This window comes from Chamaea fasciata, unplaced genomic scaffold (assembly GCF_029207755.1).
Source record: "Chamaea fasciata isolate MVZ Bird 193981 ecotype frontalis unplaced genomic scaffold, bChaFas1.0.hap1 SCAF_8, whole genome shotgun sequence".
Lineage (NCBI taxonomy): Eukaryota > Metazoa > Chordata > Aves > Passeriformes > Sylviidae > Chamaea > Chamaea fasciata.
Window position 1 is genome coordinate 16,902,738 of NW_027094093.1, and position 72,089 is coordinate 16,974,826.

Consider the following 72,089-nt stretch of genomic DNA (forward strand, 5'->3'; position numbering starts at 1 on the left):
CAACAAAGCTGGGTGTGAATTAATACTCCATAATTCACATAGTGGAGTGTCTTATTACAATTATAAAATTTTATTAGAAAATGTTTTTTAATATTTATACTGTTAATTAAATGATGATGAGTCTCATAAATTCTGAACAATGAATTAGGTTGTATTAGTCACTATTCAGATTTCATCTGTTAGCCAATCAAGGTACACAGACTTCTCTATTATTTAATGTATTGTATAATAATGTTGAGGTATGAGAGTTTTCTTTAGAATGTGGAATTTCTTATTAAAATGGATTTATCAGAAAATTTTCATTACTAATCTCAAAACATAAGGGTCAGTATAGGAATACTGTTTCCCTTTACAGATGTTAATTCACTGAATATAGCAAAGAGCATTTAATTCTTCATTTGAAATGCAAGTAAACCATAAACCTTGGGCAATTAAGCAGTGTTGGTTTTGAGGGCAGCAGGAGTCTCTCCTGTCTGCTGAGTCTCCTAAAGCATTTAATCTTTTGAATTTTGGATCTAGCTCTGCATTTCATGTCCTCATTGTGAAAGTCTCATTCCAGATCTGCTTGTGAAAGCACTTAAACAAGTGCTCAAAGTTGAACATATGCTTCCATGTGTCCTAAATTAAACTGAGATCTGCAGTACTCCCAGGTATATAGAAATTGAAGATGAGGTGCATAGTAGAAATTGCAGTTCAAGATAGATGTGGATTACATTACATTACTAGGATAAATACATCCCAATTCTGGTCATTACCCTTGAAATCAGAACCATGCCATCTACATAAATGATATGGAAGAATGCTGCAGCAAGAGTTAGATAAAAAAGGTGACATGTTCAGTAAAAAAAGTGACTACCTTTGATTATAAAATAATGTGTAATATAAACAATGAGAAATAATTTAAATATATTCTGTCTTTTAAGCATTTTTTTAGACTCTTATATATTTTTCTTAGTGGCTTATTTTGAGAATTTCCATTTGAATTTGATTGTACAATGCAATGCCCAAATGTAATTTAATGCCCATAGAAGCTAAATTACTTTGAGTTAGGTAAAGTGAAGACCTGCAGAGATACACCAATAATTCACCTCCTCCCCAGCTTTTGACATCCTTTTGATTACAGATGGCATAAGGGTTTAATCCCAGGCAGAGATTCGCTGTGCAAGGATTCAGGGCTGAGTTGTTTAAAGCAAGGATAATGTGTGGCAGCATTCTTCCCCCTCAGGTGTTGCTGTTGTGAGAGTGCAGCCGCACTTGCCTACTGCTGCTTTATTAATAATGGAACACTCACAGAAATTCCATGCAAAATTGATTTTTGAACAGTATGTAAGAATCTAATATGAAGTCTTAAAATGTCATTGAAAAATTTGTTTGTAATTTACTTTGTCGCTAAGAACTTACTGCCCCACTATAAACAATTTTACTGTATTTCTCCCCATTAAACAACAATTTTTTTGCATATTTGTTCAGCCTTCTTGCTGTGATATGCCACTGTGAGCTGATAGATAGATATTTAAATCCATATGTGGGCTCTGTTTCTTTTGTTTCTTACTCAAATAACAAGTGGATATATAATTTTCATCACAGCGCAGGTGAATGGTGTTAATGGTTCATTATCTAACACAGAATGTTCACTGATGAATGGCAAATCTACTGTTTGGAGAAGAGTGAACAGGCTTCTGTGGCTGCAAAAATGGTTTGGTTTTTTTTAGCTCTGAAAAAAAAGACTGTCAAGTACAGAGCAAAGATTCCTGGGGTTGAGGCCCAGGACAGGGGAGTGGGAGAGCTTCATTTACATTGTTTTGGTTTTAGAGCTTTCTTTGGGACTTGAAGTATTTTACTTGATTTAACCTCCCATTCACTGACCAAAATTTTGTCAATATAATTGCAAGTGTAACTTTACATCCAACTCTTAATGTGGCCACTGATTGATCATAAGCATGTACAAATAAACCATAGAAACTTTTAGCAGTTTTAAAGGCTGAAGATACTTTTCTGACTCATTTCTTTATCTCAAAAATTGACCTGAAATATGTTCACAGTTCACACAAACTCCACAAGTACTCTGTAAGTGTGTGGCGTTGTTATTTTCAGTACAGACAGTTGAAGCTTGGGATAAATGTCATTTCACATGCTAACAAAACTTGGGGGTGCCTTGATAGTCAGAGGTTTTGGCTCTGTATTTTCTACAAACAGCTATGCCACGCAGATCTGTTTCTTGAGTTTCTGTGACAGAACAAGATTTGCTTGTAAAACACAAAAATTAGCCATCAGAGTGTGTTGCTTCCCCTGCATTTTTATGGAGACCCTTCCTGTCAGCCAGAGAAAGCTCTTAACATTTCACACTTGTCCCCATTCCTTTACTAGTATAATCCATGTAAAAAGGTACAATGCTGCATTCAATCTCAGGAGATGTGAATTCCACTTGAATGTCTCCCACAGTCTTTTTGGACCTGGGAAATTCACCCTCCTATGCCCACTTCTTACCTGTATGTTTGGGATAGTATTTATTTGCCTTAATTGCCTAACTAGACCATGAGCCTTAGGAATCCAAGCTGTATGTAGAGAGTAGCCTGTAATCCTTATTTTAATAGACACTTTTAACATCTCCTGTACGTAAAATTATGTAACAGAAGTGCAAAGCTTTTGTGGAAATGATGGATTCTTTCCTGTCTTTTATGAACAGTCTCCTAAGAAACTTATGGAAGATATGAGGGGCAAATATGGTGATACTATGGAGCTCCACTACAAAACCTTGAAAACACAGTGTACAGTTGAGACTTACTGGCGGTATTTTTGCTTTTGGACTCTGCCCATGAAACCAGTAGCTGCTTTTGAGAAAAGTAGTACTAAAAAGTGCTTAGAAGGGAGAACTGTATGAATCTGCCTTGTGTGCATACTGTTTCAAGAGTAGGAACAAAAGACTGAACCTTGGCAGGATAAATATAGGCTATGGCTTGCCTTACGCATGTCTTGGCTTCCTGCACTAAAGGAAATAATTTGGTAAAATTAGGCAGACTTATTTTGTTTCCTGCAATATTTGAAGAGCAAGAAAAACTCTTAATGTTTGTCTAATCTTTCAAAAACTATATTGGGCTTTGACTGTTTAGGGAAATTTTTAAGTTAGCATTAGCATGAAAATCTACAGATGTTATCTCTTTGTCCTTTGTCTGAGATCAGATTTATCTGAGTAACCAACATTAAAAATGTGTAAATTTGTGGCAAACAAAATGAATCTTGAATATATTAAAGAAACAAACAGATGAACCATCTGGAAATGAGACATAGATCTGAAATAACTGCCAGTGGCACAATTCAAGCATAATCCCTGGAATAATTTACACAGAGCAACTGTATCAAGAGCCAGGACCTATTGTTTTAGAAGGCTGAGTTTAATAATGACTGCACATTATCATTCAACTTGCTGGGTAAATATTGACGAAGAAGTGACACATGCTGTAGAAATGTATCTATATCCTGCATTCCCTCCAGGGAAACTTCTGCATTCTGAATTTTCCCTACTGTTTTTTTTCCATTTGTTCTTTCCATTTGTACCTTTCTATGTAGGTGTAGCTCTGCAACTACAGGAATCAGCTGGTTAGCTTTGAAATTATTTTTGATAACTCATACATACACATTATAGGGCATTAGTGATTATGCCTACAAATGCCTATTATGTAAAATAGGACAATTTGATAAATGGAGAAAATTTGGACATCACCATTAAGTAGACTTTAATTTTGCCGTATACCATTAAGGATTCAGATGTAATTCATCAGCTTTTCTCCTTCTGCTATCACCTGAAAAATATCACAATCTCACATAATCCCAGCACAAACTACTCATGATGGAAATCAGTAGATTTTTCTATTACATGGTTAACTGATGTGATTCAGCAGGGTTCGTTTTCCTGTAGCACTGGAATGTTTTGACAGTGTGCAATTTCATTGGTAGTGATCATGGAACAACACAAATTAGATCTTGTATTCTTTACACCTTTACGTTGCTGGTGAAGGTGAGACACCCCAGCAAACAATGCAGATTGAGGAATGTTTGCAGGGTATTTTAATGGTGAATATATTGCAAACCTGGATAGAAACTAGGTTGCAGTATATCTGAAGTGACTGATTTAAACCCATACCTAATGTATCTTGTAGTTTAGCATTAATTTGACTTTCTGAGTGGATGGGATTTATGGATATAATGCATTGCACTAGGCAAATAAAAACATCCTCCTTCAGTAATAAAGGTGAAGTCAGGCTCCATACTGGCAAGCCAAGCACGGTCTTCAAAGCTTTAGTTGTATAATATCCATCTTACTTCTGTGGCACAGAGATGCAGCATATTGCAAGTGACCCATCAGGAAATACCATTCTGCAATTCTACTTCAAGCTTGGATTTTTAATTTTTTAAAAATCTGCGCTCAGCATTTGTCTATTCAATACAATTCGCATTTTCCCCATCTTTTTCTCCTTTCCACTTTTTTACTGTTCTTAGCATCTTAGCTTTCTACTCCCTCAGGTGTTTCAAATTACCTTATTTCAGAAGGTTTGATCACCTTCCTCCTCACTTTTGTTCTTGTCTGATTGGTTGTAAAACATAACAACAAGAAACAGTAAAATATTTGTGCTGGTACTTACTAGTACATCATGCAAACACAATCACAGCAAGTATAGACTTTATTCTGGAAAACTTACTGCTTTAATTAAACTTGCAATTTCAATTAGATTTCCAGATCAAACCTTGGAAATTAACATGGAGAAAAGGAAGAGATTTTCCACATTAGCAGGTAGCAGGGTTAGAAATAGAACCTATCTATATCCTTGACTTATTACAGTACTTTGTCATTCTACTAGTACTTTTTTCTTCTACTCTTTCCATAAAGAAATCAGGCTTATTTTTTCTTTCAGGAAAAGATGATGTTTTTATTGTGAAATTTCTTTTACAAAGGCAAGGGCTTGATTTTCTGAGATGAGGCTCCATTACGCTTGAAGCTGAGTCTCTAATAAAGACCTACTTGGGACTGTACTCAAAATAAGATGTGTTTGTCCAAAATGTCACCTATTTTGTAGCTTGATCCTTCTCTTCAATTTTGAGTTTGAGAACAGTTAAATAATCGGAATAAAATAGTTGTTTCAATCTGTGCAAATGGTTTGGATGATGGTTTGAACAGGTAGATGAGATTTGCCTCCATTTATAGGGAAGCTGTATGTGTGTATTTAAAGATGTGTTGAGTATTTTTTATTCCACTCACTCCTCCCCTCCTTTTTTTTTCTTTTTTTTTTTTTCTTCTTTTTTTTTTTTTTTCTGTTTTACTTTCAGGATTACTTTTTAGAGGCTGACAGCGTTTGCTCTTTCTAAAATCTGTGGAAATTATGATCTCTCCATGTGCCTTTGCCTGTGAGGTCAGCCAAAGGATTTTGCCATTGCTGAGATATATTTATTTTAAAGCTCTAAATATTTGACATCCTAACAAATTCAAAAAACCTTTATCTTGCAGGAATGACCCAGAGCTTTGTGAATCAAAATAGGGTCTTCCCTCACTAAAAATGGAAAACCTTTGGGGTTTTGGCAGCTGAGTTTTGTTTATATGGCATTTTGACCCTGAGCACTCTTAAGCCTAAACAATTACATCTACTCAAGTGAACTAAATGAACATACTCAAGCAAATGAAGTTGCACAAATGCTGAAGAGCTTGCTGGCTGACGTTTTGAAAGAAACGCTCTAGTTCAGCCACAAATTACTTGGCTAGACACTGGAATTGCTGGGTGAAATTCTATGGTCTGTGTTTTGCAGTATTTCAGACTAGATGATCACATTGGTCCCTTCTGACCTTGAAATACATGATTGGGTGTTAACCTATGTTAGCAAAGCCAGGGTGAGGAACATAAGAACTGGGGCTTTAACAAAGCTTGTTTGGGTTTGAATTTTACTTTTAGCAAATGCCCTTATCAAAAGAAGTAAGTCTGGAAACCCTAGAAAACTACTCAACAATACTTAGTCACTTGCCCAGTTCTGTATTAAGGAAAAAAAATATAGGTTAAAGAGGACAACTTTCCTAACTGCTTTTCTGAGTTCTGCTCCAACTCTCCATTATGTTCTTTAGGGACTCCTGATGTTTCTGAACCTGCATGGTCTTAGCTTAACATTTGCTTCTGAGAAGTTTGTTGAACCCATCACAGTATGTTTAAAATCAAACATGAGGAATACCTCTGGGATTCTCTGTCCTAATTTATTGCTGTTTCTAGTTATAGATGGAGGAATGGACCTTTTTTGTTCTATTAAAACAATTCCATAATAATGTTACTTCAAATGAGAGGTTTTTTTTCTCACGAGAAGGCTTGTTCTGGAGTGCTTACTGGCCATGCTTCAACAAGATTTTCTCCTTTTTCTTGAGATGCAATGGCAAAATGTATTTTTTAGTTTTGATTTTTTTATACATGAGCATTTTAAAGCACAATGCTTCAAAATAAATGTCTGGTACAACAGTTTATTTTGCTCCCTTTTATTGTGGTAAGTGTTTAATTGCAAGAGAATTAACATCTCTTGAGTTTCCAGTAGAAATTGGGGATATACCTATATATCAAGTCATCAACTATATATCAAAATATATTGACAATTATGCACGTAAGATCCCATTTCATATTCCTCGATAGTTGTGTGTGTAAGCTCCTTGTTACGCCGCTTGTTTTCTGTAAGCTGATGTTTAGAAATATGTTTCCAATGCAGCTTCTGTTTCTACTGCCTGTTCTGACTTACTAGTTTTGAGGATGTTGACTTTCTGATACCTCATCAAGCAAAGGTATAAGAGAGTTATTTTTACATCCTTGGTTTTTTTCTCAGGCTTCTAACTGTGTTCCTCTAAACTACTCAGAAGTTAGAAAAACAGCCCTGGTGTTGCACAGACTGAAGAGGTAAAAGTCCATTTCTCTTAGCAGTGGTTTGAAATGGAGAGTAAAAAGTCATCTTTCTTGTAAAACAGGAGAGGACTGACTGCATTTGCATGGTTGTTCGGTTAAAAAAGTATCCTTCCTCAGCTGGGAGTTGTTAGCGTTTCTCTCTAATATGAATTTGGAATTAGTTTTCAATTTCAGTCTATAACTATTTCTTTCTAGTTAGTGAACGGAATACTGAAAATAGAAAAATGCTAGAATATGTTTAACAGTTTACTCACCCAGAAGTGGTTGCTATTTGGAGTATCTCTGGTGCTAGTTGCTGTTGCTGATACTGGTGGCTATTTTGTGATGTCAGCCCATAATGAAATTCAAAATTCAAAATCAGTCTATAAGGCAGTCTGTGTGAAGCACTTGTGACAGCTTATATCTTCCAGTTGGAGGATTGGCTTACATAAATGCTGGGCTTGATGCAGCTTATATTTCTGCAACATGAAAGACTTAGTGCTTTCTCAAATTTTACAATTTTTGTCAAGTAGGTTTTTATGAAAAGAAAGTACTGCTGATTGTACAGTGATATACAGAAAGACTAAATGATGAGATGTTATATTTTTACCTGCAGACTGTGATGAGAAATAATAGATAGGTGAGTTCATGGTCTTCTTGTTGTTTCACTGTAGCTCATCCCAAAACAGGAACACTATGTCTTAGGCTACAAGGGAGCTCTCTAAATCAAGACGATGTAGTCAAGAGCATAAACCATGTACTTATTGATCAGAACCACATAGAACTGCTTTAAAAGTCTGTCCCTGTATGCACTGAAGACAATTTATTCCTTGATAATTTCAAGGTCTGGTTCAACATACCAGAAAAAACTGTGCCTATATGGAACAATAATCTAACACCTCAGCCTAGATATAGTTGTTAGTTTCAGAAGAAACAGTTGGCATAAACCCTAAAATAGCATTAGAATTTGTGATATCTGTTTCCTTGATTTTTTAACCCTATCTCATTTTTCTATTTAAAGTATGAAGCAATAATTTTAGGCACTTTAACACCATGTACTGAATGGTACAACTCATAAACTTCAAATTTACTATAAAAAACGACATATAAATTGTAACCGTATGGAAGTCCACAAAAATGGTGATGAAACTGTGCTGGGACGATGCTTCTGCATAGTGCACTTTGTTTGGTTGCTGCACTTGAACATTGTGTCAGTGTTTGGTTGCCATAGCCCATTCATACAAGAAAAAATTATTTCCAAACAATAGGAGAGCTACTTGTTTTACAAATAAGTACAAAGTTTTCATACACCAGATTTTTTAGAAAACAGCAGGGCAATCTTTGCTTTCTGCAATATGTTCAGTAGCAAGCCATTTCAGCATTTTCTTAACCACATTTTCCCAAGACACTTCCATACAAGCAGGAACCTGAATGACTTCTGCAGCTGCAACAGAAAGTTCTCATTGCCCCTGATCAACACTAGACTTGAAAGCCACTTATAACTTCTATTTCTTCTCTCTGAGAAGCAAAAAGAGAGAATGCCTTAAAAGCTTTTAGGTTGTTACAATTGATCCTCCAATGAGAAGGTAGCTACATGTGTTCCCTGCCTTTCACTTTGCTGGTTCCAGTTCAACATCTGCCTGTTCTGGATTGTGTATCAGCCAGCCAGTGTCATCCAGGCCTCAATCTTGACTAGATATTAAGATAGACAGGAGACAACACAGCCTGAACCTAATGAATAAAAGATGGGGGAGCTGCCAGAGTATCCTGGTGGCATCACAGATTGATCTTTTTGACCCTCTTTGGGGAGACAATGACAAAGAAGTTAAATGAGAATAGTGACAAACTGAGCATCTTACTATCCTCAGAAATGATTGTTCATTTTCCCTTCATTCCCTCTAGCTTTTTCATTTAGGTCTTGCTGAGCTTGGAAGTTTCTCCCTCTCTTTTTGGAGGTGAATACAAGATTTTTCTCAATTCCTGGTGAATTTGTTGACTTAAGATCACTGATAGTTAAATCCTATTTTCCCACTGATGCACTCAAAGAAGAACGTAATTAACTACATTATGTCTGTGTAGGAGTTACGTAAGTCTACTTTAGAGAAGAAGATTCAATGAAGGGCTCATTTCCTCCTTTGATATACCTGACTCCTATTGACTTGAATGAAAATGTATGTGCATCTGAAGCACAATTTACATAGAAGAGGGCCTGAACTAAAATTTCTGGGTTGATCTACTAAAACAGGTGGAAGAACAGGAGACAAACTTAGCTTCCCATAAATATCTAATTTTGCAAATAGCTGGGGACTATAGGAAAGTATTTTTGAAGTGCATCATGTTAAGAGATAGGTTAATTCTGTGAGTACCCATGAATTGATACAGTCAGACAAATAAAATACAGTACATTGTTTATTGTTGCAAACAATGCAAAGAGTTTTGTTTCATTTTCCTATTTCAAGCATGAAGGAAAATTACTGTAGGAGCAAAAGGAGGGACAAATCATAGGCGGATGTGTGATGTTTTTAAAATTAAGAAGCAAGCTATCTGTTCAGTCTGCAACCCTTCACAATCAACGAAGAAGCATTCTTAGATTAACATCATTCTCTTGACATTCTCAGCATTATAACTCACCACAAATTCTTAATTAGTCTTGAGACTGGCCATTTTTGCCATTCAACACACTAAAGACCCCCACACTGTATCTGTTTTCATAAAGGAAAGCAGGTGACATGAAAGCTTTCCTTAGCCCCTCTGAAATGTGAGAGTGCCCCAGATGCAGGGATTGTGTGTGAGAGGTGTAAATGCCTCAGTGCTGTTTCTGGAACACACTCGTTTTACAGAGGGTCTTCCATTTCACTGCTGACAGACCTGGAGAAGAGCCCCATCCCCCTGCACCGGTCCGTGTGTGCCTTCTTGCTGTCCACTGGGAATGGCCCTGTGCTGTTTGTCTGCTCTCCTGCCAGAATCACCTTATCTGCTGGGCCAATGAGACCATTAATGGAAACCCTGTACTATGCCATCAGAGCTCCACTCCTTGATCAATAGTTATTTACTTCTGAGAGGTCAGAGCGTGGCTAATATAGCTGAATAATTTTATTGATAGATAACATAACAATGAAAAATAAAGTTTAAAATAGAAGATGAATGAATTCAGCACTTTCTTTGGGGATGAATATTATTATTTGAAGATTTTAATAGCTGGTGGAGTGATGAAAGGGTACACAACACAAGCTTTGAATAATTGTTCCAGGACTATAATCAGACTTCCATTATTGACCTCTGCTAATATTCTACTGTAACTGTCTGCTAAATTGGTTCCTTGGGGCTTGAAATATACAGTGATGTTATGAGTTCCTATTGTAAATTGCCACACAGAAAAAGTAGCAAGTCTCTGAAATAGTGCTGGCCCTAGTTTGATCAATACTCAATTCTAAGCAGTGCAAGAGGCAACTGTTGCCATAGAAACATTGATGTCACCGAGGTTGAACAGAGGCTCTTACAACAAATCATTTCCTTTGAGCAGTTGTAATTGACTATATGTACAGTTTGCTGTCACCTGAGACTATTTACATCAAGCCAGTAACTGAGCTGCATTAGTTATTCTGGGAGTAAGAGGGTTAGCTCTTCTTTTTGTGACCTTACAAATACCTAGGAGGATATTGCCATGGCAACCAGAGATGTAACAGGATGAACATTAAGGTAGCTACATAATGCAGTGGCATTCTTTTGGAATATAAGGGGTAGTTTTAATAAACTTTATCTAGCCACTGCTTAATATAAACCTTACATTAGATATCTCTGTCACAACTTTTGACTTCTAGAAATGTTACCTTTGGCATAGGTAAAATCTGGAATCTTTGAAACTGACTACTGAACTTTAATGCTGCCTGTTTTGTACTGAGCTGTTAGAGAGACACAGTTTTACAAGACTAGGCCATGAGTTTGGGATGGAGGGCATTTTTCTGCTTCCAGATATAATGGTGCATGTTGATCTGCAGGTAGTGCTTGTTTCAGAATTTGTCACAATTGGTAAGGTCCATTTTCTCAGTTAGATAGGTATTGCTTACATGTATTTTTAAACACAAAGTCAGCCGGGTGCTTAAATACCTTTGAGTTCAAATGCCGCAGTCTTTTACTTCAATGAAGGTTTTAAAGTAGGTACTTTATAAGCTCCTTTAGTACTTCCCCATCACATTTGCCTTTGTACTCTGAATGGTTCCTCTGGAGCCACTGGAACATCATCATGCCCTGCACTGATGTGTCATTCCATGGAGGGGTGAGGTTGGGTTTTAAAGCACCTTCAACGTCCAACAGCCTCCAAGTACTTTAAAGGAAAAACTCATACCTAATATAGAATGCCTAATTTAGAAGCTTTAAATGCAAACCTGTTACGTGGCCATGAAAGTACATATCATGGTACTTTAAAAAGGATTGTTATCTGATGTGATATTATAATTACACAAACCTGCTACATTCTGTAGTGTAAATACAAATGTAGTCAGCTGTCAGTCACATAGAGTGACATTCTCTGATATATCAATAATAAAAATACTGTGGAAATACAGTTGAAGCTGCCAAATTTCAGATATAAATAGACTTCATATGCCTAAAATTGCATGTATATACACTGTTTTCATTCTTTATGCTGCAAATTTAATATAATTGTTTATTCTCATGGTATATGGCCTAATGGCTCATGTTGTAACTACCAAGAAAAAAAAGAGATTGTTATGTGGGCGTTTAAAATACGATGCAAATGAAATCTCATGTTGTTTCTTTCAAAAAATGCCATTTGCATGTTGATAATGCATAGATGATTCTTGGAAATTCATGCGCACAAGAGATCGAGTCCTCAAAGACCTTTCTAAAAAGCCGGCAGCAATAATGCAGCATGCAAGAGCTGGTTTAAAATTTAACACTTTTATAAAAAGGATTTATAAAAAATAAGGTTGTTTTCATATTCTAGGACTTATCTATCTGCTAAGAAGGAAGGAACTCTCCTTCACCTACACAGTGAGCATTTCAGGCTTTCTTGGATCTTTTTCTGAAATTTCTATTAGTGCTTGCTGTTACGGACAAAATCCAGGGGAATTTCACCATTGGTACAGCAATTTGTATACTGGAAGGTTTCAGAAAGATATTAGGCCATAAGTATTGTCTGTATGTACAGGTAAAAGTATTATGACACTTTCTGCTATTTAGAAATACACTTTGTGGAAATGTGTTTTTGAAATGCAGCATGAAATCACAGCTGTGTAATATACAGTATATAAAAGTAGCTGAAAATAATGTTCTGACATTTTGATTTAGATACAATAAAATTAATTTACAGGGAAGAATGGAGAATGCTGCATTCCTGTCTTCCTTCAGTTTCAAGCAAAGGCTTCTTTCCCTACCTACCCATCTTTTTTTTCTAAGGAAGGCTGTGTAACTTTCCTTAGATAAAGAGAAAAATCTTTAAAGCTATATCAATTTTGTGATCCTGTCACATAGGTGACTGAAAAAAAACATTACCCTGTTGATACATTTAAATAATCCTCCAACAGAAGCCAAATACAAACAGGTTTTCAGTATCCAGAGACTGTGCAGATGAAGGTCTGGCGGTGACTGTTTTCATTTTGTTTTTGGGTGGCTATGTCAGCTGTTATTTGTTTCTGGTCTAGTTCGCATTTTGGGTTTAGCACACCATTCTGTGATATTGGTTTGCTTCCACTGTGGAAACTGTTAGCATGCTGTTAGTATGCAAATAACCTGCTGCTTGCTTAGATGAGTCTGCCCTTCCTGAAGTGCTCGTGACTGGTTTTAATAATTCTGAGGGAAAATCTTGCATAAAAATGATAGATGAGATTGGGATGGCATTTGAGACGTCAGAATTAGACAAACTCATACAATGGAAATCTTTGAATTCTGAAAAACATTGTCAAAATGTGAACTATAAACATTGTCACAGAAGCATCAAACACAAAGGAGTTGAGAAAACTGTTTATGTAACAGCCACTATTTTGGTAACTGAAAAGCTGCCAGGCCTTTGTGCAGTCAGAGCAACATTGTCAGTGCAGACATGTCAAAAATATGTGGTGCTGAGCAGTAGGGAGAGCACTGGATATAGAAAAGCAGCAGTAACACAAGTACAGAAGGGCTGAGATTCTGCTGTCATTACAGATATCCTTGTACCTTTCATGATTCAGTGACAGAGAAATGCAGACACAGCACTAACAGCCTCTCCAACAAAGTGCAGGGTTTGGGACAGGAAGAGGTTTTTTGTACTTTAGATGTGCTAATGCAGACCAGGACTGTGAGCTGTGAGTGCCGTATAGCCAAGGGATGGCTCTTGGAGCTTGATGAGCTCTACAAATGTGTGTGTGAAATCCTCACAGAAAGTCTCATGTTGCCAGTAGTCTTTGGCGAGCATTGTATATAAACTTTCCGTGACCCACAGAGACAGCTATGCTCAGACAGAACACTGAAGAGGTTGAAACTGAGGGTAGGATTCTCAGGAGATGGAGGCCTAGAGAAGGAGAGCCAAATTCACAAAACTGTATCTTACAGTCTGTGTAATGAATTCCCACAGGCTGATTAAAATGAATCCAGCCCAAAATTTGATCAGCACTGTGCCCTCTGTTTTGGAAAAGGAATGAGGAATCAGTTTTGTTCCTCTCCTTATTGTGTCCCTTTTTGCAATGGATACGGTTCATTGCAACAGCTATTTCTAACTGGCTGCTCTGCTAATTGTTGCAAATGTAACACACTCGACCAAATATTTTGTCTTTAAGAAGCTTTGGCAATGCAAAGGTCTCATGGAAAGAAATGAAATTGTTTTCCAAATATGAATGCAATATAAAATCAGTAAAGAATTCTTTCTTGGCTCTGCATATCTTTTATAGCCTGCAATTCTGAAAACTGCTATTCTCTCTCCTTTTCCATCCTCTTCTCTCCCCTTGAGTAATTTCTCTGAATTCAGCATCAATTATTCTTGATCAACATTGCTATTAAGTCAAGTGAGAATCAGTCCCATTGTCTTAAGTGGAATTTTCCCTCCCTTGTCCTTCCTGGTACTGCTGTTATATTATCGTTTTGATTTGTTTGTCAGAAATACAGCCAATCAGACCTCTGGCATTACTATATTTATGTTCTTAGTTGCAACACAAATTACTACATACTTTGTCTTAGTAAGGAAAAAAAAGACTGGTTGCAAAGACCAATTTCTTCTGTCAAAGATCTCGTAAAAACGTCCATAACCTGGAGAGGCAATCAGCCTTAAACTTTTTTACTAATATTGGCCAAGTGTATGGAAATTTCTTGATTGCCTTGATTTTTTTTTTTAATGGTTTTGTTTCTTTGTTTTGGGGTTTGTTTTTGGTTTTTTGGGTTTTTTTTACAGAAAGGTTTCTTCTATCCTGGCAACAGCTGCTCCCCTCCCCCCCCCCAAAAAAAAAAAAAAGGTTTTGAGAAGTCTGGAAAAATATCTAAATTGCGTGTTAAATATCTACTAAAGGTATTCGTTACCCCCTGGAGGGCTAGACATGACTTATTATATACAACATGTCATTAGCTATGGCTGTGTATTTTATGTGAGAGACTCCTCTTTGAATGGCTTCAGGCATGGAAATAGGTTTGATCTCTAAATTGTGCAGCTGTGGTAGCAGTAAACCTTAGTATATCTCCAGAGCTATTGGCTGGCATGGTTTATTTGGCCTATAAGGGGTAGGTGTGTGTACCAGTAACAATTAGAGTTTGGTTGATATAACCTGAGATCAACTTCCAGCACACACAGTGACATAGTTTCCTCATAGTCCTATGATGGTAAAACCCTCTTGTGAGGGGTTCATCTACCCTTCCATCTGGGGTTAGAAATTCTGGTGTCATGATTTATCCCATGATTTAATGCTAGTTCCTCAGGGAATCCACTGTCTCTGATGTGAGCAGGCACTTAAACCAACTTGCTGTTTTCAATTTCCTGCCATGGTGGACTGGGTGTGGTATTGCCTGAACTCATGGAAGTGTTGCAAAGATCTGATCCATCCTTTAATTATGATATTTCCGGCAGAATCAAGAGGATTTTTAATTCCCTTTCTCTATGCCAGGGACTTTATTTGGCTCAGTTCCCTTTGAAGTTCTAGATACTTCCTCCTCAGGATGAGTTTCTGGGGCTTGTCTGAGAAGCCTCCACATTCTTGGAGCTACTTCCTCTCTCCACTCTCTCTAGTCAGGTGTAAGACTTCTAAATGCCCTTTACTGAGGCTTCAGTTAAGACATAATGACACTGGAAAAATGAAAGGCTTTCCCATAGGACAGTACCCCAAACTTAAGAGAAAACAAAGAGATGAGTGAGTGTAAAATACTGACAGTTCTTTGTATCGGTTTCAAGTAGAAAACTCTTGATAAATTAAACAGTTGCCTTTTTGGTATGAGAAAAGAAAAAAAAAAAAAAGACAACCTGCCTCTTGCAGAATTAGAAGTCTTCTTCCTCCACTCTTCCTTAACATTTACTTTTCCATTGATCAAGGTTTGGTATTAACAGGTGTCATAGATGTATATTTAGAAGGGCAGATCTGCAGTGGTAAGCAAGGCTGCCATCTAGCTGGCTGTCACTGGTGGAGGGGTGTCCACAGTTAATGCCTGGAGAATGTCTGTGCCTGGGAAACTGAGAGAGAATGCTGTTCTCTCTGAGAAAGCTCTGCCAGCACAATAATTCTGGCTTAATACTGTCTTAAGACATCTCATTGCATGCTAAAATGCCCACAGGCTTTTCCATGATCGATTCTTTCATTACTGTGACCCTGATAGTCAGGGTCTAGTTTTCTTTTCCAGTTTTCTGGAAAAGATCTGTGTTTCTCTGCTCTGACCGTACAACAGACAGAGGAGGCAGACAAATCTTTTGTGGCCTAGATATTGCTGAGAAAATGTTCTGTAGGGATTCTTGGGGCTGTGCCATTTGCCAGGGCTGTGCCTTTCAAAAGTAGAGATGCTGTATGTGTCCATTTCTAGGATGCCAAGCCCTTACCCCTCTAGGTGCTCTCACACATTTTTATGAGGGAAGTAATGAGTCTCATCTATCCCTGCTGTACTGAGACCAAGAGGATGGGGACAAGCAGAGAAGAGGCGATGTCCTGTGTCTCACAGCCTCAGTCAGGCATTCTGGTCCACTCTGGTTCTCATCCCTGCCTGCTGGGCACAGCTCAGCATTTTTGTCCTAGTGCCTCCTCTCAGTCTGTACTGCTTCCTGAGCCCTTGGTCACACTGTCTGAGCAGAGGCAGAGAGCATGGGCATTCAGTCAGGGTCTTTTACAGAAGGAACTGGTGACAGCTCTGATGAATTAAGAAGTTGTGAAGAAGGAAGAATCAGATGGGGACATGAGGGCAATGATGGGAATAGTTTCAGACTATCTTGCTGGCCTGGGGTTGCCTGGCTGTTTAAGATTTTGTGAAAAGCTGGGTTTAGCTGTCCACAGCACAACATCCAAGTTTTGGAGCTAAATTGGCCAGTTGGCATCTAGGTACACTGTGGCTGTCTAATGCAGAGGTAATTTCTTTTGTCTTTAGTGAGGCATGTCCTACACCAAACCTAGAAATCCAATGGCAAAATATCCCACTGCAGCCAGTATTTTTCTTTATTTATTTTTAAAGCACCTTATCACACCATTAACTTTATCTCTTTATCAAGGCATTGTAGGGATCCACTTTTCCCACCCCTGGCAATGCTATTTTCACAGAATTTTTTGTTCTCAGAGGATTTCCTAGACATTCTACGTTTGAGTAACTTTCAGTCAATCCTCTCTGGTAATGACAAATATAAGTACTTTTTATATAAAGAGTGCTAAGCATTTTTATTGGCACCATCCTTTTAATGAGTTAACTTTCTTCTCCAATGCTCCAATATAAACTGCTGTCTGGCAATGGATGATAAATTAATCTTCATTTTCATATTCATTCTATACTGTTAATTTGTAAGGTTTTTTTAATTTACGTGTGCAAATCTCTGACTATGCTATCCTTTTACCATGGCTATATAACAATCTTGCATCTATACTTGTGAACCTGTCCATTCTCAAAATAGGAAAAGCTGACCTCAAAACAGTATGAGTTATGGATTTCTTTTCCATTTCTTGTGGCAATACATGATTGACTTTACCCAGGGTGGAGGAAGAAAATATAACAGAAGCCATAATGAAAAAATTCACCCCATTTGTCCTTCATGCAGACAAGCATGGAAATCATATAGTAATATATAATGCATCTACCTTGATATCAATTTAAGATTATTAGTGGGTAATAATATTAAAGTTCATCATAATTAACATAATTAAGAAGCATGCAGAAAGCAATAAAGATTTTTCTGTGTTACTGGAAATGCTTTTAGATGCCATTATGGTCTCCACCATAGTGTATCTCATTTTTAAGACTGTTCTTTCCTTTACCTGGAAGCTTCCTTCCCGTGCAAAAAGTGTAGATTGACTGGACAGTTCATCTGACATAATATACCTCTGGGCCAGAATACTATGCAGAGGAAGGAACTTGTTCACTTAAGAAAGTAGTGGGGTATGCTGCCTCTTTCCTGGACACGCGTCTGCTGTTATTAAATAACATAAATAATATTAATAAATTATTAATAGCAAATTATACTTAGCACTTACATATGCAATTTATTACCGAAGGTGGAGTTAGGCCTTTTTTGGTAAGTGCAGTAGACCGTTTTCTCAGCATTTAAGTTTTATTTTTTTAACAATCAGACTGGCCTATTCCAGTAATTTAAAAATTACCTCCAAAGCCCAAGACAAGGGAGTTAGAAGAGGTTCCACGTTTGTCAGTTAATCTGATCATGTCTAGAGTGGCACCATGGATGCTACAGGGAAAAAAACACAAAATTGTGCTGCCACTGTGAGAAAAGAACTTCAGAGAGTAGACTTGTGAAGGTCCATGTTAGAAGGCAGAGTTGGTCTAGGTTAAATTCAGCTTTCTGTGTCTTTGGTTTATTACAGAGATATTGTGGGTTTAGGGGATTGAATATGAACTATCTCAAAAAGGATTGACTTTAGTTAGGAGAATGACGGTCTTGCATTAGTGGTGGAAAGACCAAAGTATACCTGTTGTAACGACAGTACTGAAGGGTAGTAGAAGAAATGTTCTAGCAAGATTTAGGAAGCTCTGTGGATGTGTTGAAGCACTTGTGCAGCTGTTTCTGTGTGTTGGTGTCTACAGCGAACACAATGGCCTTTTTTCTTGAGTACATTTGCTTACTTCCATCATCATCCTTCCCACCAATTCTGCAACTGTGATGCAATTCTGACAAACCTCCTGTTTAATCAGTCCTGTGAAAACTGGACAGCCATGCATTCCAAGCATTAAAATATTGCAATTTTGATCTGTTTTGGTGTTATGGTTGGCTTTAGATCAGCCACAACACTAGTTTAATTTTGGACACTTTGTGAGAAGTTATGTGTTAGGAAGTATGATTAGACCTGCATCCCAGGCTTGGTAATAAATGATGTTCATTAGATGCAGGTGTATTTGTACAAAGTGAACTCTTCTTTCCAAGACTAGAATGGGATATACTACTTTGCAGTAGAGAGCTTGACTGATGTGGAGTAAAGCTTAACACATACCTAATTACAAAGCAGATTTCCCCTTTCTGAGATTCAGAGGCATTAATTAAAGAAAGAAATTTATTACAACCTGCTCCATTATCTCCAGTCACCTTTACACAGATGAAGACTAAATTATCTCTCTTCCTAACAGAGTGTGCACACAGAACTATAGCACTTTGGCAGAGGCTTTCTCCATTATGTAGGCAAGGAAAACTGAGAGACAGTCCTCTTGCTAGATTTACTTTGTAAATCGTTTTTCTTCTCTGTCTACTCTCTGTTTCTGAGAAGTGACTGTGAACCCATGAGTTAACAACTTTTTTGGAAAAAAGTATTGGCTCCTGGTCAAGCACACTGGCAGGAACATTCAGAGCAGATGCCATGCTTGTGCAACTGGCACTGGCACCAGGCTCAGGCTGAATGCTGTCTAACACATTGTATTCGTGGCACAGGTGTTGGAGGCTGATGCCTTTGAACTCTTTGAATGCTGTGTTGTTCTGATCTGCCTTGAATCCCTATAGCCTGTTACAGGGATTACTTTGCTCTCCAGATGAGAAAGGGGCTACTAATTCCAGATGTGGGGGCTAGTTTCATGGTTTTGTATGATGAATTGACAATAGCTCCACAGAAGAAACAAGTGTAATTCCCAGGAAAGAAAGTAATGGTACTGAACATCTCCCAGATTGCCACAGAGCAATTCACAGTGGGAAGAGAACAAGAGGAAACTGCAAAGCCTTACAATAAGAATAGTATCTAGAAGAAAGTCACTTGCTACTGATACAATTATTTAGAAAAAAATTTCAAGGGTTAAAGTTTGTCAAACATCAGAAAATTTCTTGCTCTTCTCACAGAGAGAGACTTCTGGCAAAGGGAACAGCCTGGACCCCTTCCAATTCAGAATATTCTGTTATTCTGTGTATGTGACATGGTATTGGCTCTAGGGATAGGTCTACCTCCCTTCTCTTTGCTTAGACAGAGATGTCCAAAAATGCCCTCCCTGGTTTGTGACTCATGTACATTCATATGTGTGCTGGGGGCAAAGGAAACAAGCTTCTCTCAGATGGGCTTCATATTCTTGAATTCATTCCTCAAGGGGGTCATATGCCATAACCCTTTCTCAGCAGAAGCTCGCAGCTGTCATCCTCCCTACACCAGTCTTTGGCTTCAATGTTTTAGGCTTCCTTTTGCTATTTAACTCTCATCTGATGCCAATCTTGGTTGCATCTGTGTCTCTGCTGGGACACCTGGGTATAGCATATCTCAGAAATTATGGCTTTGGAGCATATTATTGGAAGCATGAAGGCATGTGTTGGTGGCTAAATAAAAAAATGTCATTGCCTCATCCCTGGCCCAGATGGCAACTCTGAAGGCAACTCCTGCTGGTACAATGCAAGCAACCTCTGATAGCCTCTCTCTTAATTTGGCTGTCCATGTTGTCTCAGCTATAATGCCTTTGAAACAGCACTGAAGGCTGGAGGTAGTGTTCCACAGAGCGTGAAGATACTAAAACAATTAGGCCACAACATTTTTGGAGATTAGTGCTTGTAGTGGTTTGAAGGCAAAACAAATGAGAGGCTTCAAGTCAGAGATACAATTTAATAGAAAAAAAGGAAAGAAAGTAAACTAAAATCGATGCAATAATACAAAAGACCACTGACAGAGTCAGAATACAACCTGAGCGTAGTGATGGAAGCAGTCCAGATGAGGTGGTCTTCCTGAAGCAGTGATCCTGTAGAAAGGTCTGGTAGCTCAGGTCCTCTGGGAATCCAGTGGGTAAGCGCCCCTCTGGTGTTCAGAGTCTCAGCTTATATCCAGGCTGGAATGCTTGGTTCCTCCCTCTGGGCGGAGCATCTCACAATGGGATGGTGAGTCATGTGATAAGGCCTGATGGGCCCATGAACAGGAGCTAGTCCAGGAGGGGGTTATCTGTGAGCTGTGTAGCAAAGGTGCTGATGGGCCCATTAACAGAAGATAAGCCAGAGTGGAGGAGGCAGGGAGCACTGCCTCACCTGGTTTCAACAGTTCATGAAGATGGTGATAGAATATACTTCAACCCAGGACAGTGCTGGGGTTCAAATTGTCATAATGTAGAGTGTGTGTGTGGGCATCTTGCATCCTGGGTCCAGAGTTTGCAAACTCTTCACACAGTTGCCCCTTATTCCTGCAAAAGACAAGCAGTATGAGAAGGGACTTCACGGTGATTCTTTCTGTACCAATATTTGCTGTGATGAATAGCAGATTGCACATAGTCACATGAAGGGGCTCTCTCTATAGGAGAGCACTCAAGTTATCAGTGTTACAGGGGGCTTGCTTTATTGGCTTGTTCCTATTTCATCTAATGAATTTTCAGCTTTCAAGACCCCTCCATACAAATATTTCTCACTGAAGGGCAAGGACAATAGTTTTTAAATTCACAGGAGAAGTAAATAATTTTGAGCAGTGTTGAACCCTGCTGCCTAGCCTTATGCTTTATAGATAATTGTTCATTGATCTGTCTGGTGGGAAGGAACTTCTGGATCTCATATCAACATCCTGTTGATTATTTCCCTGTCTCTCTTTTCTCCTAAACTGTACATTTTTTAGATTTCTGTTTTTGAAAGAGTGCCAAATAAGAGGCTAAACAGGTCAAAGTCTGTAGGAGAGGAGGAACGTGTATGGAAACTTAAAACAGACTCAGTGTCAAGGTAAAGAGCTTTCGGAAAAAGAAAATGCATCTTGCAGTTTCTTTTCAGCTCCTGCATGTTTAGGAAGGGTAACTGATGGCATAATTAATGAGTAGGCAGAATTACTGTGCTAATGTGTTGGCATTTTGTGCAAGTGTGCAGTGATATATTGGAGAAGTGTAAAGTACCTGAAACCAGACAATTGTATTAACCTTAGGCAAGTTTCTTTTCCAGTCAGAGCTTTCCTCCTGCTCCAAAAGACAATGTTGTCTTCTTGCATTGTGCTCAGTAGGGCACTATTTTTACCATTCTTTATAACTGAGAGGATAAGTAGGATGCCCAAGAGCTTTACCTAATCATTTAGCTAATGATCCTGCTCTTTAATATCTGTTCAGGTGTTTAATTCAGTTTAGATTACTACTCTGATAGTCCTTTCTGGCTGTTGGTTTTGATAGGACTCATTTTTATATGCTGCATCCCCTGGAAAAGGAAGGTCATAGTTCAGCTCTGAATTACTAAGTGTCTTCTTTTAGATTGTGCCTCAGTGTAAACATTCAAACCAAATATTAATCTTTAGTTTATATTAATGTTCCTTGAACTGTGACCTGTCTGTTTTGTGGGTCAAAATATTTAAACCCCCAGAGTTCATAGCATGACAGGGTAACCAGTATCAGTAGGGATGGAGGAAGTGCTAGTGCTCCCTGCAGTAATCATGTCCAGTCTGTGTAAGCAGGCAGGAAAAAGGCCCGAAAAACATCCCACCCTGGGGTGTCTAAAAACATGGCTCTATAATATGTTGGAGACTTTACAGGGTACAGCTGTTAGAAGAGCCAAATTAACCTCTGGGCAGATGCAGGGACAAGACTACATCGTATTGTTCCAAAGCCAAGAGAGAGAACCTCATGCCCTTGGTGCTTTGGTGCTGTCTCCTAGTGTATTTGAACATGTGGGACCAGACTCTTAGCTAGAAATTTGGAGCACTTTGATGTGCAGCAGTTTATATATCTTAGTGCTTCAGACTGCAAGGTTTAGAATATCTTCTGCCACACCACCACCTGTATTTTCCTCCAGTAGCTAAACACATTAGTTTGGTGTTTATTAAATGCCAGTGTTTGAAACAGAGTAGGATATTCTGAGGAAGACTGTTGTGATGTGCTCATTTATTATGTTCTTTTGAAAATTTTTAGTAAAGACAAAACCAAATCAAAATAGCTCGACAAGCATGAATGGAAGACTCCCCAGGTCCCCATTTCACCTCTCATCGAAAAGTCGTTAAAGTTGTGAATAATTAGCAAATCCAAAATTTAGCACCTGTTTGCCCGATAAAAGCCAGCTGTACTGTATGTATATTGTTTTAGCCACCTGCAATTTGCATACCGAGTGCAGTACCATTGTTCAAGTTGCTTCGCTTAAGGTGTTTTGAGATATTATGTTTCTATCAAAGATTAAAGATTGGTGCAATAGAATGAAACCTGTAGTAAGACTGTGATATCAGTGTCTTGAAGTGATGAGGTTATATGGGGTTAAATTTTTGACTTTTCATTTCTTTGTTTTTTCATTTCAGTGACTCAACTTTTTTTTATCTAAAAAAATAGTTTTTATCTATTTCACTTCAGCTTATTTCTTCATAGGCTTTGATTAGGACATGACTTACTGAAGTAAAATTAGTTGTCCTTGGTTTTATTTCAATATATTTTTTAAAATACAGGTTTCCTGGGCAAGCTAGTCATTTCAATGCATGCAGGACATTCCTGTGATATGGAGTTCATTTTGACATTGTTTCTCTTCCTCTCAAACAGAACTAGAATGTAAAACTACTTTCCCTTTTTCTAAAAATTATTGTCCTCTGAAGTGTCTGTAATTCTGAAACTGAAGTCACAGAAAATCTTTCTTGTCCACATTCAATCTACTAGCATTTTCTGCCATCCTGAATTTTTTTCATAAATATTCGTTAAAGTCCTATATGTTTTTCACAGCCTGTGAGGTAAGATCAGGTTTTAGTGACAGTCTGAAATGGCATAAGATGAACAGACAACTTACATCCTAAGCCATTAACAGACAGCGGGAAAGGAGCCGAGTTCAATCGCAATTTCATACTGGATAGCACAATTCCCGACATTCTTCATTATATCTAATATTATATTCTGACTTATCTTTCATTAAACTATAAAAAGCACTGATTATAAAGGGTGTGTTGTGACATTAGTAGGATTTTAGGTCTTGATAGACTTAAATTCAGGTTTTACCTCTGCTATAGATTTACTGCATTTTCTTGAACAAGTTGCTTGTTTTCAGTTTGGCTAATTCTCATACTGTAAAAAAGGAGAATAATCAGTACTTGTTTACTCTGATCAACCATGATCAAAACAGTGATACTGTCTTACTTACCTGATATGTGAGATGCAGCCATAGTCTGTTGTCTAGGGTTTGAGGTTGACTGTCAAACTGTAGAAAACTAGCAGAGACTAATATTGGATATTCTGAGTGTTTCCTCGCCCCTTCAATTTCATACGTGTTCTGTAGAAATTTGTAATATGTCAAGAGATGAGAACAAAACTGATGAAATTTTAAGTGATTAAGAAAGAGAAATTGCACCACAAGTGCAGTAATTGTGGTTCTTAGAAGTTTCACATTGTCCTGGCTTTTCTTCTTTCTTTCCTGGTGCTAAATTATGTTGGACACCCATAAATCCTTTCCTGATGCCTACTTTGCATATAAGGAATTTCCAAGTGATTGTTGCAGAGCTGTTTGTCAAGAAGGCAAGATGCAGGTGATCTGCATACCAGTACATTGTTTCATGTCACAACTCAGGCATTAAATATGGACTTGGTGTGTCAGCACCATGAAACAAATTCCATTTCTGAACAAGTAAGGGCTATTGCTAGAGGTATGTCTCAATCACTTTGTGCAATACCATAAATTTACATAAGTTTGACTCTGTCAGCTTAGACAAAAATAAACTACGTTTGAACACTTTTTTCCGTAAAACTCCTATTTTAATTGACAACAAATCCTTCTAAAATCTGTTTTTGATGTAGCAATATTAGTCAATGTCTGCTGTCATTTAATTTTCACAAGAAAATCTCTGAGAAACCTTTTCTCATTGGGAAGCCAGTTTCTGCTGCATAGTTTATTCTTGATCTCCTTGTATAAGCACGGAATAATAACTTCTGTGATGACACTGGTGCTTTCTTAGAAAAGATACTTGAGCTAAACAGAAGGGCAAGACAAGGTCACTGGCATTATATATCTACAGTGTGCTCTAAGAAATGAGTCAGACTTACAGATGGAATGATAGTTTGCCTTATCATGAGAACACACATCTTCAAAGGTTCCTGCTTTGGAAAAATAAAGTAAAAACCATAAGGAACCACTTAAGGAGGCTGCATAAATAAGTTGCCATTTGTGAGCAATATATGCAAAACGATAGGACTGCAAGGACTGTATTTGATGGAAAAGCTTCTAACCATTTAAACTGCCATCCTGGTGTTTATTACCTGAATCACCTCCGGGAGTCTGATAAACACCTGTGATCTGCTGGTAATTCAGGAAAGGAAGCAGCACTCTGCATGACCTGCTTTTTTTCTCCCAAGCAGTCACGGTGTAATAAACAGTGTACAGTGATTTTGAACATGCAAAGAATATATTTAGACGAGTTAAGGCTACTATTCTTGGTTTAATGCTTAACAAAGCTAACAGGAGAAAGTGGTTTAGTACCTCTGTATGGTGTACATCCAAGTGGCAGGAGTGAGTGAAAGACAATAGGAGATAGCGGTACTTGGAAGGCAATTCAGTCATTTCATTTGAAAATGAGAGTAAATGGTAAACACCTTAAAGAGAAAGAGAGAAAAAGCAGGTGTTCCTTTTAACCAATACATTTGAAAAGTTACTACATGACCAGTAAAGTAGTAATTTCCCGGAAAACAATATTTAAATATATCCATCTTCATTTAGATCTTGGACACATACTTAAATATTATTGATTATTTGCAATTGTGTGCATCCATGTGTAAGTATATTAAACAAAAAAGTAATAGTATCATGTCACTGATTGGGATAAAGTACAAAAATGGAACTGGAGTCCCTAATTACTAGTTGTTTGCGTTTTTTTTTTTAATTAAGGAAACCACTAGCAAATTATAGACATCCAGTTTATAGCATTGCAATCTTACAGGCTTGCTCTCATGAATATGGTAATTTTTTATTTTATGCCCTCTTGAGATGTCTTGTTAAAAACATTTTATTGGTGATCCTAAAATTCAGTAAATTTGAAGCCCTTGGCACCCTGAAGATAGTTAAAGTTCTTCAAAAAATGTCGGCAATAAATATTTGGCAAATATAAAGAATATGCACATTTTTCCCAAGTGGGTGATATATTTTTTTCCCAGTTCTTACAGTCAAGTGATGACACTGCAGTTCAGAATATAAGTGTATATTGATATTTTTCTTCCAGAAACTGCATGTGTGGCTTAGAGTGCTTCTCCCACAGAGTTATTTTTGTGCAGACACCTGAAAGTGGTTGCACACTTGCTCCAGCTTGCAGACTAGTTTTGGACAGTCAGGTGTATGTATGAGCAAGTGGTCTTTATTTGGAGCAATTAAAATTCTAACATTCTCTTCTCTTGACATGCAATTACTAGGGCTCTGCTGTTCCCACTAATTGCTCTTGCTGGGGACATTGGTGAGGAGCCAATGATTTTGATGGGTAGTGGATTATCATTTTTACTCTGCTACCTGAGAAAAAAATCATTTGCAAAATCCCATGTGTAATTAGCAAGACTCATGATTAATTGTCCTGCAAAATTAGCTTCACTGTTGCTTTTATTTTACTGCTCAAATATTAATTAATGTTAACTCCTTTCCTTCAGTCCTAGCTTTTGAATATTCAACATGGCTTTGAAAAATTAGTCAGGGCTTCTACTTGCATTAACATGCTGGAGCTTTGATTTCTGAATAAGTATTCTGATTTAAAAGATCACACGTGGGTCATAAATAATTTTTATAGGAGGACAAACAAAGCATCAAAGCATCATGGGAAGGCATTCATGCACTAACTGAAAGTAAATTGTTTCAGTAATGATTCATTCCCGCAGTGCTTTTAGGGAAACATCAGCAAATATGCAAAACACTGCATTGTGTGGGGCAAAACAATTATTTAATGCAGCAATCAATGTATATATTTTCAAAGTATCAGACTGAAAGGGGTAAAAATATTGATGGAGTTTTAGCAGTTGCAGTATCTGTTCTATTTCTAGGAATTACAGGTTCTCGCGTTTTGATGGTCTAAGGTAGAAAATTGAAATTGTCTGTATGTCAATGCCATCTGTCATAGTGCTCTCAAAACTCTTATATATTTCCTGCTTACTATGACAGGGTCAGAAAGCACAGAAAGGACCTAGTGATGACTGTTCTTGGGTCACTGGGATGCTGATGAATTGAATTCACAGGACAGCTCATTAAAACCAGCAGCAAGATGTCCTGATGCCCCGAAGAGCCTTGGCTTCTGGTTTACCTGTGTTTTCATCATGCCAGAATAATTCATAGAATTCAGAAGAGAGCTTTTTTTCCAAGAACTGCAGGTTCCTCCCAGTATTGCTGCAGCACCACATGTAAAGGACACCTGCATGCCAGTATAGGCTAAATTTTGCTCCTGCATCAGTCCCTGCTTTATTTCTTCTCTGTGTTTTGAGCATGAAGCTACATGAGTTTCTCCACACTTCAGTAGAAAAGCCCTTTCCCTTCTAGATATTCTTCTCATTATGCAATAATCTCACTGTAATCTTGCCATAAAATTCCAAGTTGACCCCAGGAGAGAGTAGGAGGGGTAGAGGTGACAGCATGGTTTATTGGGCAACATACTTGGCTTCGTTATCAAACATAACAGGTGTAGCAAATTTGGGAAATTCTCTCTCGCTCCTTCCATTAAAGTGTAATGTGCTTCTGACAGCACTTGGTTAATTTTACTTGCTTTTTTCAAGTTCTTCTGAATGAGTTCTTTTGACTGTTTTTTTAATATTGAATTACCCTTAAAACTGAAATTAATTAAAAAATCAGGTTGGAATCTGACTTCTGTTTGGTCACATTGTCCACACATGGCAATTCCAGAATTTTTACAAGCTCATTAAAAAGCTTTTTTCAGTCTTCACATCTTTTTCTGTAGCCTTCCCAAATCTCAGTGATTGGCTTCAGTGTAGAAGCCTTTTGGCCCTGTTAATACGCTCAGACACATCCTTCTCTTCTCGACATTTAAAAGGCCATTGTAGATGTACATTAATTCAGAATTTCTGTAGAGCCTCAGAATGTTTTCATATGTGAGAGAAAATTAAAAAATAAATTCCAATCTGGATTCAAACACCAAGAAAGGTTTCACATTTTCTTTGGAACTTTGGAGACCTTTGAGTAAATACAAGGATCTGTGTGCCTTCTGCTGTTCATCTGTAATTGCTTAGTCAGATTAAGGTGCAACCATGAAGCCAAAATTGACTCACATGCTTTTTTAATTTCAAGAGAAACATTCATATATAGGAGTGGTTGCAGAGAAGGAAGCAGGAACACTTTGCAGATGTGCATGTATGAGATGCTTGCTAGAAAAATTCTAATTTTGTCTCTGTGATCCGCTCATGGAAGCCTTTTCTACAAGGAAAAGAACTGTCATCTATTCTGATAAGAGCACGTCATTTTTCCTGTGCAGTCATAGCTATAGAGACAGTTTTTTCTGAAGTAATAAATAGCTGTTTTTCTCTTAAAAATGACAATTTAAAAAGTGACTTTGCTGTGTTAAACACCCTCATGCCATAGTGTCATCCTGCAGCACTATACCAGACAGTAACAGGGGGACTTGCATCACAGCTAGGGTCTGGAGGAAGGAGTCTCATTCAGGAATTTAAATAGGAAATAGTTCAGATTTGGTCCTTTCCAAAAATGAAGGCTTTGGTCTACTAAATCAACAGAAATTAATGAAGCAAAAAAAAAAGAAGCTGAGATACATAAATTATGAAGATTGAGACCTTTCCATTTCCACAACTATTATATTTACTGGTCAGATATCCCAGGAGCAAGTCTCCAGAGGCAGCAGGTTTTCCTGCAAAATGGAAACAAAAGAAAGAAAAGAGGTCATTTTATCTTCAAAGCCATAATGCAACATGTAGCAGACTGCTAGCACCATCTTCCATCCATGAAAGAATTCATAGATCTCCAGCATCAACAGACTGCCATGTTGACATTTCTAGACTATACATGATGCTGCACCCCTTCATTTTCCAGTGATGCCCAGGGAATTTGCACATATAAATCTACAGGAGCAAGTGGCTTCAAGTTTAGAGTCACAGGCACACTGGTCATTAGCCGAGTTTCTTAGTTATTAGACAAATGTTTGGAGAGACTGAATAACTGATTTTGCAAGGATCTGTTCAAGTACAGCTGCCTGGGGAAATCTAAGGTTTTACAGAATCTGGGTGTAAAAATAAAGCTACAAAGTTCAAGCCCTCCATATTCTTTTACCTTTTTTTGATTTATTTTAAATCCATATTTGCATGTAACATCCATTTCATGGAGTGGGGATTTGCATAGAGGATTATTTTGTTATCTGAAGGTCAGAATCCATCCGTTACATTTAAATTTTTTTATTTGGCATGAGAATTTAGCTTTAATAGCTGTGGATTTGGCTGTGCTATATAAAAACACTTTTTTGAGAAGAGAAGGTTAACCCTATGTTTATGGAGCACGGGCAGAGCTCCAGACAGCACAACACTGTCTCTGTCTGCTGCTTTACCAACATCCCGATCAGCCTTTGGGGAGGCTAGGTTTCTCTTTTCCACCTCTTTTTCTCTCAGTTTTTTAGTTAGAAAAAAAACCAAAACCAAACTAGAGGCAGAGAATCCTAGCCTTATCTTTTTCTTCTAAACAACTATCCCTTTAGCTTTTTCCACTGATTGGCACTCTTTCAGATGCTAGCAAGAAATACAAAAGTTTTAAGATTTTCAATTGAAAAAAAATACTATTTGACATGTGGGGAAGGACAGATAGGAAAGAGAGATTTTTCTTTACCTCTTAGGAATTACATACAGCTTCTTCCTTAAAATTGGCCTCCACCAGGAGGCTAAAATACTCTGAAGGTTAGCTACAGCTTTATCTGCTGCTGTGATGGTATTTACAGGATGATGAATATATTAGTTAAAATTCAAATTGATTATATGGAGTGGTAATGTTGATACCATATTTACTGCTTTAGTGTAGTCCAATCATTAGTGTGGAAAGAGTGGTAAGAAAATAACTTAAAGGTGACACTGTCTGAAATGCAGGAAATGAACAGTGCTTTATAAAAATATATATTTATTCTATTATGTTAATTTTTCAAAATAAGCTTAGAAGAGTTAAGTGTAATGTTTGATCAGTAGGTGCATCTATTCTAGCATATTATTAGTCTGTTTAGTCACATCTAGAAATACGTTCTTCATATTTGTGGTTGCCAAAGTAAATAGAAATCAATGAAAGTAGCAAAAGTGCTGAAGTCATTTCAATAAGTGAAGTGTTCATTAATTTAAATTTCACACTTGACATTGTTACAGACTAATCACAGAAAATAAGGCATTGACTTCTAAATATGTTCCAAGCCAGGGAGGAATCCTGCAACTTTGTTTTCAAAGTGGCATTGACATTAGAGGGAAAGACCTCTGACTGCAGCAGTTTAGGCAGATGGTAATGATACGGTAAACTTTCTCAAAAGCCTGAAGTCCATTCATATGGATGACATAAGCTTGAGGAGTTTGCAAGCAAACAATATTGAGGCACTGGGACAGAACATGTTCTGAAACATCAAAAAGCTCTTCCTGCCGTTTTCAAACATCTAAAAATATGTGTGAAGCCTGTTCACAATTTAATGGGAGATACACAGAGAGCTGGGGGTAGTTATACAGGAAATTAGAAAAGCCTCATCTCATCAGAGTGAAATAAATGTGCCATCATATAAGAAAGTAATTGGAGGGGTGTGTCAGTTATGTTGATGTCAAGCAGGTGGTCATAAATTAGAATAAGCATTTATAATTGATACTAGTGATAAGAAAGTGTTTAAAATTACACTGAAGAGAGATACCTAACTTGCCTCTTTTTCTCCTTTTTAAGAAAGAGGTTTGGGAAATGAAATTTTCCCTGGTTATCTTACCCATCATAGCCTGATCCTCTACTCACCTGCTTTTCTGTGAAGTATCCAAATCACATTGCATAATGCAGCAAGCAGTGCAAGTAACTTAGATGGAAGGCTACATTGCAGTTGCAGTAAATAACTTTGCTCTTAGGTAATGGGAGGCGGGTAGGTGACACTGAACTGCTGTTTTTTGTTTGATAGGTGCAAGGATACTGTCTCCCTTCTCTTTGTTGTCTAATCAGTTCTTTAGTCATGGAGAACTCCCATTTATGGAGAATGGTGGTACTTAATTCTTCCCGCCTTGAGAACATCCTCTGTTGCTTAGAATATTCAAGAGAATCCAGAATTCCTTAGCACCCATGACATAGATGGCACACAGATGTCTTCCTGTCAACCCTTTTTGAAGAGTTAACTTTGCTTGGACCTGCTCCTAATTCCAGACCCTGCCTGTGTCTTGTTCACTGTTCATAAAATACTATTGATTGTTGTGAAAATCTTTTTTGATCTGGTATATGAATCATGACTGAGAGTTTAAATATTAATCTTGTGGTTTGTACACAATATATTTAAGAGCAACGGTATTTTTTTGCTGTTACAATCTCTCACCTATAACAGGAAGAAATCAGTAGTAGTGGTAAGAACAGCCTTAGGATGAGATTATGGTGTGCATCTGAATGCACTGCTAGGATTTCTGAAGTCTAATATTTACTCAAATCTTTAATAATAGATACAGTATTTCCTGATCAAAAAGCAGAGGACTGTAAAATTGTACACGGTGTTTAAGTGTCCTACCATTATTACAGCTCTATGTGGTCTAGTTTTTCACCAGATTTCAGTGTAAATTGGATGAACTATGATGATATCAATACAAGTTGGAGTCAAAACCTGGTTGAAAATTTGTCCTTTTATCTAGTTTTATGTATATGCTTAACATTACTATTGATTTTTGGATTGATTATTTCAATGGGGTTTTTTTTTCCAGTAACAAAAAAGTTCAACAGAAATTTTTACTTTGGATTTACCTCCTTTGTGAACTTAAATTTGTGCATAAAACTGTGAGACCCACTGAATTAGTGATTGTTTTATCTTTGCTTAGTATAGCTTGAAGTTACTATGTAGTAACTTTACATTTTACAGACCTGTCCCATTCCAGTCTGATATGAAATGGCAGTGAAATAGATTCCTCTTGGAAGGGTTCAGACAATATTTATAATACAGGATTACATTCCTAAAACAAGTATCACTGTAAACTTTCCTAATAAATGAAACAGTTGCAAAGGTGATATACTAAAGGGCTTAAATCAGTGCAACGTGGTGGTTTTCCTTCCTTTTTGACCTATGTGCCTTTGAGGAATAAATTTTTGTGTTGCAATTTGCAAGCTACTGTAAGTTTTTCTCATAAATTTTAAAAACCCTACTCTTTTTTCCCCATTAAATTCTTGTTAGTTCTTTCTTTTTCCTTTAAAATCTTCCAACTAATAGTAAAAAGAAAAGCATTTTAGTAGGAAACCCAGAGACATATCATAGCTGGTTAAAATATTATGCCAAATATGATGTTTAATTTATTAATTTGTAAATCTTTCATCAGATAATATCTCTGTGGAAAAAAAAGCAGAAGAGTCCTGTTTTACCATTCTGATGGAACTTGAGAACCTTTTCTGACATTCTGACATGTGGAGTTACACTTGAAGCATTGACTGACTCCATCCACGTTTACATGTACATGTGACCTCTGTATCCTTGAATAAATGTCCTGATCTGTGAACACTGGGATTGAGGAAGAGAAGGAAGGTTGCAGATTTGGTTCTTGAGTCCTGACCTTACCCTATCCCACTTATCAAGTAGGTGTAAGACTTCAGTGTGAGGTAGTACTTCTGTCCCAAAGTTTGGCTCATGCCAACTAATTTTTGCACCATGTATAAGCTTTGAGAACACATTCTGTTTGTGTAAGGAGGGTGCAATAGTCCTAGTATCCTTAAAATAAAAGTCTGGAATGAAAAGGGGTGATGTGGGGTGAGCAGGAATAGAAGAGGCCTTGGAGGAGACAAAATTATTTGAACCATCTGCAAGAGAAGGTAGGCAAACAGCTGCAATGGGGAGGGCACACACAAACAAGGAATGTGTGCAATTAGATTCTGCTTCACATAGGGGGGCTATAATTTCATTTTATTACTTTGTTGACAATCCTCTCTTTTTTTTTTATTGTGAATGGCATCATCAATACTATCAGCTGGTTCACTAACAGATGGCTTTGCACCATTTCCAGTATGATACCCAGCATACCATGTTATATTTACCTGCTTGCTACAGAGTATTTTACCTGGAAGGACTGCACTGCTGTGTAGGAATACATTTAACTGAGGGATCTTATGTAGCTCTCAGTGGGAGATAAGGTAATAAACAAAACTTGGGTAACATTTTGCTAACTAGTTAATGAAGGAAGTGAATCAACATGTTTTGAACTTACTTTTCCATTTGCTTTTCATTTGCTTGTTCAATTTTCTAGAAAGGAAAGAATATCTTTTGATTAGAACACAGTTCCAACTGAAGTGAGAAAAAGGAAAACTGCTGCTGCATGGCATTCTGAAGAGTGAGCAAAAGCCCTTTTTAAATATTTTCTTTCCCCCTTATAAATTTGTTTTCTATTCTTTTGCCAGTTTAACTTTCAAGTAGTTTTTAACTTACCTTGCTATTTACCGGTAATTTTGACACTTAGAGAACACCCTGCTACCGGTATGACCTCACTATGCAAGTAGGGCTGGAACCCATACTGTGAATAATGTATTCCTGAGCTCTGCCCATCATTAAGGTTTTAATGCAAGATGGTATGGTGAAATGTAATTTTCTCTAAGGGTTCTGGAAAAGAGGTTGGGAGTAGTTGGTCTGGAAAAAGATGCTTTGGGTTCTCTAAAATTAAGAAAAGAAGAAAGGGATTCTATAAAATCAAGGTCTATATTCATAATATTTGCATTTACTTCCAAAATCACAAATTTGTATGTCTAAATTAATGTATTCTCCTTATAGGTGATTTTTTCTCCTGTATATCTAGATCTGCCACGTGGGGTTTTGTGCTCTATTTAAAACCTAGCAATGCACCCGGCTTTGCATAAAAGCTCATCAGTTGATGATAACACTAATCCTATAGTGCTGGTTCCTTCTGGTCATTCAGGTTGATGGTTGGGCTCAGTGATCCTAACGGTCTTTTTTAACCAAAATCACTCTCTGATTCTATTCAGCCCAATAATGTAGTTTACAGTAACAACTTCATACACTTGGTCTTCTGCCGAACAAAAAGCTGTCAGAGAAGTGCGCTGGTTTGGTGACGTATTCAAGGTAATCAACTCAGCTCCCAGAACTGCGCTATTTGGAGTCAGTGGAAATACTGCATGAAGGAGGACTGCACACTCAGGCTTTGTGTGAGACAACTAAGAAAACTGTGATAAGATTAGCAGGGAAAGAGAATAATATGCTCTTGCAGAAACCAAAGAATGGGGGATCTTTATGCCATGGATAGCAGATCTTTGGAAATCATTGACAGAGCATCTTGCAGATACTTACAGTTTACAGCAGCTAAAGATGGGGGTGGGGAGGTTCATTGATGGTTTGTAAATGTATAAGAATGATCTCTGCTTCAGAACGTCACCAGGCTAAAAATAGAAAAAGACTGGGAAATAAGAGAGGGAAGCATGTCTCCCCTCTTATTCCTCCATAGACATCTGCTTATGACCTTGGAGGCAGAGTAAAGCAGTAGCTGGACCTGCTGAGCTGAAGCAGTTTGGTTCTTCTGAAACACAGCGGAGCTCTAGTAATGAAACCTTTAAATAACAACATGCTAATAGGTTTTCTGGTGTACAAAGTGAGAATAAAATCTAGCCACCCTGTTGTAAGTAAGTCGGTTCTGGTATAGCTAAGTCATTTTCTCACTGATTTTTACAAGGTAATAAACTTACAGACGGAAATTCTTTAAAGCCATAAATACCATGCATGCTGTCATGCCTAGAAGTACAGATAAAGCCAATTGGATGCTAAAACCAGTTGAAGTGCATTCCTTCTCTACCTGGTTTGCTCAGCTGAAACTGTCTGCTATCAGTTTGGGCGTACGGTGTTTGACCCTTGTCTGTAGATATAAATGAAATAGAGCTCCCATCACTTAGTCACAATGCACTGAATGATAAATTTGTACACAGCAGTTGACCTGAAAAGTGGAGGCTTAACCTCACACGAAAGCCTCTGAAGTTTCTTGTATCTGCTTTATCTCTGTAAACATTCTCCAGTCTTTCCCGATCTTATTCCTTACAGATAAGAATCCTATATTTGCGGGCCTGGTCTCTGAATTTTATATTCTGTTACATTCCTCTTATTTTGTGTTTTTCATATTCTGTGGCTCTGGAGGAAAAGGTGGTTTAACATACTCCATACTTTGCTTGAGTATGTGCTACAAACAAACTAATTTTTTAAAGTTATCATTTCAAGTATTACAGGATATGTTCTATGCATACTTTTTTTTTTATCATGCCACAGTATTTGTAATGTCACTTTAAGGTTTCCCCATTGCAAATCTCAGTAATATAGGTAATAAATTGTAGAACCTGGTAGTGCTTGATTGAAATATAAAGTTGTGAGTATAATACTGAGAAGGGTAGTGCTTGATTGAAATATAAAGTTGTGAGTATAATACTGAGAAGCGATACGTACATTCATTATCTTTCACTGATCATCAGATCCACAGTGTGAAACCAAAGGCAAAAAAAGAGTTGATGTGCATACTGTGAAATTTCCTGAATATGGAATTTGCATATGAAAATGGAATTATCAACTCAAGTTTTTACATCACACTAAGCAGAAAGAGAACAGAAAAAATTACTTCTGGAGCCAGTGTCTTAAACCTCCAATATTAAACATGTGCAAAAGGAGATATTATTTCTTCTTATCCTTTCTAAAATTCCCCATTGAGTGTAGAAATGACAGTAGTAACGTCGAGTTCCAAAAATGTGGAAATTCAGGGATGATGCACAAATAACTTGTAAATTGGGATCATTGACTGAACTCATGCTAGGAGAAAATTGATATTTTACAGCAAGAACATTATTTGTCAAAGTGTTTTCTGTTCACTAGGACAAAGATAAGAGGCAGAATGCAATGTACCATTATCATTCAGTTCTACTGTATAATTTCAGTCTTAGAAAAGGGACACTCCTAATTTCACATTTAAATCAAGAGATTAAAATGTTATTGTATTTCATTTATTCAGATGAAAGAATTTTTCCTCTATTTGTTTTCTTGCTGTATGCTGTGGATTTTTCTTGGGCATTGGGCAACACTTTAAATTACATCCCAGAGGCTAAAAGTGAAGGATTCCAAGCTAGAAGGCTGAAAAAACTTTGTGTGTTTTGGAAGTTTCCTGAACAATTTCTATACTTGTTTTGCTCTCCAATAATGGAAAAGGTCAGCCCTAGCTGTTTCCACAGCTGCTTGTACAAATTTAGAGGGAGAGTAAACAGACACAAGTTATGTTCTTGAGCTCAACTATTGCAGATTTTTCTGCAAAATCACGATGATGAGTTAGAGTGGGGACTTGACTGCTTATCTTGAAATTTTTATTTTCCTGTTTGCTGTACTGAGTGGCGCATGAGCAGCTGGGGAAAAACATAACTGAATTTCTTCGTCTTTTCATTTCTGTGGAAGATGTTAAATATATCACTTAGGGGGGAATAGTCCTGTTCTTCTTCCTATGTGTGCATCTTCCACATTTTTATGACTATTCAGCCTGTTTAATAAAGTGATTTTTTTGCATATAACGTAAGAGGAAATGGACTGCCTGTACTACATTAGTTCAAGTATCTTGTCTATGCCTGGGCAAGACCAAAAGCACAAAACAAGGCTTCAGTGAATATCCCCAGAATATTTTTGCTGCGTTGCCTGAGCTGTGGCACAACATCTTCCATGAGCATTTCTATCCTTTCAAAAGGCAGGCAGAAATTCTGCAACCATGATGGCACCATGAATACTTGCATGTAAAAGACTAGAATGTTGTATTTATTACAGAAATTTTGTAGGTATTGCAAAAAGTCTGGGCTTATGATCTGAACTTAGAAAGTTCTGGTTTGTCTTCTTGAAGGCTGTGAACTTCAGGTTCCAAGTCCCTGTGGCAGCCAGAATTGTTGTAACTGTCCCAGAGAGACACAGGCCTTCCTGTTCTCTTTCCGACTTGACAAGGCCCTGTAATGACTTTCAACAAGGTAATGTAGAGGAAGGAAGATCACATTAGAAATCCCCCTTCAGCTCTCCCTCCTTGCAGGCACAAACCTGAGAAACAAATTCTCTCAACTTCATCTAAAGAGGATCAAACACCTTCTGCTGTTGTTCCCAGTCATTGTTAATTGTTGTTAATTTCCTACACCTCATTAATTATTTGCTATTAAAGATGTGAGTGAGGCAAATGCCCTTCATCCATGGATAGTCACAAAAATGGATCATTAATAACTACAAAATTTTTTTACTTTTGAAGTTGAAAAAGAGCTTGTATGAAAGTCATGTTGTCTGCAGGAAAAGCCTGGTGCAGCATCAGGGTGTCATTTCATAAAGGGCTGGGTGTGAGCAATCCCTTGACATGCCAAAGAAACAAAAAAGGGAACAGTGATAAAACTGGAGCTGATGTTATCAACAGTGGTTAGAAGCAGCCCCTTCCTCACTACACTACTTGTCATTTAACTTGTTTTAAGGACAATTTTATTCAATACATGATGGTGATACCATATACAAAAGTTTTAAATCCTATGAAAATGTACAGTAAGGCTTATTCTTTAGTATGCAAATCAGTACATTAATCTAGTATTTTTGTTATGGTAAGTCTGAGAAGACCCAAACAGGACTGAGACTAATAACAAAAGTAACAGTAGGACAGTCTCCAATCAGAAATTCACGGTATAGATAGCTTGAACAGTCCTCAGAAGTATGGATGAGTTTCCTAAGGTGATGCTCAGGAATTGTCTTTTACCCTAGGAGCTGGGAAAGAATGCTTATAATTTTGTGATAGTATCAGAAAAGGAAGAAATTCACAAATAGCCCCTTTCCAGCTTGTCTTTAAAGCTGAGCTTGTCAGAATGGTTTCCACAACAGCAAGGTTTGATCTCCTTAAACAAAATTTTGAGTAAATCTACAGGTAGTATCCAATAACCTCTTCACTGTTGGCTTTGGCTGGTGGGTCTGCTCTACCTTACCTACCATGCTGCTGCTGTCTGAAATCCATTAGACGTTATTCCTGGAACTTGTTTGTCTTTGGCTGTTCATGGCTGATACTCAGGTGAAATAACAAGCTTTAAGACTATTATTTCCATCCATTCTCTGTTCTGGATAAGGTGCTATCACACTAATTGTAAAATATATCCATTCTCTTGCTTCTCTTTCTTTTCGCCTTTGTCAGCTTTCACTTTTATCTAGAATATTTGGTCACTCAATGCACAGACATTTGGTAATGACAGCTCCATGGCCGGCTGAAAATCAGTATTAGATTATGGCCTGAAAACCAGAATTGGATTATAGGCTGATCATCTTCCACCATTTTAGCTGCAGTGACCCCCAAAGAGGGGCAGTAAGTTCTGCTTCTGCAGCCAAGTCCAAGTAGAATTGTGAATCAAAGCTGTCATTTGCCATTGTTCACAGCCTGGTATATTCACTTTAATTAACTTTTTTTTTTTTTTTTGAGATATTAATATAAGGCAATGAATTTCAGCAGCTGGGAAATTTACACACCACCCCTCTGTGCCTCTTTAATGGGGTCTATGCAGTCTTCAGAGGCAGGGGGACAGAGTTCCTCTTTCAATAATTTCTGGAGTAGTGATTTCTTTAGCTGCTGCAGTTTTCCAAAAGGGACTGTGAAGCAAAGCCAAGAGGTCATCTGGGCAAAGACTGAAGAATTCTGGTCTCTTAAGTCAAGTTACTTGTGAAAACAGTTCCATATCGTATCCATTGCACAAGAAATCTTAAGCAGAGCCAAGATATGTATCCATGTCTTCTGAGCTATGTTACACCTTCAGTAACAGAGGTTATGTTCCAAAGGTAGATTTGAATTCAATGAGTTGAGCCTCCACCTTACAAATAAGTGTAGGGGACTGTATGGGGCAGTGGAGACTGCCCCATAACTGCAGTTCCCTGATGCTGCAGAAGCTCCTGTTCTCTACTCTTGAGAGGAGAATGGAGATTCATAATCTTGGATTGCAGCTATTTAGGACAGTACATGAGTAGTGTTACTTTTGTATTTTTTTCTTTGCTATATGTATGGTGTGAAACAATGAAGTAAATAACACAGACTTAAATAGTTTCTACTCTAAAACCTTCTGTGCATATTATAAATCTAAATGGTGCTAGCCTTGAAGGCTGAGAAAGGCCATTAGATCATCTGTTTATTTCTACATAATAATTTCACTTCTCCTGAAATTGTCTCACACCTTTTACTGGGCCATGGGATCTTCTCTGTAGGCCTCCAGCTTTGCTTTGGAGAGATCAATAGGCAAGACATCCACTACTGTCCTGATTATTTTACCCCCAGAGCTGATAAGCCTCAGTGATTAATGATTTGGTAATCAAAAGTAAATGTTTTCTGTAAAAAATACAGGGACTTTGCAAACACCCAAATGTTATCCTCAAAAAATATTCAATGCATATTGCAAACTGAGAATTCGATTAAAACAGTAAATTACATCCTATAGCCTTGTCTCGAGATTCACTTTAAAAGAGATAAAACCATCCCAGGAAGTGTTTTCACCAGATGCCAGATCTGTATTTGTTTCAGAAGAGCAGAAGCATAATGAAGTACCTGACTTAAGACTTTACAAGATAAGAAGTGCCTGGAAGGTGCTAAAGCTTCATTTTTAATTCATTCTTTATTATGGGAGTTGTTCTCTCTGGGAGGGTGAGCTGTGATCAGGAGCACAGCCAGGACAGATAAGGCACATGAACCCTGGCCTGAAAGCTGACAAACTACCATAGCTGAGCAGTCAGTTATACTGGAGACAGATCTCTTTCAGGGACTAGTTCAAGCTGAATTTATTCTCAGTCACCTCCAAGAAAGACTCACTAAAAATGAAATGCACCACAATGATATATGACTTTTAAAAGTTTATAATCTATGTGCCTACAGGTTTCTGTCAGGATGTAGTAAGAAAAGGGAACTCAAAGAAGCCTTTCTCTGCACATGTGCATACCAACTTGTACACATGCTAATACAGACATAGAAACTTATATGTGTATATATAATGATAATTACATATTACAGTATTTATTACAGTGGACTTTAGACTTAATCGAACAAAATCACAACCAACTGGGTTTAATAGATAAGAAAAAACTAAACCCAGGAGGCCATGAAGCCATATGGATATTCTCTTTAACATGTTTTGTTGGAAGAACTTCATATTTGGGTTGAAAATTAATTTTGTGGTTCCAGTTTTGGTTTTTATGTCTTCTACTGTGATAATTATTTTCTTGGTTTTCATCATGCCTGATGTGCAATCATTAGTGTTTTGTTTTTACCTTGCTTATATTGCAATGCAATTTCTTTGTGGAGAAAGCAATGCACCATTGCTTTGTTATGTCATCCAGTGCCTAGCATGGTGCCTAAATGCTACTATGTACTTCTTCAATATAATTAATGTATGGTCATGATGTCTCTGTTTCTCCTTTTCATTTTGTGCTGGAAACTGATTTGATTCATGACTCCTCTAAAAGTTTAATACTTGGCAGTCCTGAGCCTCGCATTTCCATATTGGAGAGACACCAAGAGAAACAAACAAACAAACAAACAAACAAACAAACAAACAAACAAACAAACAAACAGCATCTTTAAAGGAAGCAAAATTCCTGTAGATAAGGTATATCAGGTGTTTAAAAGAGATATTTGCATACACAAATACAATAGCTGTGTTTCCAAAAACTGTACAGACAAATACATATTTGTAAATAAAAGCTTGATTGGGATAGACCAAGATTTGGTTCTCCATATCCTATGAATTTATTATTTATTATGTTGAGGGTGTGTTTACCTTTAATCTGACCAGAGAAGTTGATGTCTGTTTTTTAATTATCCGCATAATATTTTAAAGTTCTTTAGTTGTAAGCAAAACTCTTTTTCATTGCAAAACAAAAGCAGAAATCTTGCAACTAGTGTATTTATCTCTCTTCAGGGGCTGGGGGTTAATATCCAATAGCTCATAACATCTTTATTATAATGCATTTATAATGATTTACTGGAATGACTCTGTAGCTAAGTATCTAATGTCAAAGACTAGATTTGGTGTGGTGGAAAATGTCGTATCCTTGGGTAGCTCAAGGGAAAATGAGGCCTCAGTCAGTGCTTTCTGTATAATTCTACTAACTGTAATAAGAATGGGGGTAATTGCATTAATGTCAATTAAGCTATTAATAATGCCCATCTTGTCATCCCTAAATATAGCAGTCACTCATACATGCTACTGTCGCCTGTAAAGACTGTACACAAATGAGATCATGGCTTATTTATGCTTTAAACCCTGGCTGACAGCCAGTCTTGTATCTCTTGTACACCATCAAAATAACAACTGTTTTGGAGAGAAACCACTTAAGACACTTGAAGAGGCCATGTCCTGTAGCTGTAACATTGATTACTTCAGACGACACACACAGCTCCTTCATAATTTGGCGACACCCCAAGATGCCAGCAGGGCCCTCTGTGCCACTGCCATTCATGCCACAGGAAGTTTTGCCATGACTGACAGCGAAGCTCTTCAGAGGAATGCTTGCAGCATCCCTGTGCACTAGAAGAAATGCCATATCTGTTGATGACTTCAGGTTTCCTGTATGATAGGCTGTAGCTAGGGGTGCAACTGCCCTTGCTAAGCATCTGTTGTGGCCTCTACTATTTTAGCTGTATTTGTGAAAAAAAAATTCTGTTTCTAATGCCAATTAGAGAGTATTAGTTTGTGTTAAGTAGGATTACCACTAGACAATTTAAAGACGGCGTTCTGAAATAATGCAAATGGACACGCAACCTCCATGAAACATGCACAGATCTATATTTATTTTAAAAGTTGCTGGAAATTGAGCAATAGCTTCACAGAATCAAAGCCTACTTGCTGTGTTGTGCAATGCTTCAGAAATGGTGGTCAAATGTTCATCACCAGCTGCAATGTGCAGAAAACCAACATTAGCAAATTTCAAGGGTTATCAAAGGGGTCGCTCACAGAATTGCACTGTCCTTCAGACAAGAGGAGAGAAAAATATGAGAGGAACCTTTCAGTCAGAGCTCATGACAAATGAGGCCATGGCCAATTCCCACAGGAAGACAGTGAGAAGTACCATGATGTGCCTACATCAAGGAGCAGGAAAGGAGGCAACAGATGATATGTGTGCATTAAGGGTAAGAGAGGAAAGGGAAGTGAGAATGAGACTGGAATTGTTTGTGAACACATCTTGATATTCTAATGCTGCTCAACCTCCTCCCATCTCTAGAGAGCCCGGGGTAAGGTTATAATAGGTGAACTCATTTTTGTAATAAAGTTGGCTGTAGCTCTAGGCCATAAATCACAAGTTCAAGTGCTCAAACTTATACATTCCTCTCTTGCTTCACTCTCTCTTTCTATTTATACTTTGATATGGATGAATCACTGAATCGAAGGCAGGAAGAGAGAGTAATTCTTTCATTCCTATAGAGAATAATACATTTACATATGAATTATTAGGCATATTTTCTGAAGAGATACATTCTATTTTCTTCTACCAAAGGGAAATACAGTTTCAATGAACCTGCTATTCTTTCCATATTAGTTTAACTGACTTCCTACCACAAGGTTTTAATGAGCCTGCAACTGCTGTGAGTGCTAGCCATTAGATGGACTGCAAGTTTTTATCCTGTGTGGCTGAATCTTACTTCTGACTCAGCTTTCATTTATTCCTTCCTAACTCATTTATTTCTTATTCCAGTGAAGTTAAAATATCCTCAGTGATGCACTGTGCCTCAAAATCATGTAATCTTTGCAATTATTAGCATTATAATAACAGCTTAAAGGAGGTATTGATACCTCCTTGTCCACTTTTGTCCCTTTTGAGGCAAAACTTTGTCACCTCTGTTAACTAAGAATATTTGAAACAGCTGTTTAAACCCTCTTCCCTCATTTTAATTTCTTTCATTACTTCTCCCTTTAAGTACAGGTCCAGTAAAAATGGCTTCTCTGTTTAAATAAGAGTCCAATGCAGAATGAGAATGAATGTTGTCATATGAAGTGCATTTCAAATGTAATAAAGCAGAAAGGAGTTCCCGGCCCCTGTGTCAGTTGTAAGAGGGTGCATACTGTGATCACTATAGCTCAGTGGCTGCAAAGCAGAAAATGAAGATTGTAAAAACGTCACATAAAGAAAAAATGCACAGTGGATTCGTTTTGCGATGCTCATAATTCAGTAATGCCTTTAAGTAGCTAGAAGAAATATAATAAATGTTTTTCCACAACATTGATCATACTGTATCAGAGGAAATATTAGTGTGCAGGGAGCCATGATTATGCTGGTAGTAATTCTCGTTGCAGAAAACTCCTAGAAGATGGGACCCTTTATAGGCTGAACTTTTATTGGCTGCCGTTATTTACCTTTAAGAATACGCCTAATACACTGTCCTATAGCTAAATATTTTTGTGAAAACTCAAACCAGCAACTGTCAGTAAATCAAAAAACCTGCTACCCTTTATAGAATTTATGTTTTATTGTGGACAGTCTGATAAGTTCTGAGATACAAAAAACAACCAATCAACCAAAACAAATTTTCCTGCTGTGTTCCAAAATCTGGATTTGGTCAGACAGGTTTATTGTGCATGATCTCATCAAACCATTGCCTGTAAGTATAAAGTATCCTCAAGAAATGTAATGCAATGGTAGATTAGCCAATAGATTAAAGTACACGGTTATCTGAAGGTTATAAGCAAACATACATGGACCACCACGGATGATCTCCTTACTTACTGTACTGCAAAACCCACCCAAAGTCACCAAAACATGTCTGAACTTTGGGCTGGGTGAGGAGCCCCTTGTGGGTTCCCAGTGCCGGTCTCCTGCTTCTCAGGCTGGCAGGATGTCATAGTGCTGGGGAAGATGTGGGTCAGCCCTGCGGAGGGGAACCACTGGGCACCTGGGGGAGGCCAGCCAGGGATGGCACATGGGCACTAGGGACCAAGAAAGGAGAGCAGAGGTTGATGTGAGGAACATGGAATGTACCAAAATGTTCTTCCGTGGATGCTGAGATGGCCCTTCCTCTGCACTGTAGGGGATGGAGAAGCTGAATGTGATATGAGAAGAGCTTGTCTGCCAAAGTGTATTCTGTCTGTCTGCTGGCTTCTGGGCTCTGAAATACCCTATTGTCTCTAGAGAAGGCACTAAAATATTCATGTTCATTTATCATTAAGCTCCTTTTCAAGATGATGGTTGAACATGGTTACAACTTAGAGCAAGGAACTATGTTTGTGTATTTCCAAAGTGCTGCCCACAAGCCTAAATCCTGCAACAGGACCTGCTGGGCCAGGGCCTGAACAAGCAAGTCCATTCTACTCATCATTGGCTCAAGCCCTGCAGAGGATCTGGTCTCATAAGATAGGAATTGGTTTTGTTTTCTTTATAGACATTTTAGGCAAAAGTTTGATGTGATTGTTTCTCTGAGCAGATGTTTTCCTCAGTCTTGAAACTTTAACCCTGTGCAGCTTTTTTCCTGAAAGACACTGTGACTTTTCTTACATTTAAAATACCAGGGTTGTATTTTCTTGCTTAGAATAAAAAAAGACGATCACACTCCCTACTGCGTGCTAGTAGCCTGGATCGGAAACCAAAGGTCAGTTCTGCATGATCTGTTCCTTGGCTGTGTCAGTGCTTTGTGACAGGCAGGTCATTTAAACTTTCTGTGGTTTAGTCTATCTATCCTTAAAGTAATTAAAATAATAAGAGCATCTCTTAGCAGTTATTGCATAGGAATGAAATAGTTAAAGACCTTTGGCAGGTTGTATCAAAACAAGGAAACTGCAAGGCTGGGAGTTATCAAATGCACAAATTCTGTTGTGCATCTTCATATAATTTTTTTAAGTAATGGGGGTATTTAATGCTCTTGTGAATGAATTACTGTGACAATCCTTTATTCAGTGTAGCTTTATATAGAATGTATAGATATATGTTGGTCTCGGGGGTCTTTATTTGCATAGGAATATTAGAGTTTTGAGTGTAGTGATCAAGAGTGTTACCTTAGTACAGAGCTCAGCTGTTGCTATAAACTGAAAGGAAGGGCCATAAAGGAGGAGGGGCGGGATTAAACCAGAAGCCCTAAGCGGCAATTGATGCTAAGATTCGTCAGAGTTTTGCTTCAGAGGGGAATACTCACTTCAGGTAAGGCGTGATGTAGTGCCAGCCCTGTGCAGTTCTGCATCCTCGAGAAGGTTCTCGGAGGGAGCTCAGTGCCAACACGGGCACTGCCCCAGCCCGTGCTCAGCCCCCAAACGCAGAAAAGGATGCTGGTTTTTACGGCTAAAATCTGCCCATGGATACAACGAGCAGATTTTACAGCAACTCAAGATGTGGTGCTCTGACTCTGTAGCTACCTTTTAACCCAAGGGCAGCCCGCTCCCTTTGCGGGGGAACCAGAGCGGCGATGTGCTCTGTCCGGAGAGGGAATTCGGCCGGGTGGCGGGGCGGGCCGGGCTGTGAGCAGGGCCAGCTGCCACTGGAGGGCAGTGTTGCACACGGCTGGCGGCAGCGCTGTCCCCGCGGGCCGGGCCCCGCTCGCTGCTGGGGCTGGCGGCGCCGGCCCTGCCCCTGCCCCGGCAAAGCCCCTGCGCCCGGAGAGACTGCCGCGCCCCAGCAGCCGCCCCACCGAGAGCGCATGCCCTCGCCGCCAAAAACCACATCGCGTATCTATCATGGATGCTGCTTATTTGAATCTAACTTCATCCGGGTTCACGTAAAATGAAACACTAGCAAACCCAAATATTTTAGTTGTTCTGCACGCCTTTATCTGCCCACCTGAACAGTGAGAAAGCCGAATTTACATCGACTCATTGTCAGTGTGAGCTAATTTAAAACGAACTAGACCAAGCCGTTTTCATTTTCGCTACAAATATCAACGGAACTGCTGCGCTGGTTTTGAAAATAATTATCTCTTTTAAATATTTTTGGTTCTTTTTTTTTGAAATCACAGATGAAATTTTGCATTTAACTTAATTGACTACTGTATAATGCTTGCTACTGTTTTTTAGGAAACAGTAAAAAATGGAAGGGTTGTTGTTTTCCTCAATTCTAGAACAGATATGAGTCAGACATTGTCATTCTTCATTTCATTCTGTTCTTAACATATGAATTCTTATGCTTCTATGAGAATTTTCATTTGATATTAAAAAAAAGATTTCAATTATATTGAGAAATTACCCATTGTTATGAATTCGGCTGAACCTCTGTGTTCTTTATTCTCCTTCTTTTTCCTTTTCTTGAATGTTAGAGTACATCAATTGTAGAACAGTTACAGGCTTAGACTCTAGCTATGGGATTTCTTTCTGTTCGTGTACATTATCACAAAATTATGTTACTTGCCATCTATGGGATGCTTTGATCCAAAATTTCAGTCATTGTTTCCACATTTAGGGGCTGGAATGAACATCAAAGAAGTGGGTGTACTGAATTTGCTGAATGCCAAAGCAGTACAATAACATGCAAAGGATATAAGCAAATCCCAAAGGTAAAATGTGCTGCCAAATCTTGCACATAATAGAACCTCTAAAGTGACAGTCTGTCTTTGACAAATGCATAATGATATCAATGCCAAGGGAAGGAACTAGCATGCTGAAAGGTGAATAAAAGAGTTGGGAACAATTCACTACATTTACACATTTCCTCAGTGTGTTTTCACACAACAAGGAAAGCAGATGAGACAAATGTATTAGGTAATCATTGGAGAAGACCATAAAACTGCTGAGGTTTTTTAGTAATCTGGATATTTCCTTGCCTTGTGATGAGTTTTTAAAAACAAAACATAGTTGGAAACAATTCATATTCTAAAAGAAAAAAAACACAGTCCACAAGGAATGTAAAAAGTGGTTAATTCTCTTTTCCTTTGACAAGTTCACATTTAATGCCCATATGGTAGTTGCAATATGCTGTTCTCCTTCCTGGTTGATGGATTCCTAAATGCTTCAAATAGTTGCAAAGACAGGTTAAGGATTCCATATGCATTCACCAGATTTTCCAACACTGTGAACTAATTAATTACAGGGTAATTTAAATGGGTACTATAATGTAAAAACTTGAGAATCACTGCACAAAACCTATGAATTTATCTTGAAGGAGATCTGAAACCTACTTGTTAAATTCATTTTATTTTCCTTTCTTTGAAAACAAAACAAAATCCAAAGAAAATAATAGCTGTAAAACCTGCAACAAAAGGCTTCCTTCCCCAGTACGTACAACACTTAGCAGAGGTGAGTCTCAGGTGGTTTAGCAGATCTTAGTGTGTTCAGGAGAGGAGAGGTTATTCCCAAGCCTGCATATTAATGTTCATCAGAGGCACTGACAGAGTGCCTGCTGTACTGCAGCACTCCTGCTGCAGCCACTCAAACATTCAGAAGGAAGTTCTGCTGTAATAAAACTTCAAAGAGATAACAATCGAGGACCAGCTCTTCCCCCATTATTTTTCCTCCCTATCTTTGGTAGCTGAACAGTCACCTCCAGTTTTCATATGACTGGTGACTGAAAGCATGGCTGCCACGTGTCAAGAGTGCTGCTCAGGTGGTAGGTACATGGCCAGTCAGCATTTTGGCCAGGTGATAGCCATGTTCTGGTCATATGACTAAAAAAAGGCTATTCCATCTTTGACAAAGAGAGGGTTAACCTTTGCAGGAGAAAATGATATATTCTTGCCTGGGCTGTAGTTCCTGTACTCCAGCTGCAGAGGTCTAAGGAGCAGTTTAAAAAATCTACATAGGGTAACATTCCTCCTGTTCAGTAACTGAGGAAAAAGCTTCTGACTGGCATGGGGTTGTGTTGAGACTGGAGGGAGTGTTTCCATTGCCTGGAAACATGGATTTTCACTTGCCATTGACTTTGGGGCAGCTGATTAACTCCTCAGGGTGCACCTGAACTTAGTTACTGGGGCACTTGAAGCATCCCATGGAGACATATATATGGTTTAAAGCTGCCTCTGTCTTGCTCTTCCTTCCCCTTTTCTCTCCTATTCTGAAACTACAAGTTTTCTACTGTGCTTTGGTGAAGTATAGCAAATAACATAATTCTTTATACATGTAACATCCTGGTTTGTGCAAGCAATTAGGAAATTGAATGTCATGCCCAGATGGGGACCTGATCCTCTATGCCTTGGCTCCAGCCCTGCATTAGATTTTTAGGGAGTGTGACCTACATTCTCTTCCAAAGAAGGCTGGGTAGGAAGGGACATCTGGTTCAGATTGTGGTTGCTACTAAAATCTCTTATGAAGCAGAAAAAAAGATCTGCAAGTGGTCAGGCAGAGATGCATCTGTTATCATAAAACAGGATACATACAACACCACTGAAGAAACCGGACAAATAGATAATGTAAACTAGATTAGATGGTGTCCAGTACTGAAGGAGGGAATGTCTAGTCTTTTGCATTTTGTAGGCGAAGTGTCAGACCCCATGGCAGCCACCTGCTAACATTGAGAACAAGCCTGCTCTGACCACAGCAAGTCTGTCTCAGTGATAATTGAGGGAAAGCTGAAACCATCAAGAGCTGTGAGATTCATGGACACTTTGCCGAAAAGGGAAAATAATGGCAAGTAAGTCCCATCATCTTCAGGATAGCAGTAACGTCTCCTGAATGTTCCTAAAGACATGCTGCTTCCCAGAAATCTGGGTCAAAATTTCTCTATTTCTGTAACTCATCTACTTCATTGATCTCTTCTGTTGCATCCTTCTCTCCTGTCACAGAGATTCTGCTGGAAGCAATTCTGGGTAGATAAAAAGATCTGCGGAACAGGGACAGAGATATGGGGGCAGAAACTCAGGTGGAACTCCTGTAAATCCTCACACTTGACAGTCTAGCCAGAGCCTGAAGACGAACGTGCAGCTATGCCTATGACAATGGAAGGATGTTAGTTTACCTTGACTATTAGTGAGATTCTAGAAGTTGCTGGGCAAATATTGAGCCCACAGTAAAATAAGAAAAAAAAATCTTTGAACATTTGCTAGCCTGGAAAGAATGGTTTTAATCTAAGAGTTAGGGAGAGAGCTGGCAGAACTCCATACACTAAAATAATCACCACCAACTAGTGTGTGGGAAAAAAAAACTACATGTGATAGATACATGTAATAGTTCCTAATAAAGTCACAAGGAAAAGAAACCAAACGGGTCATGAGTATTAAAAATAATCACACTGACAAAGATAAAGAATAAACAAGGAAAACTGAAAATCATAATAATTGATTATGAGTACAGCTGAATTGGAATAACAGAGACTTGGTGGGAGAATTCATATAGCTGAAATATTAATATAAAGGACATAGATCCTTCAGTAAGGAGAATCAGGTTGAAAGCAAGGAAGGATATTGTGCTCAGATGTCTAAAATGGTGCTCAAAGCATCTGCACGATGATAAAGAATACATCTAGAGTCTCCTACAAAGCATTAAATCGGGAAGTTCAAGCAAAGGATAATTTTGATAATTAAGTAGCAGAATCTTCTAAGACCCTGAAATCTATGTACTTTAACTATCAAACTGTTGGTAAAGGCATCGGTCAGCAAATTCTTAGTGATGCTGGTTAAAAGGAAAGAACTGAAGGGGAAACAGTCTTCCAAAGAGTTGAGGTTTATGGGTTTTTTTCATAGAGATTGTTTTCCATTTTTTTGCAAGTTTCTCAGATGCTCGGTTTCTTTCTACCTCAGCAAAAGGATCTTTTGGACGTGCTGAACAGGTCCTAGGCATCCTCTAAGACCTGACAATATCTGTGCTTTGTTTAAAGCAAAAGACAAACACAACAGGGAATTCACCTTCTTTAACACTATTGTATTGAATAATAAAGTGTAGGAACTCTGTATAAACCTCAGTGAAGATCAGGCTTGCTTTAATTTGAAACCAGCTTAGCTGCAGAATCCTTGTGTTTGGACTTTGTGTTCAGAGCCAGATTTATTTTAGATTTTGCCTTCATCAGGTTAATTATTCTTGTCAGACATCTTTTCAGTCCTGTGACTTAATGAGACCTCTCAGCCAGGACTAGGTAAGTCACAACTCATCTTTCTCAATTTTCTTGTTGGGGGCCTATTCCATATTAGTTCCTTTGTTTTGCTCACATTTCCAGGCTTTGCTCACATTTCCAGGCTAACTCCATACATGTTGTACACTGTGGTTGGGGGTGTGCACTGTAACTGAGCCTTAAACTTCCCAAAATTCTGAAAGGTGTAGTGTCTCAGGGAGACATTGTCAGGCAGATAATTTTGGGTTCTCTAAATTCCTGTTCCTCTTGGTCAAGTAGTGTTTGTTTCTGATTTTCTCAGACATTGAAAGGGCCTGAACAAATGGTCAGTACCTTCCTCTGTGTGAACAGTAAATAGCCAGGGTCTGAAGAATGTGCATAAGGTACATAGTGGCACTATTCCACTGCAGGACATTGAGGGCAGCAGCACTTGGGTGTTGTGATAGTGACAGAACTTACAATGCATAAGACAAGAAAAAGGTAAAGCCTGAAAAGTAAAATTTTAGTTTTCAGGAAGATAAAGTCTTCTGAAGTTAGACAACTAGGAAGCAAGCTCAAAAGAAAAGGATATATGATGCTGTGACAGCTGAAATAATTTCTACCTTTTATTGGATCAGACTCTACTAAATGCATCAACTGTAGCAGCTGGCTAGTGTAATTAACACCAGCTAAAAAGGGTAAAGTCTTCACTTAGGAGAGATAACATAAGGGCAGGAATTTTTTTTTTCATTTTCTTGACACACTTCTTAATTTTCACAGAATCAATCTCATCATGGCCACATGAAATTTGCTAGCAATTGCTTGGAGAACACAGGAAAGACTGATAAGAAAAATTTTTAGAAGTTGAATGTGACACCAGTTCTTTCAGAAAGGGAGAGTAAGAGAAAAAGAATTCTGGATGCCTATTTATCCTAAGTTTTTTCTGAAATTCATAATGAAATTTTAAGCCCCAAAAGATGAGAAGGAAATAAGTAGCAGCCAATATGAATTTTTGAAATTCATCCACTTGATGAGTATGAATTCATCAGTAAGTAGTCATGTCAAGTTGATTTTATTTCCTCTTAAAACAAAGTAACGGCACAAGTAAAGGGGGAAAATGATAGGTCACAGGTAGTCTGATTGTTTGACGCCATGTTGCATGGCATTGTCTTGAACAACAATCTTAGTACTGTTTAAGGCCTGAGCTTGTGTGTTATGTCAAGTTTTGGGGCACCAAACTCCTACAAAGACACAAAGGTAGTTAGAGTCCAGGGGAGAATAACCAGGTCACTGCAACATGACATGTATGAAAAATTGGAAGAAGCGTATTGTATTTCTTTCTCTAGCATAAAAAAGACTGATGGACCATGAGAACAGCCTTTGATTTTATTTACAGCAGCCTTTTACAGGAATTATTTGTTCTCTGTGGTAGATAAAACAGATTTGCTCTGGCAAATTCATACTAGACCTTAGGAAACAGCTTTCTGACTCTGAAGATGGCAAAATTGATTTTTTGAGAGGGCTGTGGAGTCTTCATTACTGAAAATGTTTAAGAATGGGTTTAAGAAGAACACCTCTTAAATTAAACCTGCCTAGAGAGAGGGCAGAGACTTTCCAAGGGAATCTTATTTTCCACTGATTCCCAGACACAAAGTCAGGTGTCTGCAAGCTGCGGTTTCTGTGCCATCCACGGCAGGAGATCTCTGCAGCACAAGAGAATATCTGTGCTTTACCTCCCATAGGTAGCATCACACCTAAGTGATACTCCACTGTGCTGGAAGTGAAGTGTCAAGCCAGGTTCCCTCACGTGCTCAGGTTTTATTCTCACAGCCTAACTCTATTCTTTGGCACCTGTGCCATAGTCAGCCTTCTCCCATACACTCAGTTTTTTCCTATGGAAATGCAAAGAGGTGTTAAACATTTTTTTACCAAGCCCTTTACTATCCTTGTGTTTTCTCTGTTCCTGTGCATCTTTCTACAGTTGATAGTGAGTAATAATGAAATTTAGCCTAGCAGAAAGTTTTTCCTGAATATGTAATCTTTTGAAATTGTGTTTAGATTTTCTGGAGTCCCCAGTAAGTTAGAGCCTTTGGCTTTTCCATTGTTTCAGAACTAATTCTTGGAGTAGGCGAATGTTCAAGAACATAAAAAGGTACAAAGTAGTAGCACCTTTAGTTACTTGAATTAGTAACTAAAAATTACTAATTGTTAGTTAGTTAGTTGAATGGATGTAGTAAGATTTTTTTCTGGCATGAAAAGCACAGTATTTATGAGTTAATTTAATCAGAGAAGAAAAATACTGAGTAGGTGATGAAGTAAAAATGATGACTGTGTATTATGTTTTGCCATGCAGCTGAACAAACACATTCAATGACAGATTTTGGCAGGAGCTGCAAAGATGTTCTTGACAATGGCATGAATAAATATTAGGTGCCATACACAATTCAATTCACTGCATTCCAGGCCTTGAGCAAAAAAAAAGGTGAGGTATGCCTGGAAAATTCGGAAGAAACAATATAAGCAAGTTGGGGAAAGGTAAACATCTACAGTATTCTCCCCAGCTGCTTTGCCGTAACATTTTCATTTGTATCAGCAACAAATGTCATTTTTTATCTGCTCTACTTTCATTGCACTTCTAGGAATCAGGTAAACTCCCGGCTACTTTAGAGTTTGTGTTAGGCACTTCATTAATATTGCCCAAATGAAGGACTTCATACTTGTTAAACAAAGCACATTGATCAGGCTTCACTTCCATTGCTGCAGCTAGTTTACAAAAATAAAAGGGAAAATAAATACTTTGATATAATTACTGGTCAATACAGAAGCTGAAAGATATCTCCTAATAATTTAAAATGGAAATTTGAGGAGATTAGAGAAAGGTTATACAACATGGATGTGGGCTGTTAAAAGAATGAGTATGGCAATATGGAAGGGAATTTCCTTTTAAGGATTATTTTTCTCCAAAGCTGGTTTATAGTCGTAGTCTCTTGCTAAAACTACAGCAGTATTGGTAGCTCAAGCACACTTGACTGCTGCGTAGAAAAGAGACATGGGAACATCCTGTAGTGCTCTACTCTTTATTCTGACTCCATTGAGTGAAATTTAATTCAAGGTTGATCCTCACATCTTCAGTGTTCAGAGGGCTGGTGCTGACAGTACTGTTTTTCATCTTTATTTTTTGTAATCCTGAGAATATTCTTAATTTGTGTTGGAACAACAATTTCCACTGACAAAAATTAAGTTTAATGTGGAAGTTTCTCTTATTAGCTCTATTCTCTACTGATCTCATTTGCAAGGGCACAATGCTCATTTCAGAAGTAGTGTTCTTTGGAGTAAGCCTCTTATTGTGCCGCTCCAGAAAACAATGGGCGCAATCTACCTGGAATCTTTAAGCTGTTGTGGCCTGATGATTCCACAAGAGATAACAATATCTCTCCTTTACAATGTGATGTGTTTGTGTGCCTGGGATTCTTCAGTGAGTCCCAGGAAGAATAAGCCTGCAACAGAGAAATCAGTGGCCTAGATGGGAAGGAGAGAGATAGTTCATGTCACTTCTGCAGTTTCTTTTCTGGTATGAGTTCCAGACATAACTCAGGGCAGCTTCAGACTCCTTGACCATCTGTAGCCACATAGGTATGTTGTAGAAGCTAAGGGTAGATGTGGTATTAAGCTACCAAGCCCACAGCTCCCCTTTTAAACTTGTTCTCCCTATTCTGTGAGGGATGTGAGAGTTTGAGAGGATGTATATCACCTTCCTGTAAGAACTTCAAAGGGACTGGGCCTGGCACATTTTATTTATGCTATATTCTTTTACTGGAAATAATATTTACTGGAAATAAAAAGAACAAAGTGAAAATCCATCTTCTCTGTTTGGCTTTCTCTCCTCTGGTGCTTTGAGAAACCCTTAAAACTCAGTGAATGGTGCAGCAAACAGACTACAGTGACATACTGGTAAAAATGTCTAAAGACTATTTTTTAATTAATGCAGTTTTCACGTGTCAAGATGATTGATATTAAAGAAGGAGTAAAAGTAGGTCTCTTCAATCTAAAACAATTTTGTTAGCTGAGGATTTAATGCTCTATCGCTATTTGGGATTGTAATTTTGCATTTGAGTGTGTGCCTTACAGATTTCTTCTCTAAGTTTGTAGAGAAGGTTGATTTGCTCAAAATGACCAATATATCTTTTTTATCATATCTTTTCCACAGCTGTTGGCTGTTATTATTAAACAGCTTGAGCGGTAATTTTATGGCTCAAAAATATCCCAGAAAGGGAGATCAGGAGGCATCTTGATTTGTGTGCAACTTTATATTTCATAAGGAAAGTCAAGGGTTTAATCTGAGCTTCAGTTAAGAGATGACTTCATCACACATTATTATACCTATTAGAACTGTATCCAAATACTTATTACTAGTGGAAATTCTTCTGGGCTAATAATGTCTCATGTATGGGACCTAGGAGAACTTAGTTGTTTTTGTTGTTGTTGTTGTTGTTGTTTTGGTTTGGGTTGGGTTTGGGTTTTTTTGGTTGGTTGGTTGGTTGGTTTTGTTTTTTGTTGTTGTTGTTGTTGTTTGTTTGTTTGTTTGTTTGTTTGTTTTATGGCAGATACTTTGGAATTCTAGACTAAAATACAATTTTGGTGAGAAGCCTGAATATTTGGGGCCCACAGTCTGAATCAGATGATATGTTTGTTTCATTTGTTACATTAACTGTACAGAGAGCCATCACTTGTGTCATATCTCACTAGGATCTTGACAACTGGGATAGCAGTCCAGGAGCATCAGCAGCATGTGTATGGCATCTGTGATTGTCAGATGTGTGTGTTGGACACTCAGAAAAAGCATTGTTTTAAGCTACCTTTTCTGAGATATTTTTCAAATTTCACCGACCTGTTGTTATGCAGGAGGAAGAACCATACTCCATCTGAAAGAATTCCTCACTAAGAGAGGACTCCTATGCTTCAGTGAATTGTTGTGAATCAGCTGCAGGAAAAACAAAAAAATATTTCCATATATGAATCTTGGGCCAGAGGTTGTTATCTTATGTTACAAATTATTTGTGAAACATTATTTAAAAAAAAAAAAAGAAAAAAAAGTTAGATATCTCCAGCTGGTTAGACAGTTCCAAATCTTGAATATGGACTTGCAGATCTTCACTTCAATCCTGTCACTCTTAACTGCAGAACTTGAAGCATCTATAGGCAAGATTTTGAGTAAATAAAGCTATGGTTCATCATAAGTGTGTTTTCAGGGGAGCAAACAATTATCGATGTAAAAGCAATTCAAATGTCTATAAATGCTAATGAAAGCTGTGTTGGGAAGTTGAAAGGTAGGCAGGCTGAGTGCATAGGAGCAACTCTGAGCCTGACTTAAGAGCCAGAATAAACGAGCCCTTCAGTTAGGAGAAATATGAATACCCTCAGAGCATGAAAGGGATGAGAGTCAATTGCTCAATCATCTTAGTAAACTTACATCTTCTCATGCAATCTACTTGCTCCTGGAAACATTGCTTAGATATTGATATTTATCTTGTTTTGTTTCCTGTATGTCATCTCTGACAACACTTGAATAAATTTGATAGGAGAATAGATGGATTTTTTAATGTCATGGTTATTTTAGTAGGTTCAACTGATTATGGAGAAAATAATTTTAGTTACTTTATTCATAAAATACTACAGAATAGTTTCAGAAAGTCCTTAAATGTAGATATTTAAATAGCTTTAGGTTTAGCTATTTCAGCTGCATGTACATTACTTTTTCCAGTGTCATAGGCATATTTTGAAAGATTAGGAAAGTTAACTGCAGATTTTATTGCAGGATATTTAAAATTACAGTTAATATTTGTAATGATGCCTGTTCCTTTGATTAACTTTGGTACTGACTGGGACTTAAATGTGATTACACTGCCAGAAAGAAAAGTTCTTGTCTCTTTATGGTTCCTCTCTATTTCTACAGAGTTAGAGGAGTGGTTCAATTACTGAAAATACCAGAACTGCTGACCTATATTCAGATCTTTTCACCTGCATGTTTTTGTGGTGAAGGATTTGTTGACTCAACAATTGCATTGTGCTAATAAGCTGATAATGCTTGATATACTTTGGCCTCATATTTAAAAATTCCTCTAGAAACAATCCTATTTTAGATATTTCTCAGGGATATTATATACATAAGCATCAGTAATGACTTCTAATTTGTGGCTAATTAATGATACCTGGCTGATCATAGTACATGAAAGGCTCTGTCTTGGTCTCTCTTGTAGTCTTTAAGAGATGTAAGCAAATAAGACCTCATAGCCAATAGATTGCGAGCTGTATGAATGGAGAAGGAATGTTACAGACATGAAAACAGTTCCTGGCTGTATTATTATACGAATGACTCTTTAAGGATTTTAGTCTTAGAAAAATCATTGTGTGTTACATTTAGCACTAAATAATTTTAAGCCAAAGTTCTATTTCCAGGAGATAAATTTTACAAAACATGTGGATCCCCACTTCCTTAAGATCCTCCGTTGGTCTGGACTTGTAAGCAAGCCATAGGAAAAAACCACTCCATTTCTCTAAGCTACTGTACAGTTTCTTGGCAACTGATGATAAACAGATATGGCTTGCTAGGAAATCTGTCTGCCTTTTTCTCTTTCTTATTTTAGATGTAATCTGGAATGAAAACCAATGCTGTCATACAGGCTCCAAAACTAACAAATCAAATAATATTTATAATATAACTTGGGATGTAATATTAGATTAAGTCTTTAGGCTCAGCCATGTTACAGAAAAAAGTTGTAACATAAGTTTTACAATTTCAAGCAACAATGGCAAAAAAATCAGACTCCATGCATTGCCTCCTTCCTGCCCATTTGCTCCTGGATGAGAACACAAGCTGCTTTCTAAACCCAAGTACTTTGAAGCTGCTGTGATACATGAATATGTAACAATATGAAACTCTAAGACAGCTGTGGATACCTATCTCAGAACCTTGTGGATTTAATAAACGGAGAATGGAACTGTGATTTGTTACTTCTCTGAATAAAGACAGGGCACTACCCTTTATGAGAGGTGGAAATAGCTGAATGGGAACTTTGAGTCAAAATGAAAATTTTATGAACCTTCACCATCCTCTTGTCAAGCTGGAAGTCATTAACACCATCAATACCAACCTATGGATATTGACAGATATTTAAAAAGAGAGAGAAGCTGAGATTTGGGCCAAATGGCACTACCCAGTGAGAACTCAGCCTTAGAGACACCAGTTATAAATCCAGATGCCAGGGAATTGTTTCACAAGCAGATATGTTAGGAGAGGAAAACCAGCAAATAAGAAAAGTTGGAGGCAGACACTAAGGAAGAGCTCAGAAGCAGAGCAGGGAACTGAGGGGAAGGACAGATTAGGAAAAGGTGCACAAAGAGAGTATTTGTTCTTATTCTTCTGATTTTGCGTTAATTCTTCATAAGCCAGGTTGTTTGGAACAATATATTGTGAATTATATAAATTCCTCCTTTTGACAGAAATGACCCTAGAGATCCCTAAATGTGGGATAATTTTAGCTACTCTTTTTGTCACTGAGAGAATTTCAACCAAATTGTGTCTGAATACCATTAATTTTAAAAAATCACAAGAATTTTATGTTAGTGATTTTATGTTCCAATGAAATTAATTTGGTACAGGAACCTGTAAAATTATGTTTTCCATGTTTTTTGGAAATTCTTTATTCTGTATTCTGAAGTAATTAAAATATTTTCCAAACCCATAAGACACCTCTTTCTTGCTACCTTGGATTTTAACTCTACTGTGAGGTATCCTAGGAGGATATTAGGTATTTCAAAATATAGCCAAATATAATTTAGGTTTTGAAAAATAAGACCCAAGCACCTCAGTAATTATTGATGAATAGTACTGTGTAAAAATCCTAAATATGCTGTTCTAATGAAGCCAAGAATTTTGATTAAATTGTGAATTAACTGTGAAATAGCTTGTCTAAGAATTTGATCTGTATTTTTTTAATGACAATCTTGAAAACTATGGGAAAACTAAGAAAACAGCAAAGGATGATCTTAGCAGACCTGGATTTTGTAGGAAAACCCTTCTCTGCCAAAAGTTTCCCATATAACTTGAAGTACAATTTACTGCAAATTTTCTCCCACAAAAGTGAGTTAGTTTCAGCTGGGTAATTCTATCATGCAATAATAATTTTTTTTGAGGGGAAAAATAGCCTGCAAAAAAATCATGTTATTGCACTACAGTAAGAACATATAATAAATAAAGCTGTGAAGTAAAATAGTCTGCTGCAGCCCTTAAACCAAATAAATTCACCATAAGCATGAAAAATTCTGCAAGAAAATAGCATTAAAATTAGTAATTATTTGAAATGTACTTACGGTTCCTGCAGTTGCTTTGTTTAATGAATACATTTCAAACACCACTGGCACACTCAGAGATTGACTTGAACTCTCTCTCTGCATTGCTTTGTAGTTAATGGCAAACAGGACTTTAACCTTACCTCCCAAGCTCTGTATCACTTCTTTAACTGGATAATAAATATCTGGTACACTTTAACAGTGCAGTTTCATATTCTTTTATTTCAGCAATGATGTTTAGAGGGTTTCTGTCCTCACTGATTTTTTCTGACCCACACCTGCTTCTGCAGTTGTTTTGATAAAATCTTTTTAAAGATAGGAAAAATAGGTAGGGAGCAGGTTCAGATTAAGATATTCCTAGTTTTTATCTACTTTCTCAGTGCTATTTTAAATTGAAACCCATTTTCTTGAGCCAGTTCCTGGGTATCCCTAAAAACAGTCATATCAGCACAAGGGAAGGGATGGGGCAAGAATGAGGATTGTGAGCAGAGTGAGAGTTCCTTATTCTAGACTTGTCATTGAATATCATTAGAGACTATATCTGTATAACAATCTAGAGCAGAAAAAGAAGATTTGGCACCAGAAACTTAGTTTAAGAATTAAAAAAAAAATAATAAAATAATAAAAAAGAGCAATAATTATATCTCTAGAAGTACAGTAAGATACAATTGGCTCATATCAGTGCACCTGTTCCCCAATTTTTGGCACAGCTTAAAATAAGAGATTAAATATTTCTCTCTATCTATATTATCTGGTCATGCATATGTGTTTGAGAACACACATATACAAGCAGACACATGTACAAGTATCTTCTTTTCCCTCCTGGTTATGGTGTTTGACACAGGAACTGAGTGGAAACAGGCAGTGGAGGTGGCTGCTAACATGCAGGATGCTGCTGGATCCAGTTCTGTCAACACCAGCCAGAGAAGGAGACTGCTAGAAACAAGGCCTTGGGTTTGGGTTTGACTCAAGATATGTATCTGGATAATTAAACTTAGGGAAATATATTCTTCTTGGATGGAACTGTGACAAGTTCTGTCAACTTTAATTCTATCTGTATAATTTTTTGAGGTCATGTTTCTAAACAGGGATGTAAAGTGGCCTAATCCCCTTCCCACGTGTAGTCTGCATAAACAAGCACCCATTTAGAAACACAGAGATCTCACTCTTGATCTCCTTAATCAGAACTGAGAATATTTAGATTGTAATTATTTTCTGTGTGTTCATATGACTACCTCATATGGTTGTTACATGAATTGCCTTCTAAAGTTTTAATTGTATGTCATTTATTAAGGTTACATTAATTTCTTTCTAAGTCTTGGAAGTAAGAAATTGATTTAATAGGTTTTCAAGGAGTTATTCAGGTGATTTCCTGTTGTTATGAGGCATGTATCATCTCCCATTTAATTATTTTTGTTTGAGCATGCAAATTATTGTCTGCTTTCTGCAGTAGCTCCTATCCTCTTATAGCTGCATGAGTGACTGGTGTAACACTGAAACCTTGTCCAGAGGGCACCTTTTTAAAGCCAGTAGATTTGTCTTTAAACTTCTATGGAGTTTCTGTGAACAGGAATAGAGAACAGAAATCCAACTTGTATTTTTTTAAAGTGCTATTATGTATTTTTAAAATAATTTATTTGACAATTCATGGTCATGGCTAGATCCTGTAAGAATGTTCATGTGCAAAACACCTCTTTTCAGTTTAGCTTTTAGCATCCCTGGATGCACCAAGCATCCTTTGGAGGATATGTCCCACACTGGGAGAGTTGGGACAGCTGCCCTGCCTGCTGAAGACATGCAAGCAGCAAATCTTCCCCAGCTGCTCTTTGCAAAACATTTGGGGGCTCACCATGAGCCTAAAGCTTGCTCAAGCTGTTTTCTACCTGCTACTTACCCCCCACTGCATCTCCCAGCTCTGCCCTCTCTGTACTTCGTCAGTGTGCCAGGAGTAATGGAGTTACCTGCAACAACCCAGTTCTCTTAGACACCAACCAAGTGAGAGATACTCCCAGGAGCTGCTGCACTGGTGGGGACTGGAAGGAAGGGTGGCAGCCCAGCAGAGCTGGGGCACAGGAAGCAGCTTTGGTGGAGTAAATGCCAGTGAGGTAACAGTGGCTCCAGGATGTGTGAATCAGCCCTGGGTGTGACATGTAGGGGACAAAGCTCCAGATTATTTGTCCTCAGTTGTTCCTTTCCACGTGGGCAGAGCAGGCAGGCAGGCAGCCTGGTGTGGGTGACAGGAAAACTATTGGTGGATTCACGGAACTTTTCTGATGGTGCTTTCCACGGTGCAACCGTATTATTTCTGCAACCTGCTGGCTTAGGGAGCAAATTTCTAGTTGTTTTACATCCTAACCAGCCGTACTGCTCTAGAAATTTTCTTATCAGTTTTGCTGGATGCTGTGTTCATGTTTACAATACCTGTACAAAGTCATCAACACTGTACTATCTGACATGAAGGCTATTAGCCCTGTTGCAATTATTTTTGTTTATTTTTGTTTATCGACATGAAATTTTTTTTCCAGAGTTATAATGTTTTCAATAATACACTAGATTACTCATCTGTCAGGTCTTTGGGAAAAAAAAAAAAATCCTATTTGAATAGCTCTTAATCTTTTCCTTATTCATCAGCAACTTCTTTTTTTTTTTTTTTTCAAATTGGCAAAAAAAACCCAAGAGTTCAAAACTATTACATTGAAGTCCACCAGTGCTGGATTGAGTTTTGAACAAGTAAAGATAAACTTTATAATTCCTAAATGAAGTGACAACATAGAAAGTAGCTGATAAATAGCTATTGTTCTGTTCTTCTTTGACACGGAAGACAGAAATAATTTTCTCTAAATGTAGTGCTATTACTATTAAGCTATTAAAAAAAACAGAATCTCTTTTCCCAAGTTGGAGATGGCACCTCTGCTGGGTTGTCATTTTATGTGCTTATGTATGTATGAACTGTAGGTGACTATTCAATAAATCCATTTTTCTTGTCATTAATATTAAAAGATTTCCAACTTCCACTTGCATGCTTTATTTATGATCAAGTTCTTGCAATCAGAAATGTGATCTTTAATAAAATGAAATGTATGTGTCTGATGGAAAGAAGCATTAATCATGCAGAAAGCAACCAATACACATTTATTTCCTTTTGCCATATTGTCACATTGCATTTCTATAGGTTAATCATGATTTGTAAGAAATACATAAACATATTTTCAAAGAAATGCTCTCCTTTAATGCACTGCGAGTCCAAATAAGGAAGAATATGTTCAGTTCCCTCTTTATTCAGAGGGCAGGGCAATCCAATGCCCATTTACCTCTGCTCTCCTTCTATTTCTGCTATCTTGCATGCTGTGGATTCATAACTTATAAACGTGAAGTTCCCTAAAAGATACATTTTAAACATCAGCACCACAGTGAAGTGATTCTAATTTTCAGTAACCTTACTGAAAGTTAGCCCATTCTTTGTTAACGCTAATTAGTGCTCCCGTGAATGCATAGAAATTAGTTGTATTGATATTTCATTTATTTACATTATTCCATCATGATTAATACTCACCTCTTGCAAAAAACCTGATTTGCAAGTTTATTAATATTCTGCTTAAGACAACTTGGGATGTTTATTTAGCAATAAACTCATTTTAGAGCTTAGTCTTTTGGCAAAGGACATTTTCAGAACAATGTTTTCACTGAGTGAAGTACACCACATTTAAATCATACAAAAATGAATCATAATTTTAAAAATTACATTCATAGCAGAGCTGTACCAGGCAAGAAGGTGTGAATGAAAAATGACTGAAAAAATTCTTTGAATAGTTGCATTAATTTCTACAGGAATTAACTGCACTTATCATTATTTCCTTTTGTGTTCACTGTCATCAACTGCCACTAATCAGTTGAATCTCACAGGCCCACACAAAATGTAAAGTGACCCAGAGAGTCTTCATTCCAGGCTCAATTTGGCACCACATGCACAGCTGACTGCTGTTCACTGTTCAAGAAGCAGAAAAAGCTTAACAGGCTCAGACTTGTCTTGGCAGTGCAGCTCAGCCCTCATATGCTGAGCAGTTTGCATTACCTAAGCAGATGAAAAAAATGAAAATAGACAACACAAAGGCATTTAGTGCTGGATGTGTGTGCCAGCCTCAGGTGGGTATAACAGAGCCATTAGCATCACCTGCTACTCCTGCTTGCTCAGCCTCAGCTCCCTGCATCATGCATCACCCTGGATGCTTGATGAAGCTGCAGGAGCCTGGGGTAATCCTGGTGCTGGAGGCGCTGTGGGGCTTTGGCACAGGAATGGTATTAATGTGCTGAGAGTGATCTATGTGAACATGTAGTGCCTAACTTTAGGCACAGGTAAGCCTGAAAGCTTAGGCACCCTGAGATTGATGGCTGGGATGCTGTGGGTGGGTGTGGGCAACTGAGGGTCTAAGCTTTGAACGTGGATGCCTGCAATGGCAACAGGAACCTATATCCACGTGAATCCCATCCTTCAGTGAGCTGGGAGACTGCTACTATGGGAAAAACCCTGAGGATGAGATCCTTAATATTTGTATGTTGGCAGAGTTCCACTGCGTGTATTGAAGCTCCCATAATTTACACTACAGGAGGATTTGGCCCTCTTCTTTAGCCGGAGTCCTTAATCAATATGTCAGTACATACCCGGTATTAGAGGCAGCTCATTATGAAGGAGCCATCTTCACCCATGCTCTCTCTCTGGGAGGTCTTACTCTTGTTCATTCATGATTTCTGTAGCTGTACCAATGCTGAGGAAAGGTCACTGCCACTTAGGAAATAAGTTTTGTAGAAACTCTGGCATATGAGGCTGCTCTCTGGACCGGGGCTGTGTGTGTTTGGAAGGAGGGATTTGCAAAGTTGTGCAGCTGACCAGGGTGAGTATCTGTGCATTCTAAGGGTCTTTCTCTTCTTTTTATTTTTCCCTTCCCCACATTTGTTTTCTTCATCTCTTCTTTCCTTGCTTAGTTAAAGAGCAGTTCCTATTCCGCCGCCTATTCCAGATCCATGAGGACTTGGTGAAGTACAGAGCTTGCAAGACAAGCAGAGCTCTTGAATAACTGATGGTTGAAAGGCACTATTTGGTAGTGCTGATTGTACACAGAGTATTGCCCAACTGTACCCCTTTATCTAATGACTTGTCATTGTATATATTTTATAACTCTTCGTTAGTCTTGAAAATTTGCTTATGCTGATACCCAAAACTCATAGTTGGTGCCACAATTTTAATTGAATTATGAAAATATTCCAAGACCCTGCTTCATCTCAATAGTGGCTGTGGTAAGTTTCTAGAATTAATAAAATTCCCAAGTGGTCTTCTCAAAATGTTGTTGTGTACAGCTTGAATTTATGGACCAGAAGTTTTGCATGGTTTTATGCAGTCGATGTACTCTCAGAGTAAGGACTCTGGTAAAGTAACTCATTTACTTCAGAGAAAATTACATAAACCTTTCCATCACTTTTTGTCTCTGAAACTAACTTACAATAATTCTAGCAAAAAATTCAAAGGTGTTGAAGAGCAGTTTAGAAGCAGCCCTGTTTTAAGACTGTTTAGACACAAGCAAAAAATAGAGAGTTTGTCCATGCTTTGAACACAAGGTAGCTTTGCTTCTATTTTGCAAGTGAGGCTGCTGTTCTGAATTTTAAGTGATACCTTCCTTTCACCAATATCCTTCCTTCAATATCCATCTTCTGTGGCACATACAGTAAACTCTAGTGTGAGTTTGGTGGATCATTTGTGCATTTTTTCTTCAACTAGAACTTAATAATTAAAAGATTCCCACCTTCCCAGCAGCTGGGAAGGTGAGCTTAGTGTAGAAAATTTACTCATGTTATTGTACTTCTGTGGCTTTTAGAATTGGCGTACAATAACTCAAATAAGGCACTTACTAGAGAGGCAGCACTGAGATATACTGATCATACTGATAGAACTGGGTGATATAATTGTACCACTCTAGTAATATGAGTACATTTTCTTGCATAAGCAAGCCTCAAGTCAAACCCTTAGCATTATTAAATTGTAGGTTGTCATTATGAACAGTAACACTATACAGAGTTTCCAACATTAGAAATATTAGTCTGTTCACAGGGGGCTAGAACAGGATTATATCCTTAGTGTGTAATAGTGCTTTGTTTCTTCTAATTTTAAATGTCTCAAGGGAATGGAGCTTTCACAATTTCTGTAGAGACACTATTTCACAGCCCATAGATCTTTCTGTCAGGAATATTCACCTTACAGTCTCACAAATTTTTTTCTCTATGCAAGTTCAGTAGCATTTTTAGCTCCCCTGGATAGCTTTATATGAGAGAGGTGAAAGGAGAGTAATTACAGAGCGAGAGAGCAAAAACAGTGAAGTCTGAAGAAAGCTCTAAATTACTTCCCCATTAAAAAAATCACAGCACCACAGACTGAATGTTGCTCTCATCAGCACCTTGAATGGTTTGAATCCTGTTATGATAAATGTAAACTTAAAAGGATCATAATGTCAAATGGAGCAGGAATTTTACAAAACCAAGAGAAATTTCATCTAGAGATAAGAGTAAAATATTGCTTTGATTTGATTCACTCTAGCAGATTTCCTCCCTTAATCTGATATATCTGCTTTAAACCTCAAGGAATTTGTGCTGGTTTATAGAGAGTGAGACCTTGCAATGAAACGGAGAAGTGGGAGTTAACTTTAAAAACATACTGGCTTTCTCCCAAGCAGTGAGTGCTGACAAGTATAACCATATTACTAAAATCACATCAGAAATGTGATATATTAAATAAAAACCTGATCATTTACAGCCAAAGTAGTTTGTATTTTATCCGTGAAAAAGCATCATGTTACATCAATCTGTCCAAAAAAATGGGGCACATCAGAAAACAATGTTAAGAAGGCTTTTAAAACACATCATTGAGATTACAGCACCTTTAAAAATAAACAGCACTGAATACCAACACAGGTAAAATGTCATTGTGAAGCCCAGATCTGAAATTCAACAGCATGCTTTATAGCTTTCCAGTGTGTGATAAAATCTGTTCACCAGATGTACTATCTGTCTCCTGTGTAGCATACTTGAGCATCATCTAGGTCTGAGGCCCATTTATTTCATGTAAATGCCTTTCCTGTGCACACCTTAGGGCGCCCTAATTCTCCATTTTATTTCAGGCACTGTACAGGGTACCATCTGGTAGTGTTAAGCTCATCTCATTTTATTGCACTATTGCAGGGGCTATATCCAGCCCTGTAGCATTCTTTCAATGAAGAGAGAGTTCGGTTACTGCCAGCTATTTATTTTTGCCAGAAACACTATACACATGCAGAGTTCACATGTATATCAGTCTCACCTGAAAAGCAGGTCACTGCTTTTCACCCCACGTGGTTAAAAATAACTAAATAATTGGTGGCTTGCTGATATCAGGTACAGCAGCAGTTCTGGCATGGTTCTCTTTGCTTAAGAGTAGGAGATCTTAGTAATGATGTAATGATGTCTCTATAGTATCTTACTTTTATTAGTTCTATTAAAATGAGAAAAAAAAATTATGTCACACCTTAAAAAAGCACCTTACAGGAATAGCTTAATATTTAAAGGTAGCAATATACCTCTCAACTGTACTTTGTTACAAAGTTAATTTGCTATTTTAGGCACAAATTTACTTTTTAATTCACATTTCCACTTGTTTATTCTTGTAAATTATTGCCATTAAAAAATTGAACTTGAAATTGAAGTTATAGAAAACTTCATCTCTTTCTAGTTTCTTCTTCTTTGTCTGCCATTTTTAATCGTCTGCCTCCTTTTGAGCCTTTGTCACATATTATAATGGCCTGATTTTTTAAAAATCCCTTTCCTGCCAGCAGTTTGTGCTCTTGGTTATTGCTACTTAGACATCTAACTACCTGCTTGGGCCCACAAAAGAGGGAGTTGGAAGTCTAAGTGACAATAATTAGTCCCATGGCTTTCATGTGCAAAAAGAAGCCTGGTTTTTCAAACTTAAAATTTTGCTGGCAATAGGTTTGGAGAATGTCATGTTTGACAGTGCAATGCTGTTCTCTTCTGTAGAGCCTAATCCTACTTTCCTGTAAACTCTGCTGATTTCAGAATGGCTGCCTGCCATTAAGGCAGACCGGAATTAGCCTCTCTGCTGCAATTCTAGCCATGTTGGAGAGGAAAAAATCCCACCCTAACTTAATCACGGTGGAAACATGATGGGAAACACATTCAGCACCAAGTTAGGCAACAACAACAAAATACACAAGTTTCCATGTTTCTTAGATGTGTGAAGGAGATTCCATTCTTGATGTCAATGTCAGCATGAATGAAAAGAATGAGCTGCTTTTCTCCCCCAAGCTTTTCTCAAACTATTTAAATCACATTTTTGTTGCATCCTCTTCCCCTAGTGTTTTCTCCCTAGGCAACATCAAGACCAGAGTAAGGTTATTTGGGTGCAGCATAACACCTTCCCTCCTCCCTTCATCTTTAAAGCTCTGTCTCCTCTTTGGAGCAGTAGTTGGATAGGATATTACCCTTTGAAGAAATATGTGTAAATGTCACATGGGAGCAATAGTTGTGTTAGGCAATGCTTCTAGATGGAGCTCAGGCAGTGTAGATTCTCTAGTAATCACAGCAAGGGGTGGCATCTGTCTTTTCTCACCGTGGGCAATGGTGAAGTTTCCCATCTAGTGAAAAGCAGAAACGTTCCAGTATGGTTCCAGGCTTTGTGCACACTCTGGCTGATGCCATTTCACTGGTACCACACAGTTCCTGTGTCACTCTTTTCAGCTGAGAAAACCTGAGTGAAATATTCATGTGACTGAATGCTCTCAATAGCTGGGCGGTGTCAGTTTTGATCCATCCTCAAACAAGGTAACAGGTGAAAGAAATTGAGGAGGGGGGAGATTTGAGAGTATTAATTTTAGATAAATATTTGAGCTACTCAGCTGCCATTACCAGTGCTGGAAATTGCTCTCTTTCTATAATCTGCTGCATATGACAAGGAGATGACCATGGACTGCTTCAGAAAATTGCTTGGCTCATCTCTGATGAGCAGCACAAAAACACCATAATAAAACAAAATCACTGTTAAATGCATTCTCTCCTTTCTCTTGACTTTCTCAAGTCATTGATTACTAGTAGCCACAGCATGGCACTAATAGTCATGTCTGAAAATCTCGCTTTCCAGATAAATAGATTATAACATAATGAAGCTTAAAAAAGGTGGAATTATATTCCTTAGTGTGAATTCTCAAAGGTTTTAGTTCACTGGCAATGACAAATGTAGGTAGAGTCAACTGGATTAGCTGTCTGTGTTGATATAAAGGACAGGTGAATGGAAATAATAATTCTCTTTATCATACGTTGTTGTAGGAAGCATTTATTTTTCTGTTTTCAGTCTCAGTTGAAATTGAGAGTACTGCATTGTGACTAGACAAGCTGTGATCCTTCACAGCCAAAGTACGTTTTTTCTGGTGGTTTGTAAATCAGTAAAAGTCTCAAAAACAGAACCCAAAAAGCCTTCATATTTACAGAGTCAAAGAATGACTAGGTTGGAAGAGACCTTCAAGATCATTGAGTCCAACCCATGCCCTAATACCTCAACTAAATCACGGTACTGAGTGCCACATCCAATCTTTTTTAAAACACATCCAGGGATGGTGACTCCACCACCTCCCTGGGCAGACAATTCCAGTAGTTTATCACTCTCTCTGTAAAAAAAAACTTTTTTCCTAATATCCAACATATATTTCCCTTGGTGCAGCTTAATACTGTGTCCTCTCATTCTGTCAGTTGCTGCCTGGAGAAAGAGGCTGACACCCATCTGACTACAGCCACCTTTTAGGAAGTTGTAGAGAGTGATAAGGTCACCTCTGAGTCTCCTTTTCCTGGAGGCCTCCATCTCCTCTAACTTTCAAGCCACTTGGTCTGTAAAAATGTTAATGACAGTCTTAGTATGAAAACTCATTTCTTCTCTTCACTGCATCAAAAAGTTCATCTCACTAATTCCAAACACATTCATCTGGGAAGGGCCAAGTGTCTGAACAAGACACCATAGACCTTAGAAGAGTCAGAGCTCAGAAATTCTGGTAGATAACTGAGTACTGAGATTTTCTATATATTTGCTATGTACCAAGAAATGATGCTTAAATGGTGCTTTAAGGAAGGGAAGAGAACTTGGCAAGGTGTGATAGACAGGTGTGGGTGCAGCAGGGTACCAGACAGTATCTGTTGAAGGACTGTAGCCTTAAATATAATTAAGACCGTTCATTTGGCTTAGCAAAAAGAAAACTCATCTATTTTTATTGATAAAAATGCAAATGTGATAATTTGAACTAAAAGGGGAGACATAATGGCACACACTCATATCTACATTTATTTTCCATTAGTAAAATGCTAATTAGCCATTAATCATTTGATAATGTAAATGTAGCAAAAAGCAGCTCAAAGTCAAATTGTCTAAATAAACAGCACAGTAGCCAGTCAAGGTGAAAAACACCATGATTCTTTCTAAAGGAGAAAAGTAGAAATCATTGTTTCCCCTCATGGAAATTGTAGCTGGGGTATACATACAGCTGTAGTTATGACACTGGGAATTATGTCCAAGTAGTCAATCTTTTCCTACTAGTGGCTGCAGTTAAGTGGAAAGAACATTGAAGCAGACTTACCCATCTCTGCAATCAAACTAGGGGAAAACTGTCCTGAAATTCATTGGACAGTGGAATTTGAAAGCATCACATTCCTGCAAAGGTTCCCTCTGAGCTGGTTTCCTGGTGCCAGTGACTTCTGCTCTGAGCTAATTTCTGCTCGGCTCCCTCTGCACATTTTTGCATTCATAGCCCCCTGGAGTGCTGTGCAGCCAGACCTGCCAGCATTGCCTGTTTATTTCAGTCTCCGGTATGATATTGAAAGTAACATCTCAGGCTGGAAGTATATTAAATGAAGTGTGAATGCAAATTACTACCAAACCATCTTTTCCATTTTACAGAAGGTTCTTGTTTGATTGGCTCATTTTACCAGACTTAATTCTGTAGGATGGGCTAGGCATTTTTCCCATTATAAAAAATCCCTAATAACTAGTTCCACATCTGAGACAGTGAAGATTAAAAGCAGCCATTGTGTAGTATATGAGAAGTAACTCTTTTTCATAGGACTTTATTGTACATTTGGGATTATGATTTCATATTATGCAAATGCATTTTATGAAACCATAACACATAAATGTGTACTATTGTTAATACATGTTTGCAGCCTAGCATGTGAGGCCTCCAAAAGAGCCATTCTGGTGTCTTCTCTCATTGTGTATTATGAATAATAAACAAAATGTAGTTAGACATATTCTATATTACAGAACAATAATAGTAAAAATTACATCCTGTCATTAATATGCATCAACAGCGTGTATCCTGGTAGCTCAAAAAGACATCTCAATGTGAATGCATGTTAAACAAAAAAAAAAAGTTGTCTAAGTCACAGCAGGAACAGGGACTGTTTGGGACAGCTCTGATTGTTGTACTTGGAGGGAGGGATGGTAAACAAAATCCTTCTTATTCTTCATTTCTTTCAGCTTCACACTGGCAGTATCTTTGCCACTGCAGTCATTGCCTGCATGTTAGTTCCTGTGTCATATTATACAAAGTAGTTTAATAAGCCTCAAAATAATTGTTCTTATATTTGTTTTCTAAAGAACTTCAAAGAAGCAACTGGTGTGTGAGCAGCCTCGCTGCTACTCTGGCATGCCTTGCCTAGGTGCTCAGCTTTTTAAAAGCACCACATGCAATGCTTATGTTGATGAGGCCATTCAGACATGGAATCACAACTATATATTCTTTCTTCTTAAATTTTTAATGGAAAAGGAAGTTTTTCACTTCAGTCTGACTTTTTCACTACAGGTGCAAAAAAATTGCTATCAGTATTCCTGAAAAAACTGTTTCAACACTTGCCTGTGATGTACAGGTGTGATCCTATTTCCACTTATTTCATGGGTCTCAGAACTCTACAGAGTATCCATATTCCTTTATGCAGTGGACAAAGTCACACTGGCTTCTTTTATTCTGCTGTAATGTACAGAAATGCATCCCCGTACCTCTTACCTGTTACCATCACTTCCATGCAGTCACAGTTCGTCAGCCGCAAATCTGTGCCAACATAATAAAACCAGTACTCATGTACTCATCTAGTGTCATTATTCATCTTTCTGATATCCTGGAATGGTGGAGTGGTATCTGGGGCCCTTTAGGGGCTTGAAAAATCTGAAAAAACAAAACAATCAGCCAAAAAAAAAAAAAAAAAAAAAAAAAAAAAAAAAAAAAAAAAAAAAAAAAGTCGGTAGGAGAATGGAGCTGTTCTGCTGTACCCCAGATGAAATCTTTAATAGAGCACCACCTTCCAGGTGTTCTGATACTGAATGAGGCTCATTCTGTCTGGTAGAGCTCCTTCCAGTGTAATCCTCTCCATATAAGATGAAATATTACAAAGATTTTGAATGTCTCTTCGTAAGCTGAGTTGACCACAGGTTCTGGGTATTATTACTTGAATATAGTAGAGATTTAATTAGAACTTCTTTATAACCCTTTATCATAACAAGGTGAAAAGTAACTTAATATCAAAGTTCATTAGAAAAATATTGTTTAATTCAAACATCTGCCTTTTGAAGATTCTTACAGGTATCAGTTAAAGCAGGTTCCATGTCTAGATGGCATTAAAAGCATCATATCTAAACTTGAGCAGATAAGCACTTGAAGTTACATCTTCCATATGATGAGATCTGCCTATCTATAAAGCTCTTTTCCCATTTTGAGGTTTTTACCCAACTGCAAAAAGTATTTGTAAAGGTAATTTCATCAGACATTTGGAGACTTTAAAGTGCTTTTCTATCCATATGGTTCTTTATGAATAGGTAATTTTTATCTGTTCTCTACTCAACTGAATGTTTATAAGATTGTCTGGTCTCAAAGATGCCTGCTTAAAACTCTAATTGCCTTCAAATGACTAACGTAAGATTTATTCATTTATTCTTTCAGTACTTTGCAACTTATTTCCATTTTTTCCCCCTCAGTTTTGCCTCCAGTAAAATTCTAAATTTTTCTAGTTTGCTGTGCTATTTTAATTAGACATTTTCACTTATTTGTATAAGTAAGCAGTCTTATAATTTTGAGACTGTAAATCATTCATCCATTAAAAACTCTATTTCCTCATATTGCAAGCTCTATTCATTGAGGAAAGAAATAAACCTTGCTGTGGAATAGAATTATGCAATGTCGTGGACACATTAACATTTGGATCAAAATTTTACATTGTGTCAGCCAGTAAACAGTATAAATGGTTCAGATTTGCAATAAATAATTGTCTATTAATACCTTGGCGTGGTGTAGCAAATTAAAGTCTCACTTCAGTAAGCACAGATGTAGGTAAGAGCTGGGGCCTAAAGAAAGCAACTGCTATACAGCATTAGAGTAGAAAGAGCATCATGAAGCATTACTGCATCTTTCCAGCAATGAGAATAATGTATACAGATTTAAACAGTAATAGACGAACGTAGGGGGGAGGTAGGTTGTAAATGCAGTTGAGTCTAGTCAGGCAAGATTTAGAACCATTTGTTTTAGATGCTCTGGCAGACACTTCCCTTGCAGAAGATTAAGAGAAGCATTTTAAAATACAGCTTTGTGTGCTGTTGCATACGAAACAGAACTCATAATTCAGGATGATCGGGACATTTGATACTCAGGGACCCCCTGGGTCATTATGTTGGGTCTGTTCCTGTTGAAGTCAAACAGCCCCCAAAATATTACCTGTTTATTTGTTTTGTGAAACTGCCATATTTTGCAGCTTGCAGGTTGTTGCCAATTGTCTTGAGATTTTCACAAATTTAATTGCTAACTGAAATTTTGTCAAATTACTTCAGTAACTTCCTGCCCCACAGACTGTGAGCAGATGGTCCTGAATGATCACTATTTGAAACTCAAAGTTCAGTTTCTCACTGTGGGTTATTTCTGTGTATGTTTTAACAAGCAGACATGCCACTACTTTAGTGCTGAAATTCAACACAAATAGGAGTATGATAATAGATTAATTTTAAAATTTAACTCTATATGAACAATTAGGTGTTAGTAATCATTTGAGAACTCCAGTGTGTAATGTTGTCTCTCAGCTGTCTCTAGTGATGTCCTCCATGAACCATAATTGTTGTTACTCCAGTTTTAAGCATTTTTTTTCTTTTGTGTTACCAACTCAGCCCACAATCCCATAACACAATCTAGTTTGTCTGTACACTAAT

The 72,089-nt window shown here is 37.8% G+C and overlaps 2 long non-coding RNA genes across 2 annotated transcripts; both read right to left on the minus strand.

Moving 5' to 3' along the window:
• Positions 1-20,591: 20,591 nt before the first annotated feature.
• LOC136293020 (uncharacterized) lies at positions 20,592-23,648 on the minus strand. Its single transcript, XR_010722060.1, has 3 exons — positions 23,533-23,648; positions 23,391-23,456; positions 20,592-20,642 (listed from the first exon to the last, which is right to left on the minus strand). It is a non-coding gene; the product is annotated as an uncharacterized lncRNA (long non-coding RNA).
• A 17,682-nt stretch (positions 23,649-41,330) lies between these two features.
• Positions 41,331-57,918, minus strand: LOC136292968 (uncharacterized). The gene is made up of 3 exons (XR_010722028.1): positions 57,848-57,918; positions 54,366-54,458; positions 41,331-41,442 (listed from the first exon to the last, which is right to left on the minus strand). It is a non-coding gene; the product is annotated as an uncharacterized lncRNA (long non-coding RNA).
• Between the last annotated feature and the right edge of the window lie 14,171 nt (positions 57,919-72,089).